We start from the raw sequence: 72,089 nt of genomic DNA, 5'->3' as shown, positions 1-72,089 counted from the left end.
AGCGGAGTAAGATTAACGTTCCACTTGGTTTTCCACCATTCAATTTTTCTTTTGATTTTTCCTATAAGCTCATCAAAGTCTCTAGATCTTGGGTTCCTTTTACCAATTGGAGCTCCCAAGTAGATGAAAGGGGAATGCTTTTGAGTATAACCTGTAACTTTTTTAATCATACTAATAGAAGCAACTCTTATCCTAGGGTTCACAATAAAACATGATTTCTCCTTGTTCACCATCTATTTTGAGGACTTTTGATAAACATCAATGAACTGCATTAAATTCTATAAACCTTTTTTTGAGAAAATAATAGTGTCATCAACAAACAAAGAGTGTGTGATACCACATTGCAACCTCTTGGTAAAGCACAATAGGGGACATGCCCATTTTGAAATATCATTTTCAACCCTCTACTAAGAACTTCAACAATAATAAAGAGGCTAGGAGACAAAGGGTCTCCTTGTCTAAGGCCCCTAGTAGAATGGAAATAACCAGTTGGAGAGTTGTTAATGATTACTGATAACCAATAATTACAAATGCAAAGCCAAAGTAAATCAATCAAAATACTATTAAACCTAAAACTTTGAAGGGCTTTGAAAACAAATCCCTAATTCATTCTTTCAAAAACATTAGTCATGTCCAACTTGAAGATCACATTACCATGCCTAACCTTCCTACTGATTTCCACTACCATTTCTTGAGTCAAACCGATGTTGTCACACCAATACTTCTCCCCTTGACAAAGGCACCTTGTTCCAAAGATATTATTTTCAGGAGAATAATAGCCAATCTCCGAGATAGGACTTTTATAAATTTTTTAATAGAAATTACATAAGCTTTTTGGCAAAAAATCTGCAAAAGTTCCAGGTGCTTCTTTCTTTGCGACAAGAACAATGAATGCAGATGTGTAGTATAAAAAATTTCTAATTTTTCTCTAATTGCATTACACACATCATTGCCATCAATTTTCCAACATTTAGTAAAAAATATACCATCCAACCCATCTAAACCGGGGGCATTTTCTAATTTCATAGAGAAAGTGTCTTTAATATCTTCGCATCTTGAAACCCGAGTCAATATTCGATTATCCTCGTCCGTTACGATGCAAGGGATAGTTTGAAACAAGTAGTCATGGTTTTCACACCCCTCATCAACCAACAGTTTTTCAAAGAAACTAATGGCATGGTATGGTTGAGAACTTGCATATCTTCTACACTAGGTTTGTGAGACATGTGTAGAGATGAAATGCATTTGGGGATGCCCCTTCCTTCTCAAAGGTTGTGGTGATATTGGGGATTGGACTTCACTCATTAAGCATATGAAGAAAAAACTTACAGAGTAGATGATCCCGGTTTTGTCACATGCTGGCAAAACTGTTTTGATCAAATCTACTTTGGAAGTGTTTCCTACTTATCAAATGCAAACTCATCTTTGTGCCACAAAGGATGTTTGTCAAAAGACTTTTGGTTGGTCGACATGATAGACAAAAAAGGGATATACACCACTCAATGGTCTTGTATGTTGAAACTAAAGATAGAAGTTGTAGAATTAGGAAAAGATGTGTTTGAAGCTCACTAGTAACAATGAATTTGAACTCAATTGAGGGATGTTAGAATGGTCATGGGATATATTTTTTTTTTAACCTCAAAATTTACTCCATTAATAATAGCATTGAAAACAATACCAGAAGGAAGCTACTTTGAATATACCAAATCTGCTTTCATCAATACCCATATATATCGATAAGGTTAATCTGCACATCTATTACCTTTTCTAAGGGGCAATATGGATAAATTTAACTTGGATGTTGGAAATTATAAATTTAATTTTCCTTAAATTAAATGTATATAGTGGACCAGGTGGATCAACTTTGCTCATCATGATCTCCACTAAGACTTTATTTTCACTTTCAATCTCCACTCAGAAACTCCTTTTTCAAAGCACCGTTTTAACCCACCATAGAGTACTAGAAATTCAGATTGAATGGGACTCTTGGACAATTATTATTTTGGATTCGGATGATTTGTTTACATAATCGGTTTAGATGCGGATTTAATCTATATTTGATTAAGATAAATTTTATATGATTATATATATATATATATATATATAACAAATAAATTTTATTAATATAAATTCATTCCATACGATTTAATCAAATGAACTTGCTAGTATTTATTATAAATGTGACTCAGTACATGGACTCTATGGTACCATAGTAAACACATCATTGTCAGCAAATGCCAGTAAAATGAGCCAGTAGGGGTGTAATTTGGGCAGGCCCAGCCCGAGCCCGAATCCACTCAACCCAGAATTTTATACGGGCTGGCCTTAGAATTTTGGTCCTCGGGCTGGGTTCAGGCCAAAGAAGTCGGGCTTTTTATTTTTCAGGTCGGGTTCGGGTGTAGTCCTTAGGTAGTCCGAATTTGGCTCAAATCCGGTCCAATTATATACATTTATACATATATATGTGTATATGTATATATGTAAATAGTATATACATTTGTATAGATATTTTGCATACATATTTACATACATACATATATATATGTATATATATTTGCATAAATATATTTATATATCTATAATTTTAGAATGGGTTCATTGACCAACCTGAGTGCACTAAATTACAGGGCAGGCTGGGCCCGGGTTGGGAAAATGGGGCTTGACCTTGGGCTCAGGCCTTAAGCTGAAATTTTAGGTCGGGCTTGGGTTGAGCATAAACCCGGCCCAGCCCGCCCGACTTGCACCCCTAGATAGAAGCACGTCAAGATGGGGTTGCAAATGGTATCAAATTGTCCCAATTGGTAAAGGGTGATCCAAATTCAATACATTTATAATTGGATCAAATATATATATATATATATATAGAGAGAGAGAGAGAGAGAGAGAGAGAGAGAGAGAGAGTTCTTATAAAGGTCTATACAATAGGGTATAACCCATCTCCCAAGTCTCCACTACGACCAGTAGAAGACCTTACCAATCAGCTGGTTGGCACCTTGCATAATTGGATCAAATATCTCCTACCCATAAGAATCCTGCCCGCACCTACACCCACATGACACTATATTGGGAACGAACTCGGATTTCCTGTTCACGAGAATCTTGCCCACGTTTATTGTGGCTACACATAGAAAACATCTCATCCTCTGCATAGTATTATGCAAGGGAAGATGTTCCCAATTCACGGGGGTGGTGTATTGTGAGTAGGCATAGGCAGGATTCTCATGGGCAGGAAATCTGGAGTCATTGGGAACATCTCCCCATGAATGATAACATACAAATTTGGAGATATTCCCAATGTACAACTGTAACAAGGCATGAACAGGGCTGTTGTAAATAAGAGATCCAACACATGGACGTTCAATCCAACTTTCCGGTTTTTTCTCTTCCAAAGCATTCAACTATATATTACCAGCCAAAAGTGAGCACAAGGCTATCTAGAAAAGACCTCCGTCGTTGCAATTTCATCAATGTAATTTGCTACTGTCAAGAATTTACTTATATCTCGCATTAAACATTTGCCTAGTTCATAAAAGGTTTCTATAGATGGATATAAATCAAGGAATATAATATTGATATATAGCTAGAATATATTCCTTAAAACCAGATCCCCCTATTCGAAGTATGGTTTTTAAAATCGGACCAGAATGGACGGTCGGATTCGAAAAACTGGGAATTGGTCAAGTGACTGGTTGCGTTTTACCCTAGAACCATTATTTCTCTCAAAACTATTGATTTGGTCAGTAAACCGCTAATCCAGGTGGTCGAATCATTTAAACCATTCAAAGGTTTGGTTGGTTCTTATTTTTTTAATTATTTTTTTATTTTTTTGTCAAAATAGACTGCCAATTCGATTCAAATGATAGGACCGTTCGACCTAGGAACCAAACCCTGACCGATTCATTGTTCGGATCGATTTTATAAACCTTGCAGTAAAGTATTAGAGTGTTGTAAATAGTTGCTCAAAATAGGAGTGTAATAAAGAAGAATTTCATTTGATTAAGAAGTCCGACTGTCACCCCTCTTTGAGCCAATGAATTGAATTCCTCTGCCTTTTATTATAGAGGCCAGCAGATAATGATGAAAATACTTGGTGCTTTAGTACAGGCTTTTTGCATCCAATAAACCTCTTCTTTATCAAGACAACACTATTAATTCTTGGCTAAGACAAGACTGAAGAAAAGAATCACGCACTGAAGTGGGCACTTTGGATGAACAATAATTATATTGCTTTTCTGGATCTTGAATTTTACTACATATAAAACTCGTATCTCCACCTCTGGACTCGAAACTATTGGTCATGGACCCATATTTAGCAACAAAAGACCCTTTTCAACATTGCCACATATTGTTGAATATATCATGAAAATTCAGATCCGTAAGCTATGTGTATTCAAATTGCAAGATGCAAACCAGCTGGTTGATAAGGTGTCCTGATGGTAGTAATGGAGACTTGGGATCGAATTTTGCAGGCATCTGGATTGGGAGATGGGCTATCACCCATTGTCTAGCCCATAGTTTTTAAAATCGGACCGGACTGGATGGTCAGATTGGAAAAAATCAGTCAGGTGATCAATTCTGTTTTACCCCAGAATCGTTATTTTCCTGAAAATCATTTATTTAGTCAACAAACTATTGATTCGGCCAGTCGAACCATTCAACAGTTTGATAAGTTTTGACTTGTTTTAATTTTTTTGTCAGAACGGGCCATCTATTCGGGTTGAACTATCGAACCATTTGACCCAAAAACCGAACCCTTGACGGATTTGTTGTCCGAATCGGTTTTAAAAACCTTGGTCTATAATCCTTGAAAAGATATCAGAAAAGCCATATGGCTTCAAAACACTTCCTTAATTGTCGCCATTATAGGGAGATTGAACATGTTAAGCAAGATATATAGGAGAATGATCAATTGCTACACTAATTAGATGATGGACTATGGAATTAGGAAGGCAATCAACTTCTCTGTCGCATCCCAGATAAAACAGAGATCAAGACAACACTCTTTATATGGATGCTTTTAAAGCACTTGGTCCAGATGGTATGTAGGCCGGAGTTCTTCAAAGTGGAATTTTAGGTTCAGTAGTGCTTTGTGCATCCAATGACAATTGCCGGTATAAACTAATTAAACTCGCATCTGTTTTAGTCCCCAAATCTGGTTAGTCTGAAATGACAGTAGACTTTCACCCAATCAGACTGAGCAATGTTTCTTATAAATTTTGTTGTCAAAATTCTGTTCAACAAATTGAAGCTTTTGTTGCAAAAAATTATTAACTTGTTCCAAAATGCATTTTCTCCAAGTCGTCAAATTTCTAATATCATTGTTATTACAAAAGAGGTAATTCATAAGGAGGTAAGAAATCTTTATTTTTAGCTAAAGATAGATCTCTCTATAGCATATGATCATGTTGTATGTTATTACCGCATCTCTACTCCATAGTTGTTGGTCCTTTTAACTGGATGCCCCAATGTTTTTTTGACCCATTTATTTTACGGAAAAGTATGGACAGGCCTAATGCAGATTTTTGAATTCCGTTATATATCTATAAATATTCAAAAGGCCAAAAACTCACATACTATGCACCCATATTCGCCCGTGAATTGACATCAATTCCAAGCTGGCACCTACCTCAACTGTACTTTCACTACTAGAAAAATCACTTACAAAGGCAACAAAAAATGCCTCTAAAAACAGAAAAAATGCCTCTAAAAATATTAAGAGGCACTCAAGTGATTGCCTCTAAATGCCTAGTCTCTAAATGTTATCGAGGCACTTGACTAATAATTAGAGGCACATCTGATAAATGCCTCAAAAGATAAAATAATGAGGCATATAGTCATGCCTCTAAAGCATTGTCACTAAAAGCATTATATAGAGACATATATGAATGCCACTAAATGTATATTTTAAAGGGAATTTTAATTAAATTTGAGGCAATTTTATTTTCCTCTAAAAATAATTTTAAGAGTCTTAATTATGCTTTATAGTAGCACTTGCAATTGCCACTAAAAGTATTAATTACTCTTATTTAGAGGCACTAATTGCGACCGTCTCTAAAGATCATTCATTTGTATTTAAAAAAAATTATTTTATCATATGTAAAATTTATGTAAACCTATATAAAAACATTTAATTTTCTATTTAAAACCAATTCATTGGCATATCTATTAAAATATAGCAATTATTTTTTTAATATTGTTTCATATCAATAGATACAAATTCAAAGAAAAAATAACAATCCATCTATAAAAACATATAAAAAAATACAAAAAGAAAATTCATTTCCTACTCTAAGAAAATAAAAAAAGTAGTTTATCTCGACACCATCTGCATTTTCTTTCTTCTATGACCTACAAGAATAAAATAATACAACAAAAAAAATTAGTCAAATTAGACTAATTAGTAACTATATTTTTTCAAAAACAAAAAATCTTTAACCATCTAATTACATGATGCATGATTCTTACCTTAAAAACATGCAACAACCATGGTCTTTCATATTGATTCAAGAAGAAATGTGGCAACCCAAATGGTGTCACCTAGTCATCAGCAAAAGGGAAGTCCTCTTTCTCTCCTTTGCCTCCATCATTCCATCCCATTGTAGAGTTACAAGGCTTCCATTCCTTCCCATGTATAACAAGAAATATGTGAAAAATTCCAAGGAGTTTTAATGTAGCCACACAAACACAAAAAGTGAACTTTACAACTTACATTGTTTTGTGTTCTCACTTGATCAAGTGATAGCAAAAATTGATAATATGCATCATTGTCAAACAAAAGCTTTTGCAATTCACCAACACTATAGGAAACCAATCACAAAACAATAGGATGAGATCATAATCACCACCTACAAATACATAAAAGAATGAGAATGAAATGGGTGCAGATTCAACCTCATGAATCCATTAATACACTCCTGAGGGCTGAGACCACTCTGATGAATAAATAATCATAACAGTTTACTTCAAGCACATGAAGGCCTAAAACCACTAGTAGGGGCCCATTGCAACCATGCTACATTTTTTCAGCCTATTTTCAAGATTATTTTGTGTTATTTTAGTGTCTTTATAGGTTATTCAATAATCTATCCAGTGAGGCCTAAAACCTTATATTCAAAGATCCACCACTCTCCTGTAATGACCAGCATATAGCAAAAGGGAGTAATCTTCTAGGCCTAAAACCTTTCACCTACCTACAAGATGAAAGCAGATGTAATCTTCTAGGACCACCCAAACCCTACTAAAAAGACTTAGAATGTACACCCGTGCATCCCAAGATGAACCACTTTGTATGAATATATGGTTGATTGACTTCTCTACTTGGTTGCATAGCAAACAAACATAATCAATAGCCATCCCTCTATGAAAGAGATGGTCAATCATTAGAGTCCTGCCGAAAATCACAATCTATAAGAAAAAGGAGATCTTAGATGAAACTAGAGCTCTATTCAAATTATCAACCAAGGAAAAGGATTAGACATTGGACCCATCAATGGAAGAAGAAAGCCACCACCAAGAATTGACATTTGGTTTCTGCCAATTTGTTTTAGATCTCTTCTGTTTTCACATTAAAACCTTTCCAACCCCTCTTAACACTTTCTATAGTCCTAAAATATTCCTTAAACTTTTCCTATCCCATCATTGGTTCATTCTTCATAGACTTATACTTGGGTCTATGGTTTTAGTCGGGTTAGATTCAGATTGGATCCAACCTCATAAATTGAAATTTGAATCCAATCAGATATAGGGATATCTGCTTAGATTCAGGTCATGAAGAACTAGATCAGATTCAGATTTAATCAAATTGTACTTTATATTTCATTAAAACAAATAAAAAATGAAAAAAAATTAATTGTACAAACCTACATACAGGTATGCATGATAGTTACTTGGGTCATTCCAGTCCTATCAATTTGTGCCAAAGGAGTTGGTCTGATGCAAAAGCTGGAGAGTCAGAATTGGAATTTTGTGAAATTTTGTGTTTCTGTATTTTTGGACAGTAGGGATATGTTTGTCATTTACAAACCTACATTTTTCCTCCCTACATTTTTCTTCAAACCAAACATAACCTTAGTTTCAGCAGTTTCCTTGCATGATTACTTTGGTGCTCCAACCTGCAAAGTTTCATCAGGGGAGTGACTCCTTCAACTTCTCAATATATCCATGGAATACAGTGACAAAAGTAAGAGTAAATAGTGTTCCATGAGTACAGTTTCCCAAAAGAAATAGAGTTTAAAAATGTCTTGACTCTTGCAATTTCTTAAGATATCCATGCTAGTAAGGTTCCAATCTACGCCATAGAGGTTGCTTAGAATTGAAACGACTTTGATAAAGAACTGTGGCATCTCTCTGAAGAAATCCACAACTCTGTAAAACATAAAGCAATAAAGTCAATCGAAATTAAAATACTAAGGGGAAATAATTAGACATCTACGAAGTGCCTCATTAATAATTCATTCGAAGCTTTGTAATTGGACATTTACATTTATAGAGGCAGTTTTTATCAAATGCCTTTGAGCTATCGCCTCTAATTATATAGCTTTTTAGTAATGTTTGGGCCTATGAATTTTGACCCTGGGCTGAATGGTCATTCTTTATTATTTTTGTAAATGTTATGTTGCATTTTGGTAAATATTAATGACAAGAGATTAATTGTTTGTCTCAAGGAACAACTAGATTTATTTTGTAAATGATTAGGTCAAAGTATTAAAGGTCCGTTTGGTTTTCAGTCGAAATTGGAATTGGAATGGTCTATTCCCATAATCTATTTGTTTCAGAGGGGAATGAGGATGGGAATTGGAATGAACAGGTATGAGATTTCATTCCCAAGGAAAGGGCAGCAGGGAATGGCCATTTCCTCAAATGGGGGAATGTCATTCTAGCAAGAATGAAAATGGGATTCCGATTCCACCTAACTAAACAGTTGAAACCGGAATAGCCCATTCTGATTCTGATTCCAAACCCCTATTCCTGTGAATCAAACTTGGCCTAATTTTATGAAATGGATCATCTATTTTAATCATAACACTCACAAAGAATGATAACTTGCATATCTTCTACATTGGTTTGTGAGACATGTGTAGTGATGAAGGAAGATTTGGCCCGACTTGCAAATCACGGCACGTGGCAAAAAAGGCAAGCAGCTCGGAACTCAAGACAGCATACCGAGGGTACAAACACGAAAGGGAAGGGACCAGCAGGCCCGAGCAACCTACTTAGAGCTCGAACTCCCTAGCAAGAGGCCCGAGCTCCCTACTTAGAGCTTGGACTCCCTAGCAAGAGGCCCGAGCTCCCTACTTAGAGCTCGAGCTCCCTACTTAGAGCTCGAACTCCCTAGCAAGAGGCCCGAGCTCCCTACTTAGAACTCGAACCCCCTAGCAAGAGGCCCGAGCTCCCTACTTAGTGCCTGAGCTCCCTACCTAGAGTTCGAACTCCCTAGCAAGAGGCTCGAACTCCCTACATAGTGATCGGACTCCCTGCGAGGAGCCCGAACTCTCCCTTTTGACCCCATCACACAAAGTAGAGACCCGAACAGGCCCGTCTTATGACAATTCGGGGCCTCCCCTTCTCCAAACTCGAGACTTTGCCTTACACACCACTCCAGGCACTTCGCTTCCGGAGCATTGAACTGGACGAACCACGCCGTACCTGACACCGAAGGAGTCCGTATCCAGGGGCGGTGCACCTGACTGACTTGAGATCTGATGCTTGACGGCCGCATTTCCAATGGCCACCTGCCACCGTCACCTGTCACCACTGCCTCCAGTTACAGAGACGGCTCCGACAAAAGGAGCAGCGACGGTTCTACCCCAGCAGGGGCGATGACGCCCGGACTGGCAGAAGCACGGAAATACTCATTCCCGACCTGGCAGGAGTCTAGGAGTGAGTGCGCGAGGTGGTTATAAAAGGCGCTGCACCCCCAAAGAGGAGGTATGCAAACCTTGCGCTATCTAGTTTATCTTGCCTTTGAAAGATTCTAACTTAAGCTTCAAAGCCTTTACACCGGGTTCTCCCTAGAGCTTCTTCATCTCCTCCGTTTCAGGTCCCCACTACTCGATTCAGAGGCAAGGTCATTGACAGCTAAGACTGGCTGGATTGCGCATCATCAATTGGCGCCGTCTGTGGGAAAGCTTCAAAAAGCCTCCCTCCAAACTCTCATCCCCCCTTCTTTCTTCAAAAAACCCAACACTCATGGCCTCTTCCAGCAACACCGGACGCGGCACAGAGACAAACACCACCGGAGAACAGCTTCAAGTTCCCGTGGTTTGCGTTGGACAGTTCACCATCCCCCTTTCGGTGGATGGAATCCCCAGTTTGAATGCGCCACAAGCGGTGGCGCCCGTAAACCTTCCTGCCACAAACATCCCCTTCCCTCTCCCTATTGAGACAACCTTTACTGAACCGACTGTCGTCCCCCTAGCAGCAGCCAAAACCGGTTGGACGACCTGATGCAGTGCATGCGGGCAATGCAAGCCCAAATGCAACAGTTCCAACAACACCAGCTTCACCAGCACCAAGTGTTACACAACATCTCCCAGTATCATTATCAACAGTAGTTCCCCCAACTGCCACTGAACCAATCACTACTTCCACCTCGCCACCCTGCTCCGAGGCCGGTCAAGGCCTCCACGCAGGATGGGCGCCCCCACCAAGGAAAGGCCTCCGGGCCCCAGAACCCCCCTAACAGCCAGGCCTCGTCCCCAGGCCAAAGAGAGAAAAAAGTCATCCCCGCCTTGCAGCTCGCAGGCAGGTCGGGAACCTTGCCCGCGAGGTCGGCACCTCGGCGCTCCAAGCCCGAGTTCCCCCTTATGGAAAACCGATTTGGCGCACTGGCAGCAGAAGAGTACCAGCATTTTGGGCCCATCGAGCTCGACAACATGGAGGCCAGCAGTGCCAGTACAAGGCCCACTCAACAGCGGAGGCACCGGTGAAGTCACCGAACCGCCACCCGTGTCCTGTCAGAGCTCAGAGGCAAAGAAGAGACGAGCTCGGACGAGATAGGAGTTGCCTCGATTCTCTCAATTCCTTCCCCCCTCGCATCAAAACTCTTGGCGGTCCCCTTGCCCAGAGATTTCAAGCTCCCACCTCTGGACAAGTATGACGGGTCCTTCGACCCCAACAACCACGTTAACGCCTTCCAGTCCCAAATGCACCTCGCCAGAGCCAGCGAATCGTGCATGTGCGTGGCCTTCACCACCACCCTCCTGGGGGTAGCCCGCACTTGGTACAGGAACCTGGCCCCCGGGTTGATAAAGTGGTAGGCTCAATTCGTGCAGGTCTTCACCGCACACTTTGTCACCAGCAAACGGTGCCCCAGAGCAAAGGAAAGCATCTTCGGAGTAGTCCAAAGGGAAGGAGAATCCATACGGGGCTACATCAAGCGATTCAACGAAGCATGCTTGCAGATACCGTGGTTAGACCTTGCGGTGCAGCTCGCGGCAGCAAAAAGAGGGGTAATGCACAAAGAATTCAAATGGCACATGGTAGCTAACCAGCCCGCAACCGTGGCCGAATTCCTCAAGCTCGCAGACAAGTTCATGAGGACGGAAGAAGAAATCAACCAACGAACCGAGGGCGGAAATGAGAAAAGAAAGAGGGAAGGCAAGCCCTCTAACCCAGTCGACTGGAAAAACCCGGCCCGAGAGCCGAAGTCGAACCAGTCGTTCCGAGCTCCCCTAGCAGTTCGGACGGATTACACGCCACTGAACACAAGGCGGACCGAGATCTTGATGACGATCAAGGACGCCCCATACGTGCAGTGGCCACCTCGCCTAAAGGGAAATCCGAACGAAAGAAATAAGAATTTGTACTATAGTTTCCATAGAGACAATGGTCACAGTACCGAGCAGTGTAATAATCTCCGAGACGAGATAGAGGGGCTCATCCGTCGCGGATATTTGAGAAACTTTGTACAGCACAACAATAATAACAATAAGGCAGATCAGCCAGGGGAGCACGAAAAGGATGCCCCCGAATCTAGCAGTAGGCCTGCCGAACTGTTACAGCGACAGCCTCCGGTGGAGAGGCCAGTTCGGGGAACCATCCATGTAATTGTGGGAGGTTCGGTGATAGCAGGGTGTACCTCGGCAGCAGCCCGGACTTTAGTTCGCGAAGCGGCCCTCGAGGAGCAGAACCCTCCAAAGAGACCAAAGACCGAAGAACCAATCTTCTTCACGGAGGACGACGTGCGAGGAGTCCGCTACCCCCACGATGACGCGCTTGTCATTAAACTAAGGATCAGCAATTTCGAGGTCAGACGCATACTTGTAGATTCGGGCAGCTCGGCGGACATCCTCTTCCAATCAGCGTTTGACCAGCTACAGCTACGGAGGAGTGAACTGAAGCCCGCAAACAGTCCCTTGGTGGGTTTCAGCGGAGAGGAAGTCAGGCCCCTCAGAAAAATAACAGTACCTGTGGAAGTCGGCACATGGCCTTGTGCGATCAGACTCAACCATGACTTCCTGGTGGTCGCGACCCCCTCCCCATACAATGCCATAATAGGGCGGCTGATCACGCATATCCTACAGGCGGTGGTCTTCACCTACTATTTGGCCATGAAGTTCCCTACGGACTTCGGTGTGGGGGTAGCGCGGGGCGACCAGCTCGAGTCCCGCAAGTGTTATGTTGCCGCCCTGAAGGGAAAAACCAAGGCAGCCGGTGACCTTGATCTGGAGCGGCTTGCGGAGCAAGGCGAGGAACGAGTTTCGCCCACAGAAGAAACAGTCGCAATCCCGACTTCGCCTGCGGACCCGGCTCACACACTCCAGATCGGTGCTTCCGTCGAAGAACCCCTACGGACCGAAGTGGTGAGTTTTTTACTTCAAAATTTAGATATTTTTGCATGGCCCGCGGCAGATATGCCCGACATTGACCCTGACCTTATAACTCACAAGCTTAACACTGACCCTGTAGTCAGACCCGTTAGACAGAAGAAACGCAACTTAGCCCCAGAACGCTGGAGGGCGGTCGACGAGGAGGTCGAGAAGCTCCTCGCAGCAGAATTCATAAGGGAAGTCCATTACCCGAGCTGAGTGGCCAACCCTATGTTGGTAAAAAAGGCGAACGGCAAGTGGCGCATGTGCGTCGACTACACCGACCTGAACCGAGCTTGCCCGAAAGATTGCTTCCCCCTCCCCAGAATTGACCGCCTAGTGGACGTGACCTCGGGACATGAGTTGCTAAGCTTCCTAGACGCCTACTCAGGCTACAACCAAATCCGGATGGACCAGTCTGATGAGGAAAAAACCAGCTTCATAACCGAGTTCGGTCTGTACTGTTACAAGGTCATGCCCTTCGGATTAAAGAATGCCGGGGCGACCTTCCAAAGACTTGTAAATAGGCTGTTTCGGCCCCTGATTGGCACGAAGATAGAGTGTTATGTAGACGACATGGTCGTCAAGACACAGTTTTCACAAGAATTAATACAAGACTTAGATTCTGTCTTCCAAATCCTGCGTCAGTTTAGCATGAAATTGAACCCCAACAAATGTGTCTTTGGCGTCACCTCGGGCAAATTCCTAGGCTACATTGTCAATCGACGCGGTATTGAGGCCAACCCAGACAAGATAAAAGCCATCCTAGATACGAGACCACCTCGGAAAGTAAAAGAAGTCCAGAGGCTAAATGGCCGCATAGCCGCCCTAAGCCGCTTCATGTCCAAGTCGGCAGACCGTTGCCTACCTTTCTTCAAAGCAATCAAAGGCAAAGGGTTCGAGTGGACCCAAGACTGCTAGCTCGCATTTGACGAGCTAAAAGGTTACCTCGCCAGTGTGCCAACCTTAGCTCGGCCCGAGGAGGGCGAGGTCTTAGAACTGTACCTCTCAGCAAGCGACGAGGTGGTCAGTTCTGTACTAATAAAGGAAACAGACTGGGTCCAGCGACCCATATATTATGTTAGTAAAATTTTGCAGGGAGCAGAGACAAGGTACCGACAGATAGAAAAGCTAGCCTATGCATTGGTGATAGCAGCTCGGAAACTCCGCCCGTACTTCCAGGCTCACACCGTCATTGTCCTGACCGACAAACCTCTGAGACAAGTTTTACTCAAACCCGAGGTTTCCGGTCGACTGACGAAATGGGCCATCGAACTCAGCGAGTACGATCTCCAGTACAAGCCAAGAACTGCCATTAAGGCCCAAGCGTTGGCAGATTTTATCGCAGAATGCACGTTTAGCCTCGAAGCCCCCGAGCCGGTCGAGCCCGAGATCCCCAGTTCGGGCGAGCTCGGAGCTCCCAAGCCAATCGAGTCCGAACCCCGTGAAGTAGCAGCCAGTGTAGCATCCCTCCTGGTTAGACCAAGCGTGAACTGGGATGAGGAGCCCTGGATCCTTCACGTAGATGGCTCCTCGAACCAGCAAGGCAGTGGGGCTGGAATAATGCTACGCGGCCCGAGCGGAACAAAGTTGGAATACGCACTACGCTTTGAGTTCGCGGCATCCAACAACAAGGCAAAGTACGAGGCACTGATAGCCGGGCTGAACCTAGCGCACAAGGTTGGAGCAAAGCACGTAGTTATCTACAATGATTCCCAACTCGTGGTCAACCAAGTTACAGGCGAATACGAAGTGCGTGAGCTCACAATGATTGCATACTTGGCAAAGGTAAAGGAGGCTCTGCTCAACTTCCTGTCACACTTCATCAAGCAAATCCCGAGGTCGGAGAACACTGAGGCCGACGCCCTGTCCCAACTTGCCAGCACGAGCCACAACGCCATGAGGACCGTCTACGTAGAGGACTTACCTCGGCCCAGCATTCTCGATGGGGCAAAAGAGGTCGCTCCCATCACTGAAGCAGAGCCGAGCTGGATCGACCCACTCGCGAGCTTCCTGTTAGATGGAACCCTCCCCGCGGACCGCAACGCAACCAAGAGGGTGCAACGCCAGGCAGCCAAATACGTCATGATAGACGAACGGTTGTACCGACGATCCTACACGCTCCCCTACCTGCGATGCTTGCGCCCAGCCGAAGCCGAGCTGGTACTCCGTGACACTCATGAAGGCTTGTGCGGTGGACACCTGGGGGGCAAAGCCCTCGCCCAAAAAGCACTTCGACAAGGATACTACTGGCCAACGATGAAGACAGAGCCCATCGAGCTCGTAAGAAAATGCGACAAGTGTCAGAAGCATGCCAATATCCACCACCAGCCCGCTGCCGACCTCAAATACCTCACCAGTCCATGGCCCTTCGCCCAATGGGGCATCGACCTTCTGGGACCATTCCCACCAGCGACAAGCGGGAGAAAATTCCTAGTGGTGGCAGTAGATTACTTCACAAAGTGGATAGAAGCTGAACCTCTGGCAATGGTTACAGCCCGAAACATATAGAACTTCTTTTGGAAGAACATAGTATGTCGCTTCGGGCTACCTTCGGTATTGATCTCCGACAACGGTAAACAGTTCGAGGATATCAAGTTCCAAGAATTGTGCCAAAATATGGGAATTCGTCAGAACTTCACGTCGGTCGCACACCCGCAGGCAAACGGTCAGACATAAGTAATGAACAGAGCCATCCTCCGCGGACTGAAAGCACGACTAGACCGAGCTAAAGGGTTGTGGGCAGATGAGCTACCAAGTGTTCTATGGGCTCACCGAACCATAGAAAAAACCGCCACAGGAGAGACCCCCTTTAACCTCACCTACGGCACCGAGGCAGTAATCCCGGCAGAAATCGAAGTACCTATGCTGCGACTAGAAGCATACGACGAACAGACAAACGAATGCGAGTTACGCACCAACCTCGACCTACTGGACGAGGTGAGAGACCTCGCGCACATCCGAGCTGCGGCCTACCAGCAAAAGGTAGCTCGGTATTATAACGCGCGAGTAAAGAAGAGGAACTTCCGCGTCGGTGACCTGGTTCTCCGTAAGGTCATGGTGCCCAAACCTGGCATAGGGAAACTTGGACCAAATTGGGAAGGACCCTACAGAGTAAAGAAAGCACTCGGGGGGGCATACGAGCTCGAAACCCTAGAGGAAAAACAAGTACCCCAAGCATGGAACATTGTCAATCTAAGGCGATACTACCTATAGACCGCCAAGCGAAATGGGTAAAATCACCACCAAAGCCTACAGGCTAGGATGCTGAGCTAACGAAGGAATCTCGGCACAAGCAAAGAAAACAGACCGGATGTATAGTCAGTTCGGCAAATACATTCAGTTCGGCAAATATGCTCAGTTCGGGAGAGAACAACAAGCACAAACAAATCATTCTATTCCAAAAGTAGGGTAATACAAAAAAAAAAAAAGAAAATTTACAAGCCAAGAGTTATTTCATCATCGTCTGAAGGCACTTCGACAAAACCCGAAGGCCCCGCCTCACCCTCGGAGTCTGGCTCGGCGTCAGCAGCATTAGCCATCTCCTGAGTTATGTGCGAAGTGGATATGGCGATAACATCAAGCTCGGGGTACGTATTCTGGATCATCCACCGGCTTAGCTTAAAACCCCTCCTATATGAATCCACCATTAGATCGTCAAAACCTGGCGAAGCGATGTACTCTTCGACGGCCTTCTTCTTGGCATCTTCGATACCTTGGGAGAAGATCTACGTCCTCTCCCTAATGTCCTCCTGAAGATACTCGACCTGATGCTGCAGATCCAGCTCAAGTCTGCCATGTGCTTCACCACCACTCCCATGGCCTCGGCATCTCTCTGAGACCTCACCTGCCTAATCTGGGAAAAATGAGCAGTCTCTTCGGCAGCACGAGCAGTCTCTTCAGCAGCACGAGCAGTCTCTTCAGTAGCACGAGCGGCTTCCTTGGCCGCACGACGAGCCTCTTCGGCAGCTCGCGCCTGCCTCGAGCTCCTCTCCATCTGAGCCGCCAAGGCGTGAATGGAAGAATTTACCTGCCAAAAAAGAGACCGAATGATCAAAAGAACCAACAAAACAAATGCCAAAGAGCTAAAAAAGGAGAACACTTACCACCATAGTGTGGGTAACGGCACGGCAGGCCACTTGATGCAGAGGGAGATCAGTCCATGCCGCGACCTCCTCGGGGAAGATGGCCTCTTTACTCTTTTGAAGAGCGTAGGTCGGCGTCAACACGCTCCTGAAATACCCTGGGGCCCCCGAGCCCGAGGGACCAGCTAGCATATGAGCAGACCCGGAGTAAGCAAGAGCACCGGAGTATGTAGGAGCCCTTGTGTATGTAGTCTCAGCATAAGGGCCCCCCGCTGGCTCCTGCATCGGAGGGACCATCTCGGGCCCCCTATGCGGATCTTCTGGCTGGTAGCCTGGCACATCGGGCTCCTTATCCTGAGGCACCTCGGCGCGAGTTCGCTTGGCAACTCGCTTTCTCCTCTTCATACCTTGAAACAAGTGTCCACCTCGAGTCCCTCGCGAATCCATCAAACCTACGAAAAGAGGTTCGCCATCAGTAAAAAGCAAGAAAGACAGCAAGATAAGAGTCTCTAAGTGAAGGACCTACCCGAGCTCAGGCCGGCCGCAATGAGCTTGGCCTCTGTCAGATATTGTTCACACTTCAGCCCAAGCCGCGCCCATTGCCGGAGGCCCTTCGCCGTCTCCTTGTCAAGCGTAACCCCGGAGTCGGGAGCGGCCATTCCCCACCCGGTCTGAAAAGGCCACCCCAGCACACTTCGCACCCCGAAATAGTCCCGCTTCCATGCTGGGACCTTGTTGGGGAGCTCGTGTAAAAGCTTAAAACCCGGGCGAGGAGACAGGTAGTAAGCCCGCCTGCGCCCGGGGAGAGGACCCGCTTGCTTCTTGAGCATCAAGATTGAAGAAAAAATCTCCAAGTCCAACGGAAAGCTCTCGTCACAGAAAAGGGAGATTGTCCTCACCAAGTTTCGAATAGAGTTCGGGTGAAGCTGGCCGACTGTCACGCTGAAGTGGTTCAAGACTTCGACGAAGAGGGGGTGGAAAGGCAATCGCAGCCCCGCGGCAAGCTGCTCCCAAAATATTATGATCTCATCAGGACCATGTTCCCAAGGAAAGCTACCCGATAGTATGAAATAAGCATACTCCTCGGGCAAGTTATAGTAAGTAATGAGGGATTGGAGCCCCTCAGGCGTCATGGTCGAAGGGCCGAACTTGTCTAACATCCGACCCTGGCGAGAGGTGGACACCAAACTACCCGAAGCGCCATGGCCTACAGGCTCGAACTCTTCCTCGAGCTCTACCTCTGGCTCGCTAAGGCTATCGGGGGATGCAACTTGGTTCGTAGAACCTGCATTAGACCCGCTGAAATGACTATCTGAGCCATCCGAGCTAGACATTGGGAGTAGATCAGGAAAGTACTCACCCGGACGAAAGCTGTAGACCACAGGAGCTCGGACGAACGGAAGACCTTGAGCACGAACTGAAAAAACTTGGACGCGAACTGGATGCGAGCTGAAACTCAGACGCGAGCTCGAGAGATACAAAAGCGATAACGAACCGGGGTCCCCCCCCCCCCCGCTATTTTTGCACACAGTGACCAAAAGGCAATGGCTCAGATCAAAGCCAATCCGACGGCCTATGACCGCCCTGACCGCACGTCACCCGAAACTGAGACGTGATTGGCGCACGTCTTTTTGAAACTGACAGCGACGGCGCGCATCTTTTCGAAACTGACGGAACGTCAGCGCATGTCTCAGAAAAGACGACAACGGCACGTCATTTTTAAATTTGAAAAAGCGCCCGCTTTCGCGCCCCCAAGTGGCGCGCCCCCCCTTTTTTTGAAATTTCGAAGCAAAGCGCGCGCACCGCCACATCTAGCAGCATTCAGACAGGCCAACACGCTTCCCGCATAAATGGACGCTCGAAGAAACTCAAGAAACCCTGACAAACTCACCTCGCGCCAGCAAAACCAAGGTTCAGAGTGCATGACAAATCTACCTGACACCTTGCAAACTCCCCGCGCCAGGGCAAGACCTTAGCATGAGGAGTGGGGGGCAATTGATGAAGGAAGATTTGGCCCGACCTCGCAAATCACGGCACGTGGCAAAAAAGGCAAGCAGCTCGGAAATCAAGACAGCATACCAAGGGTACAAACGCCAAAGGGAAGGGACCAGCAGGCCCGAGCTCCCTACTTAGAGCTTGAACTCCCTAGCAAGAGGCCCGAGCTCCCTACTTAGAGCTCGAACTCCCTAGCAAGAGGCCCGAGCTCCCTACTTAGAGCTCGAACCCCCTAGCAAGAGGCCCGAGCTCCCTACTTAGTGCCCGAGCTCCCTACCTAGAGTTTGAACTCCCTAGCAAGAGGCCCGAACTCCCTACTTAGTGATCGGACTCCCTGCGAGGAGCTCGAACTCTCCCTTTTGACCCCGTCACACAAAGCAGAGACCCGAACGAGCCCATCTTATGACAATTCGGGGCCTCCCCTTCTCCAAACTTGAGACTTTGCCTTACACACCACTCTAGGCACTTCGCTTCCGGAGCATTGAACTGGATGAACCACGCCGTACCTGACACCGAAGGAGTCCGTATCTAGGGGCAGCGCACCTGACTGACTTGGGATCTGACGCTTGACGGCCGCATTTCCAACGGCCACCTGCCACCATCACCTACCACCACTACCTCCAGTTACAGAGACGGCTCCGACAAAAGGAGCAGCGACGGTTCTACCTCAGCAGGGGCGATGACGCCCGGACTGGCAGAAGCACGAAAATACTCATTCCCGACTTGACAGGAGTCTAGGAGTGAGTGCGCGAGGTGGTTATAAAAGGCGCTCCACCCCCAAAGAGGAGGTATGCAAACCTTGCACTATCTGGTTTATCTTGCCTTTGAAAGATTCTAACTTAAGCTTCGGAGCCTTTACACCGGGTTCTCCCCAGAGCTTCTTCATCTCCTCCATTTCAGGTCCCCGCTACTCGATTCAGAGGCAAGGTCATTGACAGATAAGACCGGCCGGATTGCGCATCATCATGTAGAGATAAATGCATTTTGGGATGCCCCTTGATCTCAAAGGCTGTGGTAATATTAGGGATCGGACTTCACTCATTTAGTGTATGAAGAAAAAATTTACAGGGTGGAAGGTCCCACTTTTGTCACATGTGGGCAAAACTGTTTTGATCAAATCTACTTTGGAAGTGGTTCCTCCAAACTCATCTTTCACCATGTTTGTCACAAACTTGAGGCTGTTTGCAAATACTTTTGGTGGGGCGACATGACAAACAAGAAAAGGATACACATCACTCACTGGTCTTACTTGCTAAGATAGGATGGCGATTTCTATCACAATGAAATTCATTGTGGTTTGGACAAAGTACCCACTATTGACTCTCGGATGATATGTTGGTTTGGAACCTCACATGGTTGTTTCATTTGCTCATCTGTCCTATAGGTTCCTGCCCCTCTTTCCCAAGTTCTTCAAATGCCAATTTTTTAATGGCATATATGTGTTGGCCTGCTCTAATTTGTGAAATCAAAAGTTAAATGGAAAAGTACACTACAGTCAACTATATAATTCTGAATTCTACTATAATTTTACATAATTTAAAATGATAAATACCTTCATTCTAAAACACCAATACCTGCTCGTAAATTGGTATCAATTCTGAGCTGGCATTTATTCAACTATATAGTAGGGCTAAGAATTCTTAGGATGTGCTGAACAGTCATTCTCCCAAGGTTAAATGGCATGCCCACCATGTTGGATATGGCCGGCTGAAGCTAGCTATACCGATTAAATGTGATATATAGCTTGGATATGGCTGAAGCTATGACATTCTTTCGAGGTATTTCTCTTGTGCATCTGTTTCAGTTACAATCCATGGTTGCTGATGAAGGTGATGTGGAAAGGATTATAAAATTCTTGTTGTGGATCATATTACTCCCCCGTGGTGGTGACTCATATCATAACTGGACTACTGCAAGGGTACACTCTCTCATCTTACATCTTGCTTGGTGAATTTTATTCGATCGATGTTCTACAAACAAGGCTAACATTATTGGTGCTAAGAAGATGTATCAATGTCTAGACCTTTTACATGGTCAGCTGTAGGGGTGCCAAATTGGTCTGGATTTGGTCCAATCCGATCCAGTCCAATGTGAGCCCATTATAAGTGGATCAGGTCCAATCCAATCCAATGAATGTTTTGGATCAATTTGGACCAGTTCAATTTAATGTTTGGACCATTTAATCTGTTCAAGTTCATTTTGATTTAGATTGGTTTCAACCCAAACTCGACTCATTGACACACATACTCTTATCTTATATCAATGGACCAGATATTGGTTTAATCCAACCCAATCTAATATAAATTTGTTACGGATGGACCAAGTTCAATCCAATCTAATAAACATTTTGGACCGGATTGGTCCAATCCAACATGTCTTGTTGGTCCATCCATTCTGTCCAAATTGATTTTATATTGGATGGGGTCCAATCCAAAACTGGTCTATTGACACCCTTAGTCACATTACATATCTAATTTCAAATAATAATAATAATAATAATAATAATAATAATAATAATAATAATAATAATAATGTTGATGCTCGGATTGGCCAAGGTCAATACTATCAGTTTGCTCCTAAGCCGAGGTGCGAGTTCCCCGAAGTCGAGGTGGTCGAGGGCAGGTAGATTGATCCTGCGAGGTGAGAGAGCTTGTCAGAGGCCTCGGGTTGGCACCCGAGGTGGAGGCTCCGATGGTCAAGTTAGTAACAAGAGGTCGAAGGTGGATGAAGTCTTGGGTGCAAGCACCAAAGACGAGGCCACTAAAGAGTAGGGGATCTCAAAGAGCAAGAAGAGTGCTTGAGAGCTAAGTTATGGGATCTTTTACCTTGTGGGGATCACCTCTTATTTGTACTTGAGGCCGCCAGGGGGTAGGGTGACCTCGAATGGCCTAGATGCAGTCCATACCGAGGGCGCAATCATCTGGGAGAGCCAGGTGAGGGCACGTGATTGGCTCTGCAAGGCCTGCCAAGCCCAGTGTAGTGTGCGCCATGATTAGTCCAGCGCGAGGTGCTGACATCGACTTTGCCCGCGACCCGATTGGTTCCACTATGTGCTTCACCGTCTGACTTGTGTAGGCTCGCCATTGGCCTAGCCGGATGCACCTACATCATTTGCCCCCCACTCCCGAGGCCGGGATGGGGCTCCGAGATAGGAGGGGCCTTGGCTTCGATCAAAGGGAGTTCATTATCTCGTACCAGGAGGCATCAATAGACCTATGTGCGTTGTGGCTTGCAGTGGCATCGGTATGCTTTTCCTTTGAATTGCAAGGATGGCTGAGGTCATGCAGGGCCTCGGCTCGGCTACACTTGCAGAGGGGGGCCTTGGTTTCGGCTCTGAGTTTGTCGTGGCACGAGGTGGGCGAAAGGGAGGTTGTCCCCCAGCCTTATGAATGCTAGGTGCATCTCGTGAGGCCTCGACTTTGGCTGAGGGTGCCGAGGAGGAAGCGCAAGGGTACCCGAGCTAGTGACTTGGTTGCTTTGTGAGTGAATCTCTTTATGCGGTGCCATCAGTCGTGAAGGAAGCGGTTCACAAAGCCAGATACGAGTCACATTGGTCGCGAGTCCCTGAATTGGCGAGTTGAGGAACGAGCCCTCAACGGGTTGCTGAGTCATCACCGTAGGGAGGACGGGACGCGGGTGAACCAGACCGCGCTTTTGCTGAATCAGCATGGTTGGGCTAACCAATGAGTCACTGTGAGGAGGTGCTTTAGTTTTCCAGGTGTCGTTTTGTCTACCCAAGGCAGGCTACGCGTGTCGGTCAACGGACAGGTAGCAAAGGCAGCCGTTCATCAGCCGTTGTATCCCACACGATCTGGGTCGTCCATTTTTCTTTAAATAGGGGCCTCGGCTTCGGTCGTCACTTGATCACTAGTGCCTTTGCTTCCAAGAGTTTCCTGCTTTTCCAGAGCCCTCGGTTTTAGTTGCTCACCTTCATCTCCATCGTCCTCATTTTCTTCGTGTTGTTAGGTACTATTTTTCTTGTAGAGATGCTCGTGGATGCTAAGAGATTGCTACTAGAGGGTGCCTTGGCCAGGAAAAAGGGCCAGGCAAAGTACACCTCGGGGGAGGGGGGGTAGACTCTGAAGAGAGTGGTCGTGGTGCCACCCACAAGGGTGGAGAGGGGGTCCACGCCCGCCGGGGGGACCCCATGTCCATAGGCCCCTTTTGGTGGGGACGACAGAGGGAAGAAGGCCAAGGAGGATCGGCCAAGGAAGACTGGCCAGAAAAGGCCAGCCAGGGTGCCGCCAGCACCTCCCACAAAGAGGCCTACACACAAGGATAGCCCAACTGAGGAAGGGGGCTCCTGCTGCTCTGAGGAGAACGCCTGCGAATGGGGCCGCCATCGGGCCCTCATCTGCTCCCCCCTCCATTTCCAAGCCTACCAAGGGGGAGGGAGAGCATGAACCGTCTCTACCGTCCGAAGTGGGGAGTCCGTGAGGAGGACTCCATTGATATTGAGGGTGTCGATAGGGTCCTGATCAAGGGGATGGTCCCTCCGGGGGACCGCTTAGACATGATGCAGATGGACCCCGTTGCCATTGTCGACGAGGGGATGGACTTCTTGGCTGAGGTGAGTTTACTTCTCTTTTTGACTTGTTGCTTGCTAGATTTTATTGGCTTTACTGATGGTGTGTCTGGTGCAAGTCTGCCGTCACTATGTCAGGCTCAGTGATTGCTTCCACCTCCTTCTTTAGCATGGGGTTCAGCTCAAGAAGAATAAACAGTTTCAGGTGCGGGTGGCTTCGGTGGAGAGCAGCCAAGATGAGACCCTCACGTTGCTGAAGGAGGAGAAACTGCTTCGGCAGATGCTGGAGGATGACTTGAAGGCCAAGAAGGCTCTCATCACCAAGGCCAAGAACTAGTTGAGGAGGTCAGAGGCTAAGGTTGAGGCAAAATACCGGGACGTTATTGCTGTTTGGTAGTAGACATTGGATTACCAACAGTGCCTGGCACACTATGGATCCGTGGCCTACTTAGAGGGTATTGACAACACTAAGAAGGTTCTTTGGAAGATGGCGTTGGACTTCCCCATTGACCAATTGCATGTGCTCCCTGACTCTCTCGCCCTCGAGGACAAGGCCGAGGTTCCCATCGAGGTTGCAGACATGGGTGTCGAGGATCCTGCCATTTCTCCAATCGAGGCTGAGGCCTAGCCGACTTCAGTTCTTGTTTTTGTCTGTCATAAATGTGCTCGCCCTTGAGGGCCAAAAATTTTGTAAGCTGAATTGTAAAACGAGATGAACAATTTACAGCTGAAGTGTAAAAACTTGAGATTTCCGCTAGTTCGTTGGTGACGCTGGTGCCTGAGTTCACCGGAGGAGGTAAAGTAAAAAAAAAAAGGTTTCCGCCTGCCGCTACTAGCATATTCTTGATGCCGACTTGTCAAAGATTGGTAGTTCGTTGGTGGTGCCAGTAGGTTTGTTGAGCTATAGAAAGACTGAGAGGGAAAGGGTTAATTGGTTAGGGACTTAGGGTTTAGAAATTATAAAAATAATTATATATTTTATACTATATAAAAAGTCAGGCCGGGCTTTTTAACAAATCCCGAGCTGGGCTTTTAGGTTCGAGGTCAAGCCCGTAGGCTAAAAAACCTGACCAAGCCCGTATGGGGTTCGGGCCCTCGGGCTACCCGGCCCATGAACAGGTCTGCCGGCGAGAGAACCGTCAAAAAAAATAAAAGCCGTTGGAGAGAGTGTGCTCGAAGAAAGCCGTTGTGGACTAATCGGCTTCATTCGTTTCGGTCCACCCCGATTACTTAGGACCAAAATAATGCGGACCAGTGTAATCCGATGCAAAAGCATGGACTGTCCAACCCATCCAATTTAAATGTGATTTGGACGGGGTTCAACCCGAATCCGGTCCATTGACACCCCTAGACCGTTGGAGAGAGTTCGCTCGAAGAAAGCCGTTGTGGACTAATCGGCTTCATTCGTTTCGGTCCACCCCGATTACTTAGGACCAAAATAATGCGGACCAGTCATATCCGAGGCAAAAGCATCGACTGTCCAACCCATCCAATTTAAATGCGATTTGGACGGGGTTCAACCCGAATCCGGTCCATTGACACCCCTAGACCGAACGACCCTATTAAATTTTGGAGGAACAAGCGAACTTAAGCCTGTGTCCTAAAAAAAGCTTCAAAATTGTTCTCAACGTGATCAATGAATCGTTGTCGTAGTCGTCGTCGATCAGTACAACCAGGAAAGAAGGGCGTAAGAAAATGAAACGGAAAGAAGAGAGAATATTAATTTCTATCTGTTTTACAAAAGAGCTAGCAGACATAACAGAAATGAGAAATCTTAATTACATGCATGATTCTTGGCAACTCATCATCATCTACGACATTCTATTTCTTCCACAGAGAATACGATTTAATTAAAAACCCATATAACCCAAGCTGCTGCTTCTTCTTCTTCTTCTTTGCCTTCTCCTTCTTTTCTTCTTCCTTCATCCTCCTCTTCCACGCATTTCTCCCCAACGACCCAATAACCTTGGGTAACTTCTTCGCAGGACTCGCAGCATCCGTCGTCGATAGACTCGACGGAGTTGGAGTAGATGCACCGGAGAACACGCTGGTGAACTTGCAGGTTGATACACATGAGGAAGGCAATATCATCAAGTTTCGCTCTATCAGATGAGTAAGAGAGGCCAATTCGAAGGAGTCGTATAGAAGACTCCCGCAGTCCCAAATGGCTAAGCCTTCCCTTTCTCCATCACCCTTTTCTTGTTCCTTCATTTGGGCTTCCGGCCGGGGGAAGGGGGTCGATCCTCAGTATCGACGGTTGTGGAAACTGAACCCAAGATTATATTTTGTTTTTCTGTCTAATTATAGAAGAGAACAGAGTGCTATTTTATTTGTTAATCAATTTGATTTTTGGTGGAGAGAAAGACAGCTTGCCTGGTACTGGTTATCAGGTTTATTTTAAAAAAAATTGCAATTAATATAATCTGTGTAAGAACAGAAACGAGCTAATAATAAGCTATGCCTTCAAAGGAAAACTTCCAAAAACATTTTAAAAAATGTTTTACGTACGTTTATAAAAGGAAACCTAGAAGAGAGAGAGGGAGAGGGTGGCAACAATAAATTGCCATATTATATCATTATAATGACGGAAACAACCTTCCAAAAACACCATCTGAACTGATTTTTTTTAACTTCTTCAAGCAGTTGTAGCATATATAACAAACAGCTATTCTCATTTGTCAACTACTGGGCAACAAAAGATTTGAGATGTCCATATTGCCAAAGATAAATATTAAATTTTGTTCAAGACTCTAAGGTTTTTAAACCTGCCTGGATCAAGGGTCCGGTTCCCACGGTCCGCCTGTTCTAATAAAAAATAAAAAAATTTAAAAAATGGCCAAAACTGTTTGAACGGTTTAACCGTTCAAGTCAATGGTTTATTGACCAAATCAATGTTTTCTGGCAAAAATCCAGTTTTAAGAAAAAACGAAATCGATCACTTAACCGGTTCTCAGTTTTCTGATCCAATTTTGAAAACCATGCAAGACTCTACTTTCTCTTTTACCTATGGTTTTAAAAATAGGATGGGACTGGTTCATCCAGGAATCGGTCATGGCTCCAGGTCCGGTTGTAAACCCCAAAATTGTTTGATAAGATAGTTGGATCATTTGACTCAAAAACCATCGGTCAAAGTGATTTCATTTCTGAGTAGGTTTTTAAAACCATGCTTTTACCTCTTAATTGGTAATCCCAAAATTAAAGAAGTAGAATATTTAAAAAGGTAAGAATTGTTGTTATCCGCTATTCCATAGTTACAACTTCTATATAATTTCGAGTGTGAAACACATATTCACATTTTTTATAGAGCAGAGCACATGTGTTAAATCACCCTTTTTTGAGTAAAAACAATATGTAAATTATTCATGAACAAGAGGAGATATATACAATAGTATAAGTTGTAGAACGTATAGAACCAAAAATTCATAGGTAAAGTATTTTATCTTTCTGAATATGATGCATAAACATGCAAGGGTGGGGACAGAGCAGCATTCACATGTGAGGCGGCGGTCTAAAGAGCTAAGCCGGCTGTCCTATGTCTGTCGGCTTGACCCTTTTTCTTGTAGTAACATAGAATATGCGGTTAGTTCACAGATATATTTTCTCATTCTATCCACTTTCACCCATTCTTGTCCATTTTATAATTTCATCTTTAGTAAGAATGAGAAAGAATGAGAATTGAACTAAACATGGCCAAACATTTGATTGTTTTTTAATTATTTTATCTATGGTGTTAGATTGAACATAAAACTTTTTTGTACAATAGTTTGCATTTGGGGCACCAATCTACCAATTGAAGCTCCAAAACCTGCAAGGACAACCTGTTCTAACAGGCCCAAGCCCACACTATAAATGGATGTGTTTGTTTGTGTGTATACTAATAAATGTGCACATGGCAATTTCAAATGACAACAACAAAATAATTGTATATATATTGGTGATTTGTTGCCTTTCAACCTAAAGAATTGTGTCAAATCTTCTTATTCTATAGATTATATCAATATTTTCAATTTATTGTACTAATTGAACCATTGCTTGCCTAGAGACCGGTCAGACTAATTGAATAGTTTCTTGACCAAGATTTAAGGTTCATTTTCCACCAAATTGCTTATCTATAAAAAATCATTGACTTAAACAACAACATTGTAACCTAGTTAATCAAACTATTGAATCATTTGATTTGCTTAGTAGGGTGGTGGAATATATATTAATTTTTTTTTATAATTTTTGTATTACATTTCCATCATTTAACAAACATGAAAGTGGTTTCATTGTTAAGGCAGTTTTAAATTTTGTATTCCATTTCTATTATTCATAAAAATTCTTTTTATTTATCATACCTAAAATCTGGTTTTATTTCCAAGTCAATTTTGAATATGTAAGTTTTTATACTATTAAATTTTTTATTCACAAATTTAATTAGTGAAATTTAATGATGCAAAACAAAAATACATTAAACATATGATTCAATGAGAGAGAATGGAAGTTAACCTTAAATTTAATAATGAAAAAACACCAAAAATTGATTAAAAATCCCAAAATTCTAAAAACCCAAAGCTTAATTAAAATACTAAAATTAATTAAAAAATCAAATTAATTGTATTTTATTGCTAAAAGTATAGAATAATAAAAAAAATAATGCATTTTAATTATTAATAGTAATATAATTAACAATAATTATTTTTAAATTGTAATTAGCAGTAATTATAATTTAAGCTATAAATAATAGAAAATTACATTTAATTACCAAAAAGTTATATTTAATTACCAGAAAATTACTTTTAATTAGTTTTAGCCAAGAAATTAGCAATATTTCTGAAAATATGATAATTCCTAGGAAATAAATACAGTTATTTAATAATTACAATATTTTAATAATTAATAATAAAAAGTAACAAATCGTTTATAACTTAACCTAACCCGATTAGATCTATAAATTTGCAAGCTCAAGCAACTATTTTCTTTTGACTTAGGTCTACTTGAGATATGCACCATGCCCACACATTATCAGGGATAATCAAATTCGAAGTCTAATTGGGTATCTAATTGGGTATCAAACTTTTGGAGTCCAATGATGGCTTTAGTGGATAGGGCCCAAGCTAAACAACCCCTAATAAGCTCAACTTGAAAGTTATATGCATATATGGTAAATGTAATTATATAATATTTAAATAAAAAATTTTATATTAATATATATATATATAAATGTTATATATATTTTTTTATACTAGACTAAAATTAAATAAAAATTTTAATTTGTAAAAAATCATAGTTTAATAATTAACACGAGCCTCTTTATCAATAGAAAATGTGCAAACCCTTATATAAAGCCTGAAGCTCAAGCCTAAGCCCAAAGCCCAATCTGTACACAAAATGTCTTATTTTTAGTATACTTTTATAAACTAATATTATATTAATTTTGTAATAATTTAATAAATTAATAAACTAATTTATATTTCCTAATAGTAAATTGATATTTATTAATAATTTAAGAAGTATATATATATATTATATTGTTATATATAATAAGTACTTTTTATATATGTAATAGTATCGAATTGGGATTATTTGAGAAAGCCCAAACTCAAGCCCACGGGCCTAAAATTTTGTCCAAGCCTTAAAAATAACAAGTCAGGCCGGGTCGGGCCATTGGACAACCCGATCCATGAATAGGTCTAATTGTATATATAAACAATTGTATACATCAAAAATCATATGAAATAAAAATTCAAACATCTTTTTCAATTTTTTAAAAAATTGACCTCTCATAGCTTGGCCCGGTCCACGGCCTGGCCTGGCCCAAGGCCATTGACTAGCCCAACCCATGGCATGGCACGGGCCCGTGCAGGCCTAGGCCACGGGCTGTGTCGAACCAATCCCCAAATTATCCCAAGGGAGGGAGGCACGGCCCAAGATGCCCTATGGGCTAGCATGGAACAGCCTACACACCGTGTGGATCGTGCTATGCTAGGCTAGCACGACCTGATTTACACCTCTACCTAAACCCACCCAATATTGGTGACGGGGCAAGTAAATTTGAGGAATCCCCATCCTTGATGAGGAGTGGGGTGCCTTGCTCCGGAAGTCGCCCAACATTGAGGAGTGGTTGCCTTGTCTTGAACCTATATGACACTGGAGAAGGGAAGGGGACGGGGTAGATTGACTTGACTATGGGGTAGGGACAGGGATAGGGATGGGGTGCTTCGCCCTAAATCCACCCTATTGTCATTCCTATATAATTGTGAATTATTAGTGAAATTAATAAAAATGTTAGCTTTTGTAATTATTTTTATTTATTTAAAGATAATCAAAATTTCATTTAAAAATAATAAAACTAATAACAATTATTAAAATTACTATAAATTATTAATAAAACTAAACTTATTAAAAAATATTTATTCATATTTGATGTAGCGTGATCTGACTACTCGCTGCTGGAGGATGATCTGGCTTCTAATCGAGCAGTGAGCTAGGTGAATCTGCAAGACAGCGGATCAGAGAACCCGAGGTGGCTAACCCGGCGAGGTCGCTCCGATGCTTAAGTTAGTATACTATGATGTGAGCTAAAAGCTTTGAGAGCTGGAGAGCTGGAGAGCTAGAGAGTAGAAAAATCACGCGTACCTTGTGTCATTGGGGCTGGTGCCTTTATATAGTTGAGCTCTCATGGGTTTTGCAGATCGGTTCCAAGATCTTCATCCTGAGGGGATCCGTTTCCGCTTTAATTGGGGAGTAACGTATCAATTAATAAAGATTATCAATTCCGCCCGATCTGAGCGGGGAAGAAGATTAGGGCTACCGTTACGCGGCATAATCCCGTGAGGTTCGGAGTCTGCTGGAGAAACTTCCAAAATCGTTACATGGCGGTCCGAGTCGGTAGCCCCGAGCTGATACTTCGGTTCTTTAGTTCCGAACTGGATTGAATGCCGATGTTCCTTGATCCCAAGGTGACCTTGTGTCGAGGTGACTCTACGCCGAGGTGACTCTATGCGGAGGTGACTCTATGCCAAGGTGACTCTGTGCCGAGGTGATTGAATACCTGAGCTCAATTGTTTTAGAACTAGTCTTGCTAGGCTGAGCTGTCATCCCTTAGTCAGGTCGTGTCCACATGTCCCCTTTTCGCTAGGTCGGGCCAAATCACCCTTCATCAATTGCTCCCCACTCCCCGAGCCAGGGGTCTCAACCCGATGTGGGGAGTTCATGACGAGTCCAGGTGGATTGGTACGAGGTCTAGGCAGCTTGACGAGCAAACCGCTGGTCGGACCTGTTCGGCCACCCGGCTCAACCAGGAATAACCCAGGTTGCGTCTAATCTACGCGCGGACGTCACGCCATTTATAAACTCTACGAACGTCAAAACACGCGCCAAACCGATTTTGACCTCGAGGGCCATGCAACCGGTTTTCCTAGAAGCCGTTGGATCTTGATGATCTCGACCGTTGATCCCCAGACACACCGGCTATAAGTAGGGGGCAAGGGGCTCATTTTCTTCGCTACAAGTCTGCTAATCTTTAATCTGAGGTCGCGCTTGACTTCTTCAGTTCAGTGTCTTTCCGAGGTTGCCTTCCTTTCTTCAGTCTTTTCTTTTGGTGAGTCTCCCCTAGCTCTCTCCTTTTCGAATTCGCGTCTTTCCATTATGTCTAGCTTTAGTTTCGATAGCCTCTTAGACGGGAGCGGTGATTCCGCTGGAGCCGAGCTGGGTACCTCAACTCAGGCCGTAGATACTCGTCCTATCGAGGAGGTTACTTTGGGTTAGGATGCAGTCCAAGGTTCTCCCGAGGTGGACTCACCCCGAGGGGAGCGAGAGGCCTCTAGTAACCTAGCTTCCAGCTCACATCGAGGTTGGCTGCCAGATAACTTTGGCCCGTAGACAATGAAGGCGGACAGGCTCTTAATCCTAGTAGCCCGATACAGACTTCCCAATGACCTCGTTTATAGCATCCTTTAGGTAACTTCCCTTGGGAACACGATCACAACGAGATTGTGATATTTGAGGAACAGCTCGCAGCTGGTCTTCACCTTCCACTTCACCCTCTCATAGTCGAGATCATAAAGTTGTTCAACATCATCATAGACCAGTTGCACCCGAACTCCATCCGCAATGTCGTAGGGATCATTTCACTTTTCCACAACCACAATCTTCCTCTTGACCTCCACATTTTTTCTTCCATCCTTTCTATAAAGAAGAATTCATATTGTGTTCTGCCCGAGCACAGGCGAACTTACTATTTGTCCCCTCGTCCTGGCTTCAAGCTTTTGCAGGAGCTCCCGAACAAGGTTCCGGCCTGGAAGAGGCGCTATTTCATGGTTCGCAACACTGAGGGGTGGCCTTTCCCGACTCATTGGAGGGCAGCCATCCAGGACCCTGGTGTTAGGCTGGACCTGAAGACAAGAGAGGAGCTCCGATCTTGGTAGCTCGGCTTGAAGTTCGAAGACTTCGTGACCAAGAAGAAGCTCGTGTAGGCCGGTTTGAGTCCTGGTAGGTCATTGTTTGCTGTATTTTCTCTCTGCTTTACTTTGGTATGGTATTTGACAGCTCGTTTCTTGTTGTAGCTATCATGGACATCCCCGCCAACAAACTCTTCGGGAGTATGAAGAAGGGGAAAAAGAAAGCTTCAAAAAGAGCTCGCATTGAGACCCCGCCAGCTGCCGTTCTAGATCCCGAGCAGCCATCAACCGCCGAACAGCCTCTAGTAATTGATCTGGTCGAGGAGGACTCGAGCATCTCTCCCCACCCCGTGCACCCGAGGAGGCTACGTCCTCGGAGCCCGCCCCGGGAGCTTCCACTTCTCCAGGCAACGACAACACAGCTCGGAGCATTTTGACTCCGAAATTTGGCCTCCTCAAGAGCAAAGGCATGGTATATGTTGAGGAGGTTGCTAGTTGGGCTGAGCTGTTGGTTGCTCAGCTTGGAGCCCGAGCGGCTACTCACTGCATGGTGGTAAGTTTTCGGACTCGTCTTCTTCGATCTGTCTTGTACTTGGCCTTTTATATGCTGACACTTGCTTTCTTCTCTTGGCAGGTGAATTCCACCATCCACGCCTTGGCTTATCAGTCCGAGGTGAACTTGAAGCAGGCCCTCTCAGCCGAGGAGTCTTCTCGTGAAGCCCACAACAAGTTAAACTTAGCCCGCAATGAAAATAATTAGCTGAAGCCCACAAGGAGCTGCTCATGTTGCTGATGTCAGAGAAGAAGGAGCTTGCAGAGCGTGAGGCGGCCTCGAAGAGGGAGCTCGCGGAGCGGGAGGCAGCACTGAAGAGGGAGGTGGAGAACCTCGAGGCTCACGTGAAGGAGCGAACTGAGATACTTCTTTAGGCAATGGAGGAGGTCAAGGTCAAGGCAGTCGAGGAGTACAAGTCTTCGTCGGAGTATCGGAAAGAGATGGTCGAGGTGGGGAAGGCGAGCTACCGCAAAGGTTTTAAACTTAGCAGGTGGCTGACCCGACGTGAGTTCCCCCAGCTCGACCTCAGTGTCATACCACTTCGAGGATCACAAAGGAGATGACAGTCAAAGCTACCCAAGATCCGAAGTCCAAAGTAGAAAGTGACAGCGACCTGTTCAATGATGATGAGGAGACCGGTGCTGGCGAGAGCCGCATGGAGACGGATCCTCCTACCGAAGCCTCCAACAAGGGTGAGGAACCCCGAAGTGACTAGATGCCTCTTTTCTTGGACCTTTATGTACACCCTAAGCCTCCGAGCTCGGTTCATAGTGAAAGTTTCTCTTTTTTTTTGTATTCAAAACTTCACATTAATGAAATACAAGTATTTTGGTGATCTCCGTGAAAAAAAATTTCAAAGTGTAAATAACTCCCGAACTGGCGAACTAAACCAAAAATAGGAGTAAATTGTGTTGGTTATCCCGAGTTGTCGAGCTAACGAGCTAGACTACTAGTAGGGATCACTTTGTGTCGTTGTACGCCGAAGTGGGCGGACACTGTAGGGTATATACCCGACCTGTCTGCACACGGGCTACTCGCTTAGGTGTCGGTTATCCCTTAGTGCTGAGCCATCGGGCCTGACTTCTAATGGGATCAACCTGTTGTTATATGCCGAGGTGGGTTAGACATAATAGGGTTTGTACCCAAACTATCTATGCCTCAGGCATGAGAACTAGTTTTCCTATGCCGAAGAGGCGACTAGGACTTGTCTGCCTATGCCAAAGAGGCGAGTAGGACTTGTCCGCCCAGGCTGAAGAGGCGATTGGGTCTTATCTGCCTATGCCGAGGCGACTAGGACTTTTATAGTGCCGAGGTCTTATGTCAGCTCGGCATCATAGCCCTTGGGTTTCTAGGAGTGGCTCGCAGTCCTCTCTCCAGTTTGGTGATCATGAGTAGTACCTTCTTAGGTTTCCGATGTTCCATGCTTGAGGTACTTGTTTCCCTTCGAGAGTCTCGAGCTCGTACGTACCTTCCCCGAATACCCATCTTACTCGGTACAAACCTTCCCAATTTGGTCCAAGCTTACCAACGCCGGGCTCAGGTATCATAACCTTCCAAAGAACCAGGTCGCCAACGTGGAAGTGTCACTTTCTGACCTAAGTGATATAGTACCGAGCTACTCTCTGTTGGTAGGATGCAGTCCGGATGTATGTTAGGTCTCATACCTCTTCCACTAGGTCTAGGTTGGTACAGAGCTCATCATCATTCGTCTCTTCATCATAGGCCTCCAAGCGTAGTGTAGGTACCTCGATTTCTGCTGGGATCACCGTTTCTGTGCCATAAGTGAGGTTGAAAGGAGTCTCACCTATGGCAGTTTTTATGGTAGTCCGGTAGGCCCAGAGTACACTGGGCAGTTCATCTACCCACAACCCCTTGGCTCGACTAAGCGATCTTTCAGTCCGCAAAGTATGGCTCTATTAGTGACTTCCGCTTGCCCGTTCGCCTGGGGGTGTTTCACCGAGGTGAAATTTTGTTGAATTCAAATTTCGGCACACCAATTCTGGAACTTAATATTTTTGAATTTCTTCCCATTATCGGAGATTAGTACCTGAGGTAGCCCAAAGCGACATACTATGTTCTTCTAAAAGAAATTTTATATGTTGTGGGCTGTGATTGTTGCTAGAGGTTCAGCTTCCACCCACTTCATAAAGTAGTCTACTGCTACGACCAGAAACTTCTTCTGTCCTATTGCTGGCAGGAATGGGCCAAGGATGTCGATTCCCTATTATGCGAACGGTCATGGGCTAGTGAGGTATTTCAGATCGGCAACAGTTTGGTGGTGGATGTTGGCATGCCTCTGACACTTGTCACACTTCTTGACGAGCTCGAGTGCATCTACCTTCATCGTGGGCCAGTAGTAGCCTTGCCGCAATGCCTTTTGTGCGAGAGCCCTACCCCCCAAGTGTCTGCCACACAAGCCTTCATGGGTGTCATGGAGTACGTACTCGGCCTCTGAGAGTTGCAAGCAGCGCAAGTAGGGGAGCGTGAAGGACCTTCTGTACAACTATCCGTATATAAGGACATACTTAGCTGACTGGCACTCTACCCTTCGGGTCACGTTGCGTTCTGCAGGGAGGGTCCCATAAAGTAGGTAACTCACGAGTGGGTCGATCCAGCTCGGTTCCGCTTGTGCTATAGAAGCGACCTCTCCGGCCCCCTTGAGAATTCTAGGCTGAGGTAAGTCCCTTATATACACGACCCGCATGGTGTTATTGTTTGTGCTAGCTAATCGGGACAAGGCATTGGCCTCAGCATTCTCGGACCTCAGGATCTGTCTGATGAAATAGGAAATGAAGCCGTACAGGATCTCCCTAACTTTGGCCAAGTAAGCAGCCATAGTGGGATCGTGGGACTCATACTCACCGATGACTTGGTTGACTACGAGCTGTGAGTCGGTGCATATGATGAGAGGCTTTGCCTTCATTTCCCTTGCTAGAGTGAGCCCGGCAACCAATGCTTCATACTCTGCTTCATTATTTGATGTTGCAAACCCGAACCGGAGTGCGTATTCCAGCTTCACCTCGCTTGGGCCGTACAGAATTATTCCTACACTACTTCCTTGTTGGTTGAATGAGCCGTCAATGTGGAGAATCCAGGGCTCCTCATCCCAAGTCGGACCTGCTCTGACCGGGACCAGTGCCGCACTGGTTGAAGCTTCCATCGTGTGTTTCAGTTCGGTCAGCTCAGGAGTTGCGGTACTGAATGTACATTCTGCCACAAAATCAGCCAAGGTTTGGGCTTTGATTGTCGTCCGAGGTTCATATCGGATGTCGTACTCACTTAGTTCGATAACCCACTTCGTCAATCTGCCAGACACCTCGGGCTTGAGCAAAATCTCTCTCAGAGGCTTGTTGGTGAGGACGACGATGGTGTGGACTTGGAAGTATGGACGAAACTTGCAAGTTGCTATGATTAGCGCGTACGCTATTTTCTCGATCTTCGAGTACTTGGTTTCTGCATCCTGCAAAACTTTGCTAACATAGTAGATGGGTCGTTGGATCCGATCTACCTCTTTGATTAGTATCGAGCTGACCACCTCGTCACTCGCGGAGAGGTACATCTTTAATACATCCCCTTCCTCGGGTCGGGTCAGAACTGGGGTGCTAGCTAAGTATCTTTTTAGCTCGTCGAAGGTGAGCTAACATTCTGTAGTCCACTCGAAGTCTTTACTCTTTTTTATGGCTTTAAAAAATGGTAGGTAGTGATCTGACAAATTGGACATAAAGCAGCTCAGGGCGGCTATCCAGCCATTCAGCCTCTGAACCTCTTTTATTTTGCGAGGTGGTCTCATATCTAAGATGGCCTTTATTTTTTCCAGGTTGGCTTTGATGCCACGTCGGTTGACTATATAACCCAGAAATTTGCCCGATGTGACTCCAAAGACACACTTGTTGGGATTTAATTTCATATTACATTTTTGTAAAATTTGAAAAACACTTTGCAAATCATCTAGCAAAAAATTTGAATACTGGTCTTCACAACCATGTCATCAACATAGCATTCGATTTTATTGTCGATTAAAGGCTCAAAAATTTTATTTACAAGGTGTTGAAAGGTTGCCCCGACGTTTTTTTAGTCCGAAGGGTATAACCTTGTAGAAATACAACCCGAGCTCATTTATAAAGGTAGTTTTTTCTTCGTCGGTGGGGTCCATCCTAATCTGGTTATAACTGGAATAGGCGTTGAGGAAGCTCAACAACTCTTGCCCTGAGGTCGCGTCTACTAGGCGGTCGATCTTGGGCAGCGGGAAGCAGTCTTTCGAGCAGGCTCTATTCAGGTCGGTGTAATTGACGCACATGCGCCACTTGCCATTGGCCTTTTTTACCAAAACTAGGTTAGCTACCCAGCTCGGGTAATGGACTTCCCTGATGAAGTCTGCCACTAGGAGCTTCCCGACCTCTTCATCGACTACCCTCCAGCTTTTTAAGGCGAGGTTGCACTTCTTCTATCTAATTGGCCTGACTAAGGGGTCGGTATTTAATTTATGAGTTAGAATATTGGAATCTATTCCGGCATCTCTGTCGCGGACTAGGCAAATACATCTAAAATTTTTAGTAAGAAGCTTACCAGCTGAGAGCGAAGTGGCTCATCGATCGAAGCACCGATCTGGAGAGTCTTGGTCGTGTCATCGGTTGAGACCGGGATATGAACCATCTTCTCTGTTGGGGCAGCTCGCTCATCAGCATACTCTACTGGTCGCTCGAGCTCGATGTCAACCACTATCTTTGCTCTCCCCTTGAGGGTGACTACGTACCACTTGTGAAATTCGAGCTAGTCACCTTGTACAACTCCTACTCCACAATCCGTTGGGAACTTCATCGCCAGAGAGTAGGTGGATACTACCACATGTAGGACATGCGTAATGTGTCGACCTACTATGGCGTTATAAGGAGAGGGAATCACGACCACCAGAAACGTGTGCTAGAACCTCGCGATATTTGGCCACATGCCGGCCTCCACGAGTACTGAGACTTGCCCGAGAGGTATGACTTCCTCGCCGCTGAAGCCTACCAGGTGAGTGTCTGCCAGATTTAAGTCGATTTTCTGGAGCTACAGCTTCTCAAAAGTGTCCTTGAATAGTATGTCTGCCGAGCTACCCGAGTCCACCAGGATGCGCTTGACTTCGAAGTCGTTGAGCCACAGTTTTATCACCAGAGCGCCGTCGTGAGGATACTGGATCCCGCGTGCATCGTCCTCCATGAAGTAGATTGGTTCTTCAAGTTGAGGTCGCTTTGGCGGGTTCTCCTCTTCATTTTGTAGTTCACGGACTGAGGTCCGTTCGGCTGCCGATGTACACCCTACGATGATGGACCCACCAGTAATCATATTGATTACCCTGTGGATCGGTCTCTCTTCGGGCAACTGTCGTGGTGGTTGCTCGTTCTGCCTGTTGTTGGTCTTGGGGGCATTCCTTCTCTGGTCTCCCTACCGGTCTGCTTGCCGATCTGCCTGGCTTCTCTCTTCTCGCTGTATAAAGTTTTTTAAATATCTGCGGCGGATGAGCTCCTCGATCTTGTCATTGAGGTTCCTGTAGTTCTTCGTGCTATGCCCATGGTCTCTATGGAAATGACAGTAGACGTTCTGGTTCCTTGTTGCAGGATCTCCCCTCAACCTGGGAGGCCACTTGACAAAGGAGGAGTCCTTGATGGCCATTAGGATTTCTCCTCACTTAGCGTTGAGAGGTGTGTAATTCATCCCTTCAATAGGTGAGGTTTTGGAGCGTCGACCTGACTTGTGAGCTTGCGAAGGAGATCGGCTTTCGGATTTGTTTCTTCCTCCACTCGGGGACTTACTCTTTCTTCTTTTGTGCTCGTCATTACCTGTGTCATCATTGTCTCTTTTTCTTTTTTCTATCGGGTTGTCAGTCTTCTGGTTTATTTCCTTTTCGGTTCCGATGAACTGGTCGGCTAGCTTGAGGAATTCAGTGATGTCTTTTGGCTTATTGGCCACCACATGCCATTTAAACTCCTTGTGAGTTATTCCTTTCTTAGCTGTCGTGAGTCTTACTGTCGGGTCTAAGTCTGGGATCTGCAAGCAGGTGTCATTGAAGCGCTTGATGTAGCTTCTAATCGACTCTCCTTTTCTCTGAACCACGTTGAGGAGGCTTTCCTGCGACCCCGGGCACTTCTTGCTGGTGATTAAGTGCAAGGTAAACAAATCTGTGAACTGCAACCAGCTCTTGATCGATCCCGACGCGAGGTTCCGTTACCAGGTTCAAACTACCCCCTTAAAAGTGGTGAAGGCCCAGCTAGGTGCATCTGGGACTGGAAGGAGTCCACATGATCATTAGGATCAAAAGACCCGTCATACTTGTCCAAGGGAGGCATCTTGAAATCTTTTGGCATTGCGGTCGCTAAGAGCTCGGGAGACAGGGGAGACGACATGGAAAGTAGGGGAGGAGCGGCCTTTGTAGCTACCAAGCTCTCTTCTTCCTTACCTTTAGCTTGCCCTTCTTGTTGGTTCGGTCTCGTTGGCTGGCTGTTCTGAGATGAAGTATGGCGTGCCTTGCAATGCCTCCATTGCTATCTCTTCACCGGCTCGACATTGGTGCTGCTGATTTCGGTATGCTCCGGTATCGTTTTGCTGTGAGGTAGATCCTGGTTCCTCATGGGATTTTGGGGTTGGCTATCATTGACGGAGTGGCCCTGTCTTGAGTTCGCACCACGAATCCTGAACTGGTTACCTGCAAGCGATCCGTCATTCTCTAACTATGAACGCCGAGGAAGTTTGGCCCTGTGAGGCTGAGTATCCTCGGACCTGTTTCTGAGGTTCCCTTGTGAGATAGGTGGAGTGATCTAACCGTCTCTCCTCCCATAGGGTGAGACCTGACTCCTGGGAGGAACTGGGACTTGGGAAGTCTTTTCACCTCGGTGGGGAGATCGGATAACATCCTGGTTCACGCGAGGTCGGTTCTGATTCTACTGGGCCCCTGGGTGGCGAGGTGGAACCGGCTATTGGCTTTGCGGCAGTGGAGGGAATTGCTGGTGGTACTGCTGGTACTACTGATCCTGCTGCATTTGGACCTGGATGGCCCGGCCCGAACACACTGCACCAGGTCGTTAAACTGGGATTGTCCTACTCCGGGGGGAACCACATAAGGCTCAGAAAAGATTGTGCCTACCACTGGGGGAAGTGGGTTATTCACCTGTATGGTACTCGGTGGCACGGTCAGCATTGGAACCCCAACCGCAGTAAGTGGAATGATGAACTGGTCGATGCACACTAAAAAGAATTGGGGTTGTTGATTCTCAACCTCTGAGGCGGAAGAGTGAACCAGAAGATTGTGAAGGCTTCCATGAGTGGACTACCGGTCCTAGATACACTGAAGTGGTTAACGGCCCCCTTCGTACACCAATATCAGGAAAAGGGGGCAGGTTATACAGCAAGTCAATGGTTCCAAAGCATAGCAAATCAGGGCCTCAAACCCCTGTGCTAATTGCAGGTGAGAAGTGTCTCTACAATGGTTTCTTTTTTGGCGTTAAATTGATTCAGTCTTTCCTATGGTACTTTGGATTGCTCAAAGACAATTGAAATCGAATGATGTTTTAATTTCTCACCTTTCAAAACCTCCTTGTCAAATAAAGCACTAAACTGGATGTGCATGTTTCTAACACTTTTTTTCCACTGTATCTTTGGTTGGTGTTTAAGATATTGTTATTGTAGACATTACCAATGAATTATATGATCAAATTTCTTGCTAGTAGCCTCAAGATACTTAAAGAATTAACTAAAATATAACTAATAAACTAATATTGTCATTAGGTGCTAGCAACAAGTAGGGAAATGGCAAAATGTTGCAACCAGTGATATCATCTGTCATAACTAAGTAGCTAATAAACATAACTGGGTGTATAGTTCAATGATGACTAATTAGTTCTTATTTTTATTTTCACCTGTGCATTTGTGAATCTTATTTGGATATGGAACATGATTTACATCTTTCTTTATATGTGCTTGATTTCAATAATGGTTTTGATGCCATAATATTGGTCCAGATGATTAACCCATTGAACAGAGGGTTGGTCTTAGAATGATGTTTAATTTAAAGTAAATATTTTTCTCATGCAGGAATATGTTGATGCTAAGATAAGTTCATTTGAGAGGAAACCCCATGACTCTGGTTGTGCATGCCGGTTTTATGTAATATGCTATAGAGCCCAAGAACCTCACAGCATGGTAAAGATGACACTTGGGGAAGAAACCAGAGAAGTAAAACTTGAAAATATTGGTATCTTACAGAAACTTCAGAGAAAACCTTCAGAAGATGTCTACAATCGTTGGAGCTATTCTGAAGACTGCTCCTTCATGCGCAGAGCTATACTCCATTGTGGTCAGTTCTCTTCTGATATATCATGGCTACTGGTTGCATCCATTTGGAAAGGACTTGGATTTGATGTCAAAACAGTGCAAAATAAAATGGTCTATCAATTTCTTGATAGTGATCATGACATGTGCCCTCCAAGTTACTTGAACAATGTAAAGACCATAAACTTCCAAATAGATAATGAAGTTATGAAACCCAGTAATATGAACTTTTCCCCTGTGGTTCCTGTAAATACATTTGTTTTAAATGATCCTATGGATGTGGATCTTGTTCATGATATGAAAGAAGATAAGTATTTTTTCCATATGTGCACTTGGTAGCAGGTTGCCAATGTGTGTATATGTTGAAAATATATAATTAGTGGATAGAATTGAAAATTTTGGCTGATTCCCATTTCATCTTCTAATTGAACCAAACAGCAGGAATCGGAATCTGATTCTGATTCCTGACTGAACCATACAGATGCCAGGAATAAATGCTTCCGACTCCAATTCCTGGGGGTTCTGATTCCAATTCCAATTCCAGTCGCGACCAAACACACCCTTAATCTTTTAATAATCCAAATAAGAATTGTCACATCTATCTATACATGACATCATCATTGTCTCCTTCAGCATTTGCATTATTTTTACACTACTCTCAGCAGCTACCTAATTGTGTAATTGGCATTTAATATGTTTTAACCAAAATCCTATTTAATTAATTAATATGTTTTATTAGTTTGTTCATTAGGCATCTAACCCAACCTCAATTTCCAACCCGTTTGTCCTCTTCTAGTTTGTTTTTTTCTAGCTTTCTTCATTTTTCTTTCCTTCTCTTTTTATTTCAACATGCATTTTGGTTAGCCGTTTTATTATTTTCCCTTTCAATATTCACCTTTCGGCATGAAATGAGCTCGATGTGAATTAACTTATTCTAGGTCCTCTCTCAAGTATCTTATCCATAGAATAATCCACGGTTCATGTACATACATGCTTCTCCTTCGTCCGAGTCCGTCTTCAGTCCAGGCTCTTTTCGTACGCGCACCGTTCGCGCATTTGGAGGATGTTCCGCGTGCCCTCCGAAGTGTGCGACGTTTTCAAGCGTGCGGAGGGGTTTAACCACCATTAGTAGCATGGTTTTTAAAACTGGACTGGATCAGATGGTCGGACCAGAAAATTCAGGAACCGGTCACTTGATCGGTTTCATTTTCCTTCAAAACCGTTAATTTTGGTTAGCAAATCGTTGAATCAACCGGTTAATCGTTAGAACGGTTTTGACCGTTTTTCAATTTTTTAATTTTTTCTAATTTTTTTTATTTTTTTGTCAGAACAGGCTGGTTGTTCGGATCGAACGGTTGGACCGTTCGAACGGGTAATCGGACCCCTGACTGGTTTGGTTACCGGTTCATTTTTAAAAATAGGTAGTAGTCTCTACCGTTAGTGGCTAAACCTCCTCTCCTCTCCTCTACCAGATGAGTCCAAATCGCACACTCGCTCCTTTCCGCCCGGCGGCGATTGCAAAACCATCACCGTCGGCAACTACACAACTATCACCGGCGGCGGATCAAGAACCTCAAGTATTATGTTTTTGCATCCCATCTCTCCTTTACGCCGACAATAGCCCAATAGTTGTACCAAGTTCCGATGTCGCATGCGACCGATGCTAACTACCTTTGTCACAAATTCTTTCATCCCCTGTCTTGACTCGTGGGAGACTCTCTTCACTGCAACTTCGGTTTCAGAGGTGGGCAGTATACCTCTATAGACCCTGCCAAATCCGTCGCTACCTAGAAGTTTATTGTCTCTGAACCCCTTGGTGGCAAGGTAGAGATCCTTGTATTTGAATCTGTGAGGCCCGTACTCCATTTCCCAATCTTCAACTAATTCCACGAACTTTCTCTTCTTGCCACGATAAATTGGACTCTTTAAACCACGGTGGACACAAAAACTACGATAACAATCGGCAACCCAATTGTCAAAAACTTGGATTTCTCCTTCGGTCCTACTAGAGGAAGCTTGGGAAGTTGAGAGAGTGAGTTTTTTTGCTGGTCCGTTCAGATTAAAGCCCCATCCCAACACGTAGTGAGAGGATGAAAATCCAACGTACATGGGGTCTTTCATGATCGGAGAAAGATCGATTTTCAGTGACAGGAGCAGGATATCAGGTTTATCTACGTTAATCAGAGCTAATGTCACATTAATCTGCTTTTCCCGGCCATTATATTCTATCCAAAGTTGCATAGGCTTTAGGTTCTGACCGACACCAATATGATCTGTATAATAGGCCAGGGTGGATACAGAAGAATTTAAACTATTTATATCAATACTGACATGATACCGTTGATATTAGAGAACTCTTTGCTCTAGATGGTATTGATCTCAACGGCGACAACATGGTTGTTCAAATCACCATTAATAAGTATAAAGGGATTGAGGCCAGACCAGCACATGTTTTAGCAAGATAAGTCTTCCCCCTACAGAGAGAAACCGACCCTTCCAGGAATCAAGCTTTGAACTGATATTAGATATCAAATCATCAAACTTAAAGCTCCGTGCTTTTCCTTTGTGAATGGATATGCCTAAATATTTTCAAGGAAGAGGCTGCTTATTAAATCCTAAGGTGTTTCTAATCACATTGCACCTTGCTACTGAAAGTTTATTGTAAGTGTAGGAACTTTTAGCCATGTTGATTTTTTGTCTAGAACATTCTTCATAGCTTTTAAGAAAATTCATAACTCACAAGAGAGAACTTCTCATTCCATTCGTAAAAGATTATTGTATCATCAACATACAGAACAAGGCTAGGTTCTCGTAAAAAAGTTTCATTAGGCCTCTTGAGAGTACCTCCTCTACAATGATTAAGAGATAGGGGGAGAGAGGGTACCTTGTCTTAAACCTATGGATGATTTGAAATAGTCATATCAAGTTTCACTGAGAACCAACAGTTGCAAATGATTTTTTTTTTTTTTCCAAGAGAAATCCACTCTTTCGAGAAGCTAAACCTCTGAAGAACAATGAAAAGAAACTTCCAATCTAATGGGTCATATGCTTTTAACATGTCCAGCTTAAGAACAACATTGCCACCCCTAACCGGCCTATCAATTTCTTGAATCAACTCTTGAAACAAATCAATATTGCCCATAAGGCTGCATTTGTTTGAGGTGTAAATTCAAATTTTACATCTGAACCGGTTTACTGATGAATGTAGATTGGGACCGTTGGTTTTGAAAATTTACACCATTGGTGTTTGGTTTTCTAAGGTGTAAATTAAAAAGCGGTTTGATAAGGTGAACAAATTGGGTCTTGAGGGAACTCTGATAACCACCGCGAGCGGCGTATCAGACCCAGTCACGGCAAGCAGCGTACTAGACTCGACAGGATTTGCATTGGTACGCCGCTCACCGCCGTCAGAACTCTGATACGCCGTGACCTGGTTCTGGACGGAACTCTGATACGCCGCTCGCCACTCACTGCTCACTGATAATGTCGAATAGGATCAATCTCCTCGGGAGATCTACGATCCAATTGAAAAACCGGTAGGATTTGAGGAGACGAGTCCCTTTGCGAGTCGTGTAAAGGATCTCCCTCATTCAACAACCAATGAACAAGCATCAATGCCTTGAGAGCCACGATCTAGTCCCGTGTCTTCCCCAGCCGCCTCGACACGGTAGCAACACAGGCATTGACGTACCCTCTGGAATAAGAAGTCAAGGTCAAGATCTCTCTGATATACTTCTCGTTGGTCAGATCATTGTCATTACTCGTCGCCTTAACAATCGCCACTTCCAAGTCCGGTGTCGTATTATTGGTGACCTTCGCCAATCCGATACTCATATGATACTTAACGGCTCTTATCGCCTTTCTGATGCTTGGTGCCATATCCACCACCCCTACCACTATCAACCAAGACCTATTACTTATCCACTTCTTTCCTACTCAACTTCTTAAGATCTAAAATAGAAACCTTTGCAGATTATCAATTGGGAACCAATCCACCACTCCGCTTTATTTATTTAAACTCTTTGAATAAAAAAAAGAAACAGAAGTACTCAAAATGGAAGCAAGTGATTTCGGCTTCCCTCGATCTACGCTAAGGAGGATCCGATCTATCAATAGAAACAAATACCAACTGATTGATTGGCCTCAACGCAACGGGAACGAGGAGATCGAAGATGATCACAAGATTGAATCAGAATTGGATTGGAAATCCAGTTTTACACTTCTACCCTTTACCGCTCATCGCTCATTGATAATGTCTTCGGAGAAGACAGTGAACAGGACAGGTCGTAGGTAAGAGAAGAAGGAATAAAAGAAGAAAGAGAAGAAAAGAGAGAGGGAGAGAGAGAGAGAGGCGGGAGATGGAGTGAATCTAGAGTCTATAATGCATCAATTTAGAGTCCAAGACACTAATCATATCTACATGTTATATTTTAATATTATATCAATTATTTTTTATTTTATATAATTATACTTTTTTAACATTTCAAAAAATCAACTAAATATTAAATTCTCAAATGCAAATTAAAATATCAATTAACATTTCTAAGATACATATCATATACAAATTCATAATTTTTAATTACTAAAATAATTAATTATTCTATTATTAATATTTTTATTTTTATAAATTTTATGAATAAAAAATCATTTTTGAAACATAGTAGATTAATGGATTTGATAGATTCAATTTAATATTATATTCTTCAATATTTTGTAAACAATATTTTTATTTTTTGTAAATAACAAATGTGTTGTTATTACTTATTAATGTCAATTAAGACATTAGCTAATAATTTGTAAAAATATTTAAAAAATTTTAGAATGCATATCATTTGAAAATTTATAAATTTTAAGTATTAAAATAATTATTATTATTAATATTTTGTTTATATAAATTTCTTGATATTAAAAATCATCTTTTTATATAAATATAGATTGATAGATTATTTATTCTATTAGTTTATAAAATACCATTTTTAAATATTATTATTTTGAATTTTTAATTAAAGTTGTTAAATATAAACATGTGTGTTTTGTTTAATTTGCATGTGGACACAAAAGTTAATAAAATTTATTTTATTTCAATTACTAACATAGTTTAAATTGTGGTTTGGTGGTCTAGAGTTGTAGTGAAGGTTGAGTGTATCCTAATCAATATTTAAATCTTACACAATACTTAAATGCTTACGTCCACTACTTAGGAGGTTTTAAAAAGGAGTTCAAATATGCTACTAACAAAATACTTACAATAGTGTCCTGACCAACCATCACAATTACACATCAAGAATATTTCCCTATGAATGATAAGGGAGATGTTCCCAATGTGCCATTCCAGTGACTTGTTAGGGAGTGTTTTGTTAGTAGCATATCCCTAACCTTTGAAAAGTCATTGTGAGTTTAATAAAAATTCCAAGTCATGATGAGTTTTAGATAATACCCCATATCTTTATTGGGAATACAAAATGTCTTACAACCTCTCTGCACCCTTCATGAGCGTCTCTTGTATTGGAGAGACACTTAGTATTTTCTCCGTTATCTATCACTTCAGACCAGAGACTTGAGTGAGAGATTTCATAAACATTTAGAGGAGCTCACAGGATGTTTCACATTCTCATAGGTTTGTTTCCATGTTTGATATGGGTTGTGTTTTTAGTTTTGGACCTTTAGGAATGAAATTTTAATGTTCTTAAGTCTGATAAATTGCAAAAACCATTTTTTGTTTTATCAATTGAACTGCAACGGAATCAAGTGAACCACATCTCCTAAGTACATCCCACTAAAATTACCTTTTGCCTTTCTATTACCATGTTAGGAGGAATAAACAAAAGAAAAGAGAGAAGAGTAAATTGTGAAAAAATAGTAAGAATGATGGCAGCACCCTCACATTACTTTAAAAATGGTGAAAAAATAGACAAATGCAAGGAGATCAAGGTAAATTGCAAATTAATCCTTAACAGAAAAGTAAAATTGTAAACTAGCCATTTCTCATATAACATTCTCTTCTGCATCCAAGTATCGGTTAAAGCTAAAAATCAAATTTTTTAGGGATAAGTAGACTGCACTCCACCTCAGAATTTTGAGTTCCATTGCAAACCTACAACAATTCAAAATTTTAAACACCACCTAAACACCAATTCTCGCTTGTGTATTGGCATCAATTCGGAGTTGGCACCTACCCCAACAGTACGATGGAGATAAGATTTGTGGGGGTGGACTGAATAGTAAAATCCCATTTTTTTACCTTTTACTTTCTTTATAAATTAATTTATTATCTAAATACCAAAGTTCAATGTTATTGAATGACACCTAAGAAGATAATATCTACCCAAAATAGCCACGCCAACATACCCAATTGGCTCGGGGTGGCCATGAGCTGAGCTTTTCACGAGCTATTCGAGCTCGGCTCATGAAAAGCTCAGCTCAACTCAGTTTAAACCGAGCTTCGAGCCGAGCTCAAGCCTAATATACAGGCTCGTTTGCTAATCAAGCCTAATATAATAAATAAATAATTTTGTATTATATACATATAAATATATAAATATATATAATAAATATTTTTTATATATAATATTTTATTTTAATAGTAAATAATTTTTTATGTAAAAATAAAAACATTTTTATATGTATATATATATATATATTTTTTTTATATATATAATAATAAATAATTTTTATAATTCCTAATTTTTAGTATGTAAAATAAAAATATTTTTATATGTATACTTTTTATTTTTTTAGAAAAAACTTGGCTTGCAGCCAAGCCAAGCTCGAACTTGTGAGATTTGAACCGAGCCAAGCTTGAGCCTAACACAGTTTCAATGAGTCGAGCTTGAATAGCCAAGTATTCGCCTTGGCTCACCTCGAACTCATCCCTACAATTGGCCAATCCCCACATATGGAGTCAGGGACACAACATTTTCACCTGTGGATACCATTTGAACATTGGCATGTGCAATTGCTCTAGTACTACAAATATATATAAAATCTTGGGTTTTCATTGTTCAATCCACCCGATAAATTTAGTACAACTTGTACAATTGAAATAATGATATGTGGGGGAATGAAGGTGTGGATAAATAAAATTGAAAAATGAATAAAAGTTTCTAACTGAACTCTAAATTTCTCTAAAAATATTTCAAACGCTTTTCTAAGAGAATTGGTCATTTTTAATTTGGCTTGATAACTATATTTTCATTTTAAAGTAGTGTTTTCAATTAGTTGTTGACTTGACCAGTTGAACCGAACTGTCACCCAGCTATGATTTTGGGTCCAATTCTATTAAAACTCGGGAATTGATAAAAAACCATCCAGTCTAGGTGATTGGACAATTGACCTGTTCAACATGTTTAATATTATGTAATAACTTTAAATATTTAAATGACTAAATATTTTAAATAATGAAATATTTCATATAACAATTTTAAATAGTTTAAAAAAATGTGTAATAATAGTATAAATTATAATTTTACAAATTATTAAATTCAATAAATAAGTAATATTTAAATAAATAAATACCTATATTATTTAAATAACTAAACAATATTGTAAATAAATAATTTTTAAATATTTTCAATATCAAAAAATTAATAACAAAATCATATTTTAAATATTATTTAAAAACAAAAAAAAGATTAAATAACAGTGTTATGTAATAACTTTAAAACATTTAAACAAAGATAATAATAATAGTTTTTATAATATTTGATAATAAGAATATAAAATAAAATAGTTAAAAATTTTAAAATATTATTGAAACAATGAAAAATAGATTAAATAATTCAGAGGCATTGAAGCTTTCAAATAACAAAAATTTAATAATTATCAAAAATAATAATAAAAACATTATTTCACTTATATCAATTAATAATTCTAGAAAACAACTTTAAGCGAAGTTGATATTTATGAAAAATAATTTTAACATCTTAATCTATATTTATAATATACTTGTAACTATGCATTTACTTTGCATGTGACAATTTTTTATGATGATGATGATAGTAAATAATATGTTTTCAAAATTTTCTATAATTTTACTCTTATTTATCACAATTATTTTTATTTAATATGATAAATATTCGATATTAGAGATGTACTCAAATGTCTTTTACAATTTCTTTTTGTATTTTTTACTAGCGGGGACCCATATGGTGCATAGGATTTGTTAAGCAAAAGCTAAATAATAAAAAGGGTCATTTACTAAAACACCCCCTATAGTTTTATGGATATACTAAAATCTATCCTATAGTTTGTATTTTATTAAAACACCACTTATAATTTGTAATGGATTTAACCAATCTTCCATTAGATGATAGTGGAAAATGACAATGTTGACCCTAATGTTCATTTAAATATATTTCATCGAAAGAAAATAAAAACAAAAATACCATTTTTGCCCCTAATAAGGCACAAACAACCACTCTTTTGGCTATATTTGGTCAATTTTGTTTTCTATACCAAAAAGTGTTAAGGGTATGTTTGAAATAAAAAATCATGGGCCTAATGGCAAAACAAACACTCCTTAATGAAAGGTTGATTAAGTAAATTAGTTGTTAAATATATGAGATATTTTAGTAAAATGAAAACTAAAAGGTAGGTTTAAGTAAATATGTAAAACTATAAGGTGTGTTCTAGTAAATGACCCTAATAGAAACACATAAGAGTATGCAATTATTTTATATTTTCAACTTATTAAATAATTAATAATTATTCATATTTATATACTACTTTAATTAATTTCAATTAGGTTTATTCATCAAATTGACGAAAACAACCAACCCGATCAACTTGACCCGAGTTGGTCGGTTTTCTAGAACTTTAGGTTGGCTTTGGTTCAAAAAATTTCCATCTCGACCAAGTTAGATCAGCTTTGCTCTGGCCATTTGTAAACTGAGCAAAATTGAATGACCTGACCATTGATATATTAATATTTTATATTTTAAATATAATTTTTAATATGGAAAAGTGGGAAATTTCCCATCTTTCTTAGTCTAAAATGTTTTATATCATAAATTTAAGTTTTAAATTTACTTTTTAATAATTGCATTGTAGTTTTTAAAATTTAAATTTAATTTTTAAGTTTAAGTCTTTTGAATTGACTAACCAAACCAAAAAAATTAACTCAAACTGATACAACATGAGTGGATAAGTTTTCACAACCTATAACCGAATAGGTTAACTAACAAACTCCCCAACCTTACTAGGTTAATTTGGTTGGCCAAACAACCTATGACCGAATCGAACCAACTCATGAACTCTCATAATTTCAACTAAATTAATAGTCTCATCTCTGATAAATAATAATAGTTTAATCTCCAATAATTATTGAAAATTTATAGCGAAAATACACAATTATTGAAAATATATTAATAATGAAAAAAATACAATAAATACTAAAAATATACTGAATTATTCAATAAATAGTATAACCTTAAATAATAGTTTAATCTCTAATAAATATTAACCAATAAGTTATAACAAAAATACAATAAATACAATAAGTACAACAAACAAAATTTAAAAATTTCAATAATAGTACTTTAACCTCCAATAATTATTAACAATTTTCTGTAAAATAACAAAACAAAAATAAATTTATACATAATTATTGAAAATACATCTATCACAGAAAACAATAAATAATTACTAAAATATAATAAATATTAATATTAGTATATATAATTATAAAATACATATATATTAAGAGTCTAAAATTATTATTTATAAATATTCATTTTTATGAAAGCTATTTTGTCAAATTATTAATTGATATTGGTGAAATTATTTATTTACAATATTATGTAAAAATATTAAATTATTATTAAAGTTATTTCATTTTTAATTTTTTAAAATATTAAATTATTAATAATTTTAATGCTATGTTATAATTATTTTTCTACTTTTCAGAGCTTTTTTAAATTTATAACATAATTTCTTTATTTTAACTAATTTTAAATCTAGTTATGTTAAATATTTTGTTATTAAAAATATTTAGCTATTTAAATAATTAAATAATATGTAAAGTATTAAAATTTTAAAATATTAATTAATTATTGAATTTAATAATCCATAAAATTATAATTTATACTATTATTACATATGTTCATTATTAATTTTGTAAGATATTAAATTATTATTAATTTTAATATCATTTTATTATTATTTTTCTACTTCTAAGAAAATTTTTAAATTTTTTACATATTTTGTTATTTTGACTATTTAAAATATAGTTATATTAAATAATTTGTTTTTTAAATATTTAATTAATATTTAAAATATTTAAATTTTTTGTTATTTATTCAATTTAATAGTGCATAAAATTATAATTTTTACTATTATTACATAATTTCATTATTAATTTTGTAAGAAATTAAATTATTATTATTTTCAATATTATGTTATAATTATTTTTCTACTTTTAAGAATTTTTTAAATTTATTACATATTTTTCTTATTTTAACTATATAAAATCTAGTTATTTAAATATTTAAATAATATTAAAATTTTTGTTATTTGAATTTTAGTTATTTAAATCTATTACATATTATTAAATATTTTTATAATTATTTAGATATTTATAATATTTTGTTTTTTAAGATTTTTATTTATTGAAATATTTAAATAAGATTTTATTTTTTAATGTTAAATTTTTATTATTTGAATAACATTTAAATTGATAATATGGAAAAACAGAATTTAAATTGTTAGTACATAATTTCGTTATATATTTTGTAAAAATATAAAAATAATTTTTGTGTTTTTAATAAATATTTTAAAGTTATTATATAATTTTTTTAGAATGCTAAAATAATTCTTAAATTTTTAATCCAACTTTCTTTAGATAGATATAGATAAAAAGTGGGGGAGAGTATAAATAGTAATTAGAGATAATTTGGGAGAGAAACTCTCTACTAAATTAGAAATAATTTTGGAGGTAAATAGGAATTAGAGATAATTTAGGAGAAAGTGGGGTATAATGGGGGAGGTAGTTTAGGAGAAATTTTAGGAGAAGATATTATTCAGGTTATTGGGAAAGTGCATCTCATTGGTTGTTTCGAAAATGACATGTAATTAAAAAAATCAAAAAATCAAAAAAAAGGAGAAAATTTCTAGATTTTCTTATTATATATATATATATATATATATATGTATATATCGATAGATAGATAGATAGATAGATATACACTTGTGTTTGTTTGCATCCTTTTCATTTTTTATTATTATCATCAAGGGTTTACACATTTAACCTAAAAGTTTGAATTGTTGATTTGCTACCAAATAGGAAAACAACTCCATTTTGGGTTGATTTTAATTTGTGTTTTATTTTTTATCATCAATAAAACAATTATTATTTGACATACTCATTTTTTTTAATTTGGTCAATTAATATAAGAATTAATGAAAAATAAGAGTGAATACCCTAAATACAAGACTTAATGAGAGGGAATTGAATGAGGAGAAATGCAATGTTTCAAATTACATTTTTGACTTCATTATTGGAGAGACCAAATTCAAAAATAGGGTATTCTACTCAAAAATAGGATTCAATGAATGCTATTGGTAATTATTATTTACCTTAAGTATAAGACTTAATGAGAATGATTTTCTAAGATGATAAATGTTGTTCAATTGGTTTATTGTTTTAATTAAAGTTTTCTTATTAAAATACAAATTTGTGCCTCATGATAGCTCAAGATTAAGGGGTAAATTCTTTCCAATGAAAATTCTAGAAAATAAGACCTATTCACACTTTTATAACTAGTATAGATTTATATATACTAAAATTAATTATTTATTGAATTTTCAGTAATTATTTATTTTATTTTTGTGATAAATATATTTTCAATAATTATGCATAAATTTATTTTTGTATTGTTAATTAATAGAAAATTTTCAATAATTATTGGAGATTAAACTATTGTTATTTATTATAGAATAAACTTTTAGTTTGTTTGGAAACGGGAATGTTCACAAGTTGGTTCGGTTAGTTGAAGACTATTTGCCCAACCAAATTGACATGGTCGGGTTAGGGAGATGGTTACTCAAAACTGATCGACTATTTATGAAACTGGCTAACACGGGTTATATTAGTTTGGGTTGGTTTTCGGTTTGGTCAATGGATTCAAAGGATTAACTTAAAAAAAAATAAACTTAAATTTAAAAAATTATGGTGGTATTATTAAAAATAAATTAAAAATTTTAAATTTACAATATAAAATATTTTAGACTAAGAAATATGGAAATTTTCCAACTTTCCCATATTAAAATAATTTTATTTAAAATATAAAATATTAATATATATCTATGGTCAGGTCGATTCAGTTTTGGTCAATTTACAAATGGCCAAACTGAAACTAACTTGACATAGTTGGAATAGGAAATTTTTGAACTAAAGCCAACCAAAAATACTAGAAAACTAACCAACTCGAGTCGAGCTGGATTGTGTTGGTTGATTTGGTTGGTTTGATATGTTTGATGAACAACCCTACCTGAAATTAATTATTGTTTTTTTTTTTGTATTGTAAAAACTTATTAGAAGTAGGATATAAAATATAAATAATTATCAATTATTTAAAAAGAAAAAATATAAAACATTTGTATGCACTTGTGTGTTTCTACTGTTTTGCTTTTTCTTAATAAAGCCTATGCAGCACACGGGCTAATAGCATGATAACAAACTTTTTGCATATAGACTACCAACCAGAAATTTAGTTTCATGATGGGATAAGACCAAACCAAGCCAACCGATCCAATTACATAAGGCCTAGGTCATTATTACATGTTCTAGTTATAATTGGGGTCAGTATATACACCCCCAATTTGATACCTGTTAATGGAGTGACCAATTGCTGTTTGGATATTTATCCTTTTCTTTAAGTCTCATTTCTATCTTTTAATTAAGTGGGATAGGATTATTTAAGTCTTTTATTATATTAATTAAAATTTACTATGACTTTTATTTTTGTATTTCTTTTAAATTCATCATGACTTTTCAAAACCTTCGTCGAAGAGCCTCCTTATAGTGAGTTTTATCATCTAAATCTCACCTTCCTTAGATTTCCATTAGTTCACCATTAGTGGTTATTAAGAGAAGTTGTCCACAAAAGCATTTAAGTATTTTAAATGACTAAATTACCCATGTATAGCAAGTGAAGCTTATTAAATATTTTTCATGACAAAATTACCCAACCTGAGCCTGGTCCACACTAGGCCTGCAAATCTTAATATGTTATTTTATGTTATATTGTATATTTTACATATAAATATTATTATATGAAACTTATAATATATATTATATTAATAATGTATAAAATAAATTTATATGCATATTATATATCATTTAATATAAAATATTATATATATATATATATATGTAATATTTTATTTGTAAAAGATATAAGCCTGGGCTTATGTTTCACATTTGGAACCTGGGTTGGGCCATTCCTAAGCTATAGAAATTATCATAGGTTAAAAGCCTGACCCATGATCAGGCCTAAATTTAACCCCCTCCAATTCCAATTAAACAAAGTAATATATGTACAATTATTATATATTGGCAATCAGGGGTAATTTTGTCATAAAATATCTAATAAGATTGACTGGTCATTCAGGGATAATTTGGTTATGTAAAATACTTAAATGCTTAGGTGGAAAACTTTCATTAAAAATCACTACAAATGATCTTATGGGAATCTTAATGGAAGGTGAGTTTTGGACAATAAAACTCACTAACAAAGAGCTCTTTAGAGGTTTTGAAAAGTCATGGTGAGTTCAAGAGAAATGTGAAAAAGTCATTGTGAGCTTTATATAATACCCCTAACTTAAATGAAAGTGATTTAGGCTGCATTTGGTATTCCTTATTTTAAGGGATTTTCTCCTTTCGTAGTTAAAATGTCTCTACGAAGACTGAGTTTTTAACCCCAGAAAGGATGCAAGTCCTTAAAATATGGAATGCCAAATGCAGCCTTAATCACATCATGTATTTTTCATTAAATAGGGTTATTAGAGTAATTTTCCCCACTTTATGTTGGTTTAATAGAAAACCCTGTTGGCCATTCAGAGAATGTTCTCTTGGCTCAATCGGCAGTTAGGTTTCCTCCACAATACCCATCTTTCTCATAGTATTGTTCTTGTAATGTTGTCACATTATCATGTCCAAATGTATCAATTTAACAAGTAGTTTTTCATTTTGTGGGTTAAAAGTATTGTTGTCAATTATAACCATGTCTATCAAGTCAGATCCAATAACCCCAATTAATAATTGGGTTGATTCTGGTTCTGTTATTATAGACAATATAGGCTCTGGTTTGGGGCTGCTTCTATACTTTTGCCAATGAAATCAGATTGGAACTACCTGACCTGGGCCTAAACCAACAATAGGGATGCAACTCGTATTGGCCCGAGTTAGCATTTTACACTTCTTTGGGGTTGGGCCTTTGGGGTGGGCTCATTGAAAATTTGACAAAAACTCAACCCAAGTACTCCTATCCAACTAATTAAAAGCCTGGCTAAAAAACTCTGGGCCTGACTTAAACTTGGGTTGGATTGCTGAACAAATAATTATATACATACATATATGCATACATTATATTTTTACAAAAATATCTTTTTAATAAATTCTATTTTTAAATAGACCACAAAATCCAATAAAATATGGCTATGTAAAAAGTTATTCATAAATTCTTTTAAACCCGACCCAACCCACCCGAACTCTACCTAGGAATGGGCTTTTAAATTAGTTCAGTATGTACTCGTATGAAGGTCCATTGTAGTTGCCAAAGTAAGAAGTGTCCTAGCCTTCAGCTTGGACCCTATCTCTGTCATCTGCATCAAGTTTCCCATCGTTAGCTTTCTTGATAGAGTGTAATTTGGTGACAACATCTCTGATCCTCATTCGATCGCTTGGTGATTCCATGGAACAAGCAATTCCAATTCTCAGAACTGAGAGCAAGCATTCATGTATCCTACTACTTCTTCTATCTTCTTCCACCTGCAGGAGTGGATCCATGATCTCCATTACTCGCTGTGGGCAAGCCATTCTAGCAAAGTCGTGAAGGCTTAAACCATCCTTGAACATTTCACCAGTTGGTCTCCTCCCTGTAAACATCTCCAGCACTAGTATACCGTAGCTATAAATGTCTCCATATGTAGACACCTTGCCACCCATACCATATTCTGCACGTACATCCGTTGAAATATCATTTTTCTATGAATTGGGTAGAAGACAATATATGCAAGAAATGAAAATTGAGATGGGTTTTGGAATACAATGGCTATTATATTACAAATTTACCTGGAGCAATATACCCAATAGATCCCTTTATTGCAGCAGAGTTTGTTCCATTTGGTGCAGAATCACTAGAGAGCTCAGAAAGAACATTTGCTAGTCCAAAATCACTCAGATGGGCTGTCAGTTTTTCATCCAACAGAACATTGCCTGGCTTGAGGTCACTATGAACTATTGTTGCATGAGAATGGTGGTGCAGATATTCCAGTGCAGAAGCAACATCTATGGCTATGTTTAGTCTCTGCATAAAGCTAAGTTTTCTCAACTCTTGCTCTCCATTTGCTTCTGGATGCAGCCATTTCTCAAGACTTCCATTAGGCATGAACTCAAAAATTAGAGCTTTGAACTCATTACCTTGGAAGTCAATACTGGAGCAAGTACTCAAGATCTTGACAAGGTTCCGGTGCCGAATATTTTTCAAGGCCTCACATTCAGAGACGAAACTCTTTGCAGCTCCTCTTTGGTCAAGATTGAGAACCTTCACTGCAATCAAGGTTTCATCATTTTGATCTAGTATTCCCTTATATACAGAACCATAGCTTCCAACACCAATCAAATTGTCCTCAGAAAAACCATTTGTTGCTTTAAGGAGCTCTGCATAAGAAACTGTTAAATGCTGAGGAAATGGTGGTGCAGAAGACTGTTCATTTCTGCGAGGCCTTCTCAAGTAACATCTAACAATGATAGATGATAACAGGGTTAGGACAATTACCAGAACGACCACTGGGGTCATTACTTTGAGTAGCAGAGAGTGGCTTTTTCTCCTAGAGGCTGTGATGATGCATGTGGGTAGCTTCAATTCAGCTATACCTCCACAAAGTTTTTGATTTCCATCAACTGAAATCGCACTTTCATTCCTGAAGATCCCATTTTCTGGAACTTCACCCTGGAGTTGATTGAATGATAGGTTCAAATAGGTGAGAAAAGGAAGTGTTCCAAGAAACCCTGGAATTTTTCCGGACAACTTATTATGCGAAATGTCCAAGTCTTGTAGACCTCTCAGTGCACTCAAAGATTGTGGAATCATTCCTTCAAAGAGGTTGTCTTGCATGTAAAGGTTCTCTAACAGCAGACAATTCCCAAGAGTGTCAGGGATACTTCCTGATAATCTGTTCTTAGAAATGTCTAAGTTGACAAGGTTTTTCAAGTTGCCTACTTCTGAAGGTAGGGAGCCTGTTAAAGCATTGTGACTGAGGTAGAGATAAAGTGAAATGGAGGAAAGGTAGAGAATTTCGTTTGGTATTGAACCATTAAGATTGTTATGAGAAAGACTCAAGCCTAACAACTGTTGACAATTTCCAAGAGGGAGAGGAATGGGCCCATCTAAGTTATTGCCCATTAAATCGAGACCATTCAACAGGGTCAAATTACCAATTGAAGATGGAATTTGTCCTGAGATCCTATTATGGTTCAAGTACAAATCCTGCAACCTATGAAGCTTCCCAATTTCCACTGGAATATTGCCTGTGATATCATTCCACTCCATATCCAAGTACACCGTATTGATAAGGTTTCCAATACCAGAAGGGATGCTTCCATAAATATGATTCTCTTGGAAAATCAAATGCTTGATCTGGGTGGATAGATTTGCCAGGGAGTTGGGCAGTGAACCTCTGAGAAGATTTTGACCTAAATTGATCATCTCTAACCTTGTGCAGTTGGTTAAAGAAGAGATGAAATTCAGATCATTTTCATCTGTTGTTCCTAGCTTATTAGCACCAAAATTGATGTGGGAAAGACTTGGCAACATGCCTAGATTGTTAGGAATTGGTCCTGTCAACCCATTAAGAGCAAATTCAACATATTCAAGTCTTGAAGCATTGGTTAGTGAGCCTGGAATGGTTCCTGTAAACATGTTCTCTCCAACAAATAACCATTTGATATTAGGAAGAGTGAGGCCTATATCGCTAGGAATCTCTCCATGTAGTCGGTTACCAGTGACTATAAATATAACAATGTTGGAAAGATTGTAGAGGGTAGGAGGAATTGTACCAGTGAGGTAATTATCAGAAACTACAAGAATTTCTAAATCCGTGAGTCGTCCAAGGTCCTCTGGGATGCTTCCCTCCAAATTGTTTGTAGCTATAGAAATTTGTTTCAAAGACGAAAGGTTTCCAAGCGAAGGTGGGATGTTTCCTGTAAGATTGTTAAGAGAAAGGCCTAGATCGGATAGTGCTGATAGAGTGCTCAGTTCATCTGGGATTTTACCAACAAGCTTATTGTCGATCAAATTGAGAAGCTTGAGTCTTGAACAGTAAGTTAAGTTGGTTGTAATCTCACCCTGAAAGGAGTTGTTGCTGAGTGTGAGACTTCGCAGGCGAAACAAACGACCGATCTCTTGTGGGATTTTCCCATGGAAGCTATTGTTCTGGAGGGTGATAGTCCTAAGGAAGCTGAGGTTTCCGATGTGAGGGGAAACAATCCCCACCAAGCTCTGCGACTCCAAATTCAAGGCTATGACCCTCTGATGCCGTCGGCTACAGGTAACTCCTCTCCATTGACAGAAGTGGGTTGAATAGTTCCATGAACTCAGAGCTCCAAGTGGGTCTTCAGTGATCATCTCCTTGAATTCCAGCAAAGCGAGTCGATCTGTTTCATTTGCAAATCTTACATCACTTGTGTTGGACGGTGATATGAAGTTGAGCACGATGTTCCCAAGAAGAAATGCCTTGAGAAGGAAAGACCAAGATGAATACATCGTTTGTTGAACCAAGACTGGAGAAAGGAAAAGAATGAACCCTGGGCCTGAAACAACAAACAGTTAATTTAAGAAACAGCAAGCTTATTAAGACTGTATATGGTGTTTCTGCATACACAAGAATAGCCAACTATGATTCTTTTCCCCAAATTAACCATCACGATGCATAGATACATGGATCCACCACTTGATGAATTCTATTCTATATATAAATTACTCTAGAGACATTTTTATCTTACCTGAAAAATTGGAAGAGTATGGTCTCAAGTAGTAACTAGGAAGTATTCAACCATACATTACCAGCTCAAAGTGAGCGCAACATTCACCAGAGGCCTCCTTTGTTCCAATTTCATCTACTGTCTGTCTACCAACAGTTTTCTATATTATTCCCGCATTAAACAATTGGCTTCTAAGGTTTCTCTCCAACATAGAAAATGGAGAAAAGCACTGGCCACTGGGTAGTGGGTGCTGGACATATATATAAATCAACATTACAATGATGGTATCTAAGTTAAGTTGGATCTATTTAGCACGAAGCGCTGGCCCAGTCTGCTCCATACAACTCCTATCCCAACAACTGTAAAAAGTCATGGTTTTATGGGGGCAAACCATGGTTTCAAAACCGGACCAGACCGGACGATCAGACCGGAAAAACTGGGGACCAATCAGCCGTTTTATTCCAAAATTGTTATTTCGCCAAAACCATTGATTTGGTCAGTAAACCATTGACCTGGGTGGTTGAATCGTCTAACAGTTTTGACCATTTTTATTTTTTTTAATTTTTTTTGTCAGAATGGGCCGCTTATTCGATTCAAACAAACAGACCGTTTGACCCGGGAACTAGACCCCTGATTGGTTCATTATCCGATTTGATTTTAAAAACCTTGGGGCAAACCATTAGCGGGGCTGGTGATTTGTTCACCCAAAAATAAATAAAAAAAAATGGAAAAGGAAAAAAGATAAAAAGTAAAATAGGGGTTGAAGAGATTAGTAGCCAGGAAAACTTTAGCTTGGGGGCCAACAGTCTATACTGTTGAGAGGTTGTCTCAACAGTATACTGTCTCAACAGCCTATGCTGTTGGGCCCCAACAGCCAAAGTTAACCCGTGGTAGCCTAGTGGGACTAGAAACTAAAAGGGACGCGTGTGGGGCTATTGGGAATTATTTACCACATGACAAAATTATCTTTATGCAATTTGCCATTATGTCATTTTTGAAACAACCAATGAGATGGACTTTCCCAGTAACCTAAATAATCTCTTATCCTAAAATTACTCCTAAACTACTTCCCCCACTATCCCCCACTCCAAAATTATCTCTAATTCCTATTTATCTTCTAAATTATCTCTAATTCCTATTTATCTCCAAAATTATCTCTAATTTAGTAGAGTTTCTCTCATAAATAATTTTTAATTCCTATTTATTCCCTCCCCTACTTTTTATGTATATCTATCTAAAGAAAGTTTGGATTAAAAATTTTAATAAATATCTAAATATTCTAACAAAATTATATAATAATTTTAAAATATTTATTAAAAACACAAAAAATAATTTTATATTTTTACAAAATATATCACGAAATTATGTACTGACAATTTAAGTTATGTTTTTCCGGATTATCAATTTAAATGTTTTTAAAATATTTAATAATATGTAATAACTTTAAATAAATAAAATTCAAATAACAAAAATGTTTAAATATTTTATAGATTATTTAAATATTTAAATAAGTAAATATTTATCATAACTAGATTTTAAATAGTTAAAATAACAAAATTATGTAATAAATTTAAAAAATTTCTTCAAAGTACAAAATAATTATAACATAATATTGAAATTAATAATAATTTAATATTTTTACATAATATTATAAATAATTAATTTAACTTATATTAAGTAATAATTTGAGAAAATAATTTTCAAAAAAATTAATATGTATTAATAAAAATTTTAAAATCTTAATCTGTAATTATTATATAATTATATATACTAAAATTAATATTTATAGTCTTTCATGGTAAATGTATTTTCAATGATTATGTATAAATTTATTTTTTTTTGTTATTTAACATAAAACTTTCAATAATTATTGGAGATTAAATTACTATTTATTGAAGTTTTTAAATTTAACTTATTGTACTTATAGTATTTATTGTATTTTTGTTATAAGTTATTGATTAATATTTATTAGAGATTAAACTATTATTTGACTATACTATTTATTGACTAAGTTAATATATTTTTAGTACTTATTGTATTTTTGTAATTATTCTACTATTTTCATGATCAATATATTTTCAATAATTTTGTATTTTTTCTATAAATTTTCAATAATTATTGGAGATTAAACTATTGTTATTTATCAAAGATAAGACTATTAATTTAGCTTAAATTATGAGTGTTCATGAGTTGATTCGGTTTGGTCGTAGGCTATTTGGCGAACCAAATTGACCTGGTCAGGTTAGGGAGTTGGTCAATTGAAACCAACTAACCTTTTGTGAAAACCGACCCACTCAAGTTGTATCGGTTTGGGTTGTTTTTTTGGTTTGGTTAGTCTGTTCAAAAGATATAAACTCAAAATTTTAATTTAATTTTAAAAATTACAATGCAATTATTAAAAAATAAATTTAAAAATTAGATTTATGATATAAAACATTTTAGATAAGAAATGTGGGAAAATTCCCACTTTTCCATATTGAAAGTTATATTTAAAATAATAAATATTAATATATATCCATGGTTAGGTCGTTTAATTTTGGTTGGTTTACAAATGGCCAATGTGAAACTGATCCAACTTGGTCGAATTGGAAAATTTTTTAACCAAAGCCAACCTAAAATACTAGAAAACCGACTAACTCGGTCGAATTAATCGGTTGGTCGGTTTCATTAGTTTGATAAATAAACCTAACTGAAATTAATTAATGTTATATTTATATTATAACAATTTTATTAAAAGTAGTATATAAAATATGAATAATTATTAATTATTTAAGAAGTTGAAAATATAAAACAATTGTATGCTCTTATGTGTTTCTATTAAGGTTATTTATTAGAACACACTATTAGGGATGGCAATTTTCCCTATCTCCGATGGGGACCCGACTTCCTCGACCCAATGGGGTTGGGGATGGGGGTTGTTTTGGCGGGGACAGGGATTAATAGGAATCTCCGGTCGATGTCGGGGTCGAGGTCGAGCTCAGGGATGGGGATTGAGGTCCCCACCCCGCCACAACCCCGATATATATATATATATATATATATATATATATTAAATGTTATTTATATTAAATTTACTATTATATTATTTATATTATACATATATCAAAACATATTTAAAACATCATTTATAATTTAAGTTTTTTATTTATTTTAAATAAATTTATTTAAAAAAATACTATTATCTGAAAACATTTTGGGGATTCGGCTCCCCATGGGAAACCCATCCCCGTCGAGGATTAGGGGTGGGGGTTAATTTCAGAATCAGGGTCGGGGACAGGGAATATGATCCCCGCCCTATTGCCATTCCTACACACCTCATAGTTTTACATATTTACTTAAACCTACATTATAGTTTTCATTTTACTAAAACATCCCATATATTTTACAACTTATTTACTTAATCAACCTTTCATTGAGGGGTGTTTGTTTATCCATTAGTCCCATGATTTTTTAATCGAAAAATACCCTTAACACTTTTTGTATAAAAAATAAAATTGACCAAATATAGCCAATAGAGTGGTTGCTCGTGTCTTATTAAGGAAAAAATTGGTATTTTTATTTTTATTTTCTTTTGATTAAATTTATTTAAATGAACATTAGGGTCAACACTATCATTTTCCACTATCATCTAATGGAAGATTGATTAAATCCAGTACAATTTATAAGTGGTGTTTTAGTAAAATGGTAACTATAGAGTAGATTTTAGTAAATCCATGAATAAGCGGTATTTTAGTATATGACCATTTCTATTATTTAGCTTTCTCTAAATAAATCCCATGCATTTAAGTCCATGAAATTCTGTTTTTTTGGATTATCAATTTAAATGTTTTTTCAAGTATTTAATAATATGAAATAGCTTTGAATAAATAAAATTCAAATAACAAATAATTTTAAATATTTTAATGATTATTTAAATATTTATCATAACTATATTTTAAATAGTTAAAATAACATAATTAAATTATATAATAACTTTAAATTATTTATTAAAGACACAAAAAATAAATTTATACTTTTACAAAATTTATCACGAAATTATGTACTAACAATTTAAATTATGTTTTTCCGAATTATAAATTTAAATGTTTTTCAAATATTTAATAATATGTAATAGCTTTAAATAAATAAAATTCAAATAAAAAAATTAAATCTTTTATAGATTATTTAAATATTTATCATAACTAGATTTTAAATAGTTAAAATAACGGAATGATGTAATAAATTTAAAAAATTTCTTCAAAGTAGAAAAATAATTATAACATAATATTGAAATTAATAATAATTTAATATATTAAAAATTAATAATGAAATTATGTAATAATAGTATAAATTATGATTTTATAGAAAATTAAATTCAACAAATAATTAATATTTTAAAATTTAAATATTTTACATATTATTTAAAAATTTAAATAAATAAATATTTTAAATAACAAAATATTTAACATATCTAGATTTTAAATAGTTGAAATATAGAAATTATGTAATGAATTTAAAAAAAAACTGAAAACTAGAAATGTAAATATAACATAATATTGAAAATAATAATAATTTATAATTTTTACATAATATTGTAAATAACTAATTTCACTTATATCAAGTAATAATTCAAGAAATAATTTTCAAAAAATAATAATATTTATTGATAATAATTTAAACTCTTAAATTGTATTTATTATATAATTATATATACTAAAATTAATATTTATTGTATTTCAGTAATTGTTTATTGTTTTTTTGTGATAAATATATTTTCAATGATTATGTATAAATTTATTTTGTTTTGTTATTTAATAGAAAACTTTCAATAATTATTGGAGATTAAACTACTATTATTGAATTTTTAAATTTAACTTATTGTGTTTTTGTTATAACTTATTGATTAAGTAATATTTATTAGAGATTAAACTATTAATTGAGATTATACTATTTATTGACTAAGTTAATATATTTTTAGCACTTATTGTATTTTTGTAATTATTGTAATTATTGTATTTTTTCATTATTGTAATTATTGTATTTTTTCATTATCAATATATTTTCAATAATTGTGTATTCTATAAATTTTCAATAATTATTGGAGATTAAACTATTGTTATTTACCGGAGATAAGACTATTAATTTAGCTTAAATTATGAGTATTCATGAGTTGGTTCGGTCCAGCCATAGTCTATTTGGCCAACCAAATTGACCTGGTCAGGTTGGGTAGTTGGTCAGCTAAAACCGACTGACCTTTTGTGAAAACGGACCCACTCAAGTTGTATCGATTTGGGTCGGTTTTTAGAAAAAGGTTAGTCGGTTCAAAAGATTTAAACTTAAGGGTAGATTTAGTAAAATGCTAAATTATAAGTGGTGTTTTAGTAAAATGTAGAGGTGTAAAGTGGGCCGTGCCGGGCAATGCCGCCCTTCCTAGTGAAAATTTTGGGGGTCAGCCCGGCATGGCCCACGGCCCGGGCACGTGCAGGCCCGTGCCGTGCCATGGACTGGGCTGGCCCGTGGGCCGAGCCTTGGGCCAGGTCGGACCGTGCATCAGGCCAAAGCTATTTATTTAAAAAAATTGACAAAAAACTTAAAATTTTAATTTTATATGAATTTTGTGTATAAAATTGCTTATATATGCAATAATTAAATAAATTAGTATAATAAAATTAAAAATATATTTATTTTATTTATATATTATATACTATGTATTATTATATAATTATAATTTATATAATATTATATAACTTATATAAAGTATATATAATATATAAATATATAAAATATATATATGGGTCGTGTTGGGCCGTGCAACCTGCTTAGTCGTGTCGTGCCATGCCAGCCCGTGAACCTAAAACCCCAGGCCTAGCATGGCCCGCATGGTCGTGCCAAGCCTGGCACGACTCGTGGAAAGTTTTGCCTTTGGCACGACTCGTGGAAAGTTTTGTCGGGCCGGTCCAAGTTCGTGTCGTGGCTCGACACGGCCCGATTTACACCTCTACTAACTATTGGGTAGTGATGAGGGCAGATTTGCCCTCCAATGACATCATGACACATGGCATCTTGGAACAGCTAGTTGACACATAGACACCACCTAAGCAATGACTTGGAGTCCTAGATCGTGGTTTCTCTTCGCCCAGACTTGGCGACCTGCCTTCATTTTCAACCTAGCGACCTCAACCACAACTCAGGTCGGCTAAAAGCACCTCGTCTAGGGCCGACCTGTAGCACCTTGTCACTGGCCGAAGTGACCTCGATGCAAGGAGCGACCTCCCTCGAGGGTGTGCCGGCCTGACTAAGGTCAAGGTGGCAACCTGCGAGACGTGCTCACCGACAAATTTGCCATGCATATCCTGACACTCCCACGATTCTTGGAAGTTGGCCCACGTACCGAACGTTCCAGAGGGTGGTCAACGTGCATGATGTTTACCTCCAAGGATTTTGGACCAACTAGGCATGATCTCCTAGAAATCTCGGATGCAATGCATGAGGCCCACACTAAACAATGCCTATATAAAGGCACCAACCCCAAAGACCTAGAGATGAGAAAAAAGAGAGGTACGCGTGATTATTCTACTCACTAGCACTCAAGCTATCAAGCATTCAGCTCGCATTCACAGCATAAGTACTGACTTAAGCATTAGAGCAACCTTGCTGAGTTAGCTACCTCGGGTTCTCTGATCCACTGTTTTGTAGATTGATCCAACTCGCCTCCCAATTGGAGTTCGGATCACCATCTAGCTAGGAGTAGCTAGATCGCACACCATCAATTGGCACCGTCTCACATTTTAGAAACTAAGGTTCTCACTTTCTAATTTCCATTTTTTATGAAGTCAAAGGCACTTTTGAGCAGGATCAACACCCAGAACGAATACCGGTTACTGGGGGACAAAAACACCTATGATGAACCTGGAGAACTCCCCTGTGACAAGCAAACAAGTTCAGGCCAAACTCAGCATCCCCAGTGCCCTAGATAAATACACCGCTAATGTATGTAAACGCCCCTCTCCCCACAGTAGAGCCATCAGTAGTTCCCGCCGGGATTGAAGCGTAGCAGTTCTATGAGATGAAATATGAATTTCCAGATCTAAGCATGGGAGAAGCCCGATGTAGACAACAGTAGAACATCCTCAACAGCAGTCAGTCAGGACGAGGCCTCATCAGCCCTGTTTTGCGAGGTCGCCTCTACAAGATGAGCTCTTCGTGACTTCCACGGGAGTTGGTGGCCAACGGACTACATGGATGCCCTTGCAGGTCGAGCCTTCCAAGGCTCCTGTGCGAGAGCTGGTGACCTAAAGTTAGTAGTACTGCCCCCATAGGTTGAGCTCCTAGTGGCTTCTTGTAGGAGTGGATGACCAGCGTCACTAACGAGGCTGATGTAGTGCAACCGTGGCCCTGAACTGCCGAATCACACTGACAACAACATTATGCCCTCGCAAGGGGGGCAGAACATGTACGTTGTGGTCTCGTAAGCACTCACTCAAGAAGATAATCCCACAGGATGACGTAGAAGCAGCCATATGAGAAGTTACTATAGAATGACCACCAACTTAGGCGGAAAGGTCAGGTCGCACGGCTAAATAAGGATAAGGAGAGTGGACTGTGAGTCGCTCCCTGAGCCCAAGGGTTAAGGTGTCAAGTTGATAAAAGACCTCGGCACCACATGAGACCCAGTCGCCTCTTCGGCATGGGCAAATAAAAAAGTAGCTTGTGCGCAGGTAGGACGGGTACATACCCTACAATGTCTATTCACTTTGGCATACATTGAGATCGGGTTATTCCTATTAGAGCCTAGCTCGTCAGCCCGACACTTCGTTAGTAATCCACACTTATCCACGTCAACTCGGGCACATACCTAGTAACCTCTTCGGCATGGGCAAAATAAAAAAGTAGTTCGCATTTAGCCTCATCGATGTGCATACAGTTTGGCACGTCAGGGTAATCCACACTTAGAAAACTTTTACGCAATAGAGTGGAGGGTAAAATACAACACCTATTCGGCATACCAGTTCGGCACCATGACAAATGCAAACTTGGCTGATCTCTTCATAGTAGACCTCTACCTCGGTTTTAGGCTCCGCGTCGAACTCACTAGCTAGTCTTTTGAGAACCAGTTCAAGTGACATTGTGTCGAAGTCTACCTAGGTGGAGCGACCTAATAAAGCAATCACGTAGTTAGAACCCCCCTTTGAGGACAGCATGGTAAGATTCGCTCTCGAGGTAATGGTTGGATTGCAGAACCCCTTGACGGTTACATCCCTAATAAGGTAGATGTCCTCGGGGTACTTGCTTCACCTCTCCTTGAGAGGATGAGTTCGCTCTCGTGCCCCGAGAATCAAGACAGTGAGGTCCTGCGTAAGGCAGCAAACACTCGAACTATTTCGATCTGAGAAGTAAATCAAACCAACGCTTGCGACTACAAACTGATTGAATGAATCTAAAATCAAAACACTTTCAAATCCAAAATCACCAAGTCTAAAATTGGGTTTGATCTTCGGGGGTTTAAACACAAACCCTCAAATTTATTGAATGAATTTAATTGCTCTCCCACCCAAGAGCCACAACATTGCTTCTTATTTTTTTTTATTTTTTTTTATTTTCTTCGCCCCAAAAATTACTCTAGGTATAGAGGCAACCCACCAAAAGAAATTATCCGTTCTGAAAATAAAAATAAAAATAAATTAAAAATAAAAATAAATAAAAAACAGCCAAAACCATTGGACGATTCGAATGGTTTGGACTATTTGACCGCCCGAGTCAGTGGTTTGCTGACCAAATCAATGGTTTTTTATGAAATAACAGTTCTGGGGTAAAGCGGATGACCGGTTCCCAATTTTTCTGGTCCGACTGTCCAATCTGGTCCAGTTTCGAATACCATGCAAGAGAGGACATAGCTAGCCTGCCGTACCCTTTCCTATGAATGTGGTGAATGGAAACTCTCAACTGATACGTAATTTGAATCACATCACATCATGAAATGGAAGATGTTTTAAGGAGGAGAGCCATCATGATTCCCCATCCCCGACGTGAATGTACCCGATGGGGTTGGGGATGGGGTTTGCTTTGGCAAGGTGGGGATGGGGATGGGGATTAATAGGATCCCTGACAGAGGTTAGGATTGAGGATGGAGAATGAGGTCTCCTCCCTGCCTTGACCCTAATATTAAATATTATTTATATTTTATGAAGATCAAAAGTCTCTAAATAGTCAAGTTAGTATGCTGAGTTGTCCATAGAAGTAGGCAAATGAGGCTGAAAAGTCCCTAATGAATACTCGACTAACCATTTTGTTTTAAAAGTGACACCAATGGCCCGAGGCATCGGCTAAACCAGTCTAGGTAAGACTCGAATAGGAGAGGAAAGGGGCAAGGCACCCCTCTCCCGAGTCCAATAGGTGGAGCCCACATAGGGTCCAAATTAGAGGAAACAAACCATTGACTAACCAAGAGTAATTAACAATCAATGAAACTAAACAAACTCATGAACCGACTATTACAAGAAAAGTCCCCTAATTAAGTGTCTTTATTTTATTTCTTTTTTTAATTCAAATTTTATCATTTGCTTATGTTATTTTCTTATGGAAACCTATTTTTATTTTTATTCATTTTTTATTTCCTATTTTCTGTATATATTTTTTGAATATTTTAATTTATTATTTATTTATTTTATTGTCTTTTTTACTCATATATATTTTTACTTTATTTTTTATTCTTTTATTTTTATTTCATTTTTCTTCATTTCTTTTATCCTTCCCCTTTTGGTGAGTTATCCCCTCCTACCACCTAAACATTTCTGAATCTATACTAGCCTCCCCTTTCACCTTGGTCTAATTTATTATTGGGTAAGTTACACTATAGTAGCAGAAATGAATGTAAAACCAATCCCAGGACAGCAAGAACCTTTCCCCCAAATTAATTGTGTCAAAATGGGTTTGCCAACAACAATAATAACAAGTAAACAATTCAGCCAAGTAACAGAAAAATAGATAATAATCACCACACAATAGCACACCAGAATTTTTACATGGAAAACCCCAAAATTGGGGAAAAACCACAGCACCTATGATCCGTAAAAGTTCCACTAATTCAGAAATTAATGGGTACAATAGTCTTCTCTAGTTGCAACTAGAGGCTTACAAACATTAAGGAAATAATCCTTGACTCACAAGAACAGCATTAACATCACCAAATGCAAGGTGGATACAATACAAACATAAGTTTATATCTCACCAAGTAGAGAAAAGGAAGAACAATCACCAAATCTGAATTGGAGTGGGATTCTTAACTCCAGCACTTAATATCATCAAGAAAAGGCTTGAAAGGCACCTCCGAACTTGATCTTGAATGGAACAAGAGCCAACTTTTTCCTCTTCTTCACAAAACTCAAAGAACCAGAAAAAAACTTTCTTTTAGGTTCTATTTTTTTTTCTTCTTCTTCGTTCTTCTCTGTTCGGTGGTTACTAGTTTGATGCCACTCAAAAAAACAAAAAAAAAAAAACAAAACCGACAATGTGGTAACCACTTTACCACTATTCGGCTCCCTTTTCTTTAGGGAGCAAATGAAGGTGGGGTGGGCCCCTCCATATGGGTTGGACCCACACCCAACAATTCTCCCCCTCCTGCTCATATGGGGGGCTTCATCAAGCCCACAACTTCTTTGTAGAAATCAAATTTGTCTCTAGGCAAGGACTTTGTTAACATGTCTGCACCATTCTCATCAGTATGAATCTTCTCAATATTCAACAACTTCATATCCAACACATCCCGAATCCAGTGGTACCTTACAACAATATGTTTGGATCTTGAGTAGAAAGTTGGATTTTTAGAGAAAGGGATAGCACTTTGACTGTCACAATAGAGAGCATATCTTTCTTGCTTCATGCCCAATTCTTGTAAAAACTTCTTCAACCATAGGATCTCCTTACAGGATTTTGTAGTTGCAATGTATTCAGCCTCTGTAGTAGATAATGCAACACACTTTTGAAGTTTTGGATTGCCATGAAATTGCTCCCCCTGCAAAAGTCATTAAATATCTCGAAGTGGACTTTCAAGAATCAACATCACCAGCCATGTCTGCATTAGTGTACCCATCCAACATGACTTTACCATTCCCGAAGCATAAGCATATTTGAGAAGTACCTCTGATATACCTGAATATCCATTTTACTATTGTCCAATGTTCTTTACCGGGGTTAGAGAGAAATCGGCTAACTATACCAACAACATGAGCAATATCTAGCCTCGTGCACACCATAGCATACATTAAACTGCCAACTGCCGAAGCATAAGGCACTTTCTTCATTTCAACTTTGTCTTTCTCACTTGTAGGACATTGTTTAGTGTTGAGCTTGAAATGACCTGCAAGTGGAGTAGTCACTAGTTTTGCATTGCTCATGTTGAACCTCTCAAGAACATTCTCAATATATTTTTCTTAAGATAACCATAACTTCTCATTTTGTCTATCTCAAGAGATTTTCATACCAAGAATCTATCTAGCTGGTCCCAAGTCCTTCATTACAAAAGACTTGCTAAGCTCATTTTTCAACTTGTCAATCTTGTTAGAATCATGTCCAACTATCAATATATCATCAATATAAAGCAAAAGAATAATGAAATCACCATCAAAAAATTTCTTTACAAATACACAATGATATGAAGTGGTCCTAGTGTACCCATGATTAACCATGTAGGAGTCAAATTTGTTGTACCACTGTCTTGGTGCTTGTTTCAACCCATACAAGTTTCTTTTAATCTGCACACCAAATGTTCTTTTCCTTTTTCTTTGAATCCCTCTAGTTGCTCCATATAGATTTCTTCTTCCAAATCACCATGAAGGAAGGCAGTCTTTACATCAAACTGTTCAACTTCCAAATTTAGATTTGCAACTAGTCCAAACATAACTCGAATAGAAGACATTTTCACCACAAGAGAGAATATTTCTTCAAAGCCAATACTCTTTTTCTAACTGAAACCCTTAACAACCAGCCTTGCCTTGTATTTTAGTTGTGAGCCACTCTCATCATATTTCAATTTATAAACCCATTTGTTTTTTAGAGCCCTTTTCCCCTTTGGTAATTTTACCAAATCATAAGTGTGATTTTCATGCAAGGATTTTAATTCCTCTTGCATTGCTTTCAGCCACTCATATTTCTTGTTATGTAACATAGCCTCTTGATAAGTCTCTGGCTCTCCCCCATCTGTCAGTATCATATACTCATGTGGAGGATACCTAGTGGAAGGTCTTCTATTTCTAGTTGATCTTCTAAGCTGAACCTGTAGTGAAGGAATTGGAGATACATGTTCATTCTGTACTTCCTCTGTATTTTCATTTATAGGAGTTTCATCACTAACTGTATCATCCTATTCATTTGGTACAGCTCCCCCGTGATTACCATCAACTGTAGGTGAGAAAACTGGATCCAAATTAATTGGAACATCAACAGAGAATTTTGGCTTCTCAATTTTCTCTATATCTTCAATTGTTTGATCCTCAAGAAATATAACATCTCTGCTTCTGATCACTTTCTTGTCCACTGGATCCCATAACCTGTACCCAAACTCTTCGTGCCCATAGCCTAAGAAGATGCACTGTTTAGCCTTGTCAACAAACTTGGATCTTTCATCTCTAAGAATATGAACAAATGCCCTGCAGCCAAACACTTTCAAATGACTGTATGATATGGCTTTTCCTGTCTAAACTCTTTTAGGAGTATCTCCATTCAAAGGAACTGAAGGAGAAAGGTTGATGGGGTCAACTGCAATTCTCATAGCCTCACCCCAAAAAGATTCGGGGAACTTAGCATGAGAGAGCATGCATCTGATTCTGTCAGTAATTGTTCTATTCATTCTCTCTACTACTCCATTGTGTTGATGAGTCTTAGGAACACTTTTCTCAAGCCTGATACCATGGATCCTACAATATTCTTCAAAAGGACCCCTATATTCACCACCATTATCAGCTCGGATGCACTTCAACTTATTCCTTGTTTCTCTCTCAACCTTGGCATGAAAATACTTGAAAACATCCAACACCTGATCCTTAGATTTCAAGGCAAATGTCCATACTTTTCTGGAGTGGTCATCAATAAATGTCACAAAATATAATGCACCACCAAGAGATCTATTTTTCATGTAACAAATATCAGTGTGAACTAAATCTAAAACATGAGGCTTTCTAGATGGAGGAAATTTATGAAATGCAACTCTACTATGTTTTTCAGCTAAAACATGAGGCTTTCACATCAGGAAGAAGATTTTCTCT

At 39.6% G+C, this 72,089-nt stretch overlaps 1 protein-coding gene and 1 pseudogene across 1 annotated transcript; both read right to left on the bottom strand.

Moving 5' to 3' along the window:
• Positions 1-42,191: 42,191 nt before the first annotated feature.
• Positions 42,192-42,893, bottom strand: LOC109115341 (L-type lectin-domain containing receptor kinase V.9 pseudogene; annotated as a pseudogene).
• A 12,298-nt stretch (positions 42,894-55,191) lies between these two features.
• On the bottom strand, positions 55,192-59,054 carry LOC104606261 (LRR receptor-like serine/threonine-protein kinase EFR). The gene is made up of 3 exons (XM_010271363.3): positions 58,873-59,054; positions 55,942-58,680; positions 55,192-55,823 (listed from the first exon to the last, which is right to left on the bottom strand). The coding sequence occupies exons 2-3, from the start codon at positions 58,631-58,633 to the stop codon at positions 55,441-55,443; spliced, it is 3,075 nt and encodes a 1,024-aa protein (XP_010269665.1). The 5' UTR covers positions 58,634-58,680; positions 58,873-59,054; the 3' UTR covers positions 55,192-55,440.
• Between the last annotated feature and the right edge of the window lie 13,035 nt (positions 59,055-72,089).

This window comes from Nelumbo nucifera, chromosome 2 (assembly GCF_055504915.1).
Source record: "Nelumbo nucifera cultivar China Antique chromosome 2, China Antique-T2T, whole genome shotgun sequence".
In the NCBI taxonomy this organism is placed as follows: domain Eukaryota; kingdom Viridiplantae; phylum Streptophyta; class Magnoliopsida; order Proteales; family Nelumbonaceae; genus Nelumbo; species Nelumbo nucifera.
This window is presented reverse-complemented; position numbering and strand designations above follow the sequence as displayed.

What these genes read in the sequence shown, in the direction of transcription:
- LOC104606261 (XM_010271363.3), bottom strand. Translation starts at nt 58,633, where the DNA reads ATGTATTCATCTTGGTCTTTCCTTCTCAAGGCATTTCTTCTTGGGAAC. An exon ending in TATTGGGTATATTGCTCCAG is followed by an intron (nt 55,824 to 55,941) that starts GTAAATTTGTAA and finishes ATGTACGTGCAG; the next exon opens with AATATGGTATGGGTGGCAAG.